General features: G+C 34.9%; 14 protein-coding genes and 2 pseudogenes across 14 annotated transcripts; 10 read left to right on the forward strand and 6 right to left on the reverse strand.

The window, feature by feature from the left end:
• Positions 1-1007: 1007 nt before the first annotated feature.
• LOC139881399 (uncharacterized) lies at positions 1008-1841 on the forward strand. The gene has a single exon (XM_071865878.1). It carries the CDS (start codon positions 1008-1010, stop codon positions 1839-1841), a length of 834 nt encoding a protein of 277 aa, XP_071721979.1.
• Positions 1842-2334: 493 nt separating this feature from the next.
• On the forward strand, positions 2335-4726 carry LOC139881402 (uncharacterized). The gene is made up of 5 exons (XM_071865880.1): positions 2335-2492; positions 2571-3023; positions 3539-3937; positions 4021-4420; positions 4535-4726. The coding sequence occupies exons 1-5, from the start codon at positions 2335-2337 to the stop codon at positions 4724-4726; spliced, it is 1602 nt and encodes a 533-aa protein (XP_071721981.1).
• Positions 4727-5539: 813 nt separating this feature from the next.
• On the forward strand, positions 5540-6172 carry LOC139881403 (uncharacterized). Its single transcript, XM_071865881.1, has one exon. It carries the CDS (start codon positions 5540-5542, stop codon positions 6170-6172), a length of 633 nt encoding a protein of 210 aa, XP_071721982.1.
• A 1-nt stretch (position 6173) lies between these two features.
• LOC139881404 (aluminum-activated malate transporter 12-like) lies at positions 6174-7056 on the reverse strand (annotated as a pseudogene).
• A 4598-nt stretch (positions 7057-11654) lies between these two features.
• LOC139881400 (MND1-interacting protein 1-like) lies at positions 11655-14742 on the reverse strand (annotated as a pseudogene).
• An 801-nt stretch (positions 14743-15543) lies between these two features.
• Positions 15544-18889, reverse strand: LOC139881406 (MND1-interacting protein 1-like). Its single transcript, XM_071865882.1, has 5 exons — positions 18765-18889; positions 18535-18630; positions 18201-18363; positions 16525-17070; positions 15544-15993 (listed from the first exon to the last, which is right to left on the reverse strand). The coding sequence occupies exons 1-5, from the start codon at positions 18887-18889 to the stop codon at positions 15544-15546; spliced, it is 1380 nt and encodes a 459-aa protein (XP_071721983.1).
• Positions 18890-19821: 932 nt separating this feature from the next.
• On the reverse strand, positions 19822-22234 carry LOC139881407 (MND1-interacting protein 1-like). The gene is made up of 3 exons (XM_071865883.1): positions 22195-22234; positions 20790-22108; positions 19822-20265 (listed from the first exon to the last, which is right to left on the reverse strand). The coding sequence occupies exons 1-3, from the start codon at positions 22232-22234 to the stop codon at positions 19822-19824; spliced, it is 1803 nt and encodes a 600-aa protein (XP_071721984.1).
• A 1566-nt stretch (positions 22235-23800) lies between these two features.
• LOC139881408 (protein phosphatase EYA-like) lies at positions 23801-26241 on the forward strand. Its single transcript, XM_071865884.1, is given in 6 exon segments — positions 23801-24048; positions 24143-24316; positions 24817-24911; positions 25064-25210; positions 25213-25242; positions 25985-26241. Coding segments are annotated over 6 exon segments (951 nt in total).
• A 7453-nt stretch (positions 26242-33694) lies between these two features.
• Positions 33695-35031, forward strand: LOC139881401 (protein LOL1). Its single transcript, XM_071865879.1, has 5 exons — positions 33695-33767; positions 34004-34117; positions 34195-34308; positions 34394-34503; positions 34993-35031. The coding sequence occupies exons 1-5, from the start codon at positions 33695-33697 to the stop codon at positions 35029-35031; spliced, it is 450 nt and encodes a 149-aa protein (XP_071721980.1).
• A 2153-nt stretch (positions 35032-37184) lies between these two features.
• Positions 37185-39337, reverse strand: LOC139881409 (ferredoxin C 2, chloroplastic-like). The gene is given in 7 exon segments (XM_071865886.1): positions 37185-37229; positions 37374-37418; positions 37704-37772; positions 38160-38248; positions 38988-39051; positions 39195-39317; positions 39320-39337. Coding segments are annotated over 7 exon segments (453 nt in total).
• Positions 39338-39385: 48 nt separating this feature from the next.
• On the forward strand, positions 39386-41146 carry LOC139881410 (uncharacterized). The gene is made up of 3 exons (XM_071865887.1): positions 39386-39445; positions 40416-40502; positions 40856-41146. Exons 1-3 carry the CDS (start codon positions 39386-39388, stop codon positions 41144-41146), a joined length of 438 nt encoding a protein of 145 aa, XP_071721988.1.
• Positions 41147-44067: 2921 nt separating this feature from the next.
• LOC139881411 (AP-2 complex subunit mu-like) lies at positions 44068-47523 on the forward strand. Its single transcript, XM_071865888.1, has 13 exons — positions 44068-44150; positions 44309-44486; positions 44782-44872; positions 45096-45190; positions 45370-45459; positions 45538-45586; positions 45666-45804; positions 45964-46080; positions 46191-46281; positions 46360-46502; positions 46942-47056; positions 47306-47350; positions 47443-47523. The coding sequence occupies exons 1-13, from the start codon at positions 44068-44070 to the stop codon at positions 47521-47523; spliced, it is 1317 nt and encodes a 438-aa protein (XP_071721989.1).
• A 2171-nt stretch (positions 47524-49694) lies between these two features.
• Positions 49695-52311, forward strand: LOC139881412 (AT-hook motif nuclear-localized protein 8-like). The gene is made up of 6 exons (XM_071865889.1): positions 49695-50115; positions 50164-50253; positions 50337-50389; positions 50688-50819; positions 51757-51918; positions 52006-52311. The coding sequence occupies exons 1-6, from the start codon at positions 49695-49697 to the stop codon at positions 52309-52311; spliced, it is 1164 nt and encodes a 387-aa protein (XP_071721990.1).
• Positions 52312-54798: 2487 nt separating this feature from the next.
• Positions 54799-55209, forward strand: LOC139881413 (uncharacterized). Its single transcript, XM_071865890.1, has one exon. It carries the CDS (start codon positions 54799-54801, stop codon positions 55207-55209), a length of 411 nt encoding a protein of 136 aa, XP_071721991.1.
• Positions 55210-59319: 4110 nt separating this feature from the next.
• LOC139881414 (uncharacterized) lies at positions 59320-59850 on the forward strand. Its single transcript, XM_071865891.1, has one exon. The coding sequence runs from the start codon at positions 59320-59322 to the stop codon at positions 59848-59850; it is 531 nt and encodes a 176-aa protein (XP_071721992.1).
• Positions 59851-65651: 5801 nt separating this feature from the next.
• LOC139881398 (AT-hook motif nuclear-localized protein 23-like) lies at positions 65652-66440 on the reverse strand. Its single transcript, XM_071865877.1, has one exon. The coding sequence runs from the start codon at positions 66438-66440 to the stop codon at positions 65652-65654; it is 789 nt and encodes a 262-aa protein (XP_071721978.1).
• Positions 66441-69249: the final 2809 nt, after the last annotated feature.

The raw sequence follows: 69249 nt of genomic DNA on the forward strand, positions 1-69249 counted from the left end.
AACAACGTTGCCGATTTTGTTTAATTATAGTTAATTATAGCATAATCGGTAACAACGTTACCGATTTTGGTTAATTACCGCATGATTAAGCACGCTAATCCAAAATCGAAAACAATGTTTTCGATTACTCTATTTCCGTTTACCGTTCCGTTTCAAACACTAAGACTGTAGCGCGCCCACTGATCTAGGCGTCTACACAAGAATGAAATGGAAATAGTTTATCTTTGACAAAACTTGATCAGGCTTAAGTATATAGAAATTACCCTTTACATGATATAAAAACTCGATATTACTTTTTTTATATACATTATTATTAGGCTAGTATAACTTGATCCACAAGTTATATTACCAATTACCCTTTACAATGATGGGACAACGAAAAATCGATATTTTAAACATTATCTTAAATAACTAACCAAATAAATATAGTATTTAAGAGTGTTAGCTGCTGCGAGGGGTAAACATTATCTTATAACCTTTGTAGATGTTATCCTCTTCATTTCTTTCTTCTTCAGCCACGTCTTTCTCAACACCATTGAAATATTCATCCACACAAGCTGCGAATATTAATCGATCATCCACTTTAATTAGTTAATCGATCATCCACTTCTCGGCAACTGTTTGTTGGAGACCTATTTACACACATATATATATATACATATAATTCTTAATTATGATCATTAGCCTAATTGAAATATGTAAATATTATTTTATTTATAACCTTCTATAGAGTTAGCTAGACCTTCTAGCTTGGCAAGTGTGCTATTGTGCAATTCTTGGCCTGGCCAGTTAGGGAAAATGAGAAGGGACGTTGAAAAGCAAACAGCACATCCAATAGCAATGGAGTAAAAACCTATCATGAGGAATTAAAATTGAGATTGAAAACCTGACAAGTCTCTCATTTCTCTCTAGCTTTCATGGCGATTTAGGGTTTTTCCCTTGCCATTTTCTGATTTGGAGGGGTTAGGGAGTGAATTAGAGAGCGATTATAGAGATTGGGTGAGAGGATGGCGTCAACGTCAAAGCTTGGCGACGTGCAGGGGAAGACGGCGGAAGTGCCACCTACTTGGGCTTCGCTTTTTGGTGATAATCGATTACGTTGTGAGGGGAATGAACTCTCTTTTGTTCCACCGTCTGTAGTGGATGGTGTTCCGGTGGTCCGTTTCCATTTTGATGAGATTCAGTCGGAGGTGGAGAAGTGGAAGTATACCTTGGTTGGGTCAGTTTACGGCGACGTCCCAAAGTTTGCACGTTTTCAACAGTTTGTTATGAACCCTAGATTGGTTTCAGTGCATCAGATTGAGCAGATTGTGTTCTTGCTCAATTTTGTTTCTCAGGTGGCTCAACATGAGGCGATAGGAGCTAGGCCTCTCACATTTAACAGGCGTCTGTTACTTCTGATGGAATGGCAGCCATCAATGGAGTTCAAACTCATAGAGGTAACTCTTATTCCTATTTGGGTTAAGCTCCCTAAATTGCCTCTTGTGTTTTGGGCTCCAAAGCTATTAAGTCGTGTTGGGAGTGTGCTAAGTAAACTGTTGATGATTGATCAGTGTACGATGAAGCAAACTAGACTGAATTATACACGACTCTTAGTTAAGATAGACATTACTATGAAGTTTCAGAAAACGGTTAATTTAGTTGATGAGAATATGAAGCAGTTTGTACAAGATGTTGAATATGAATGGATGCTTAAACAATGTAGTGTGTGTGGGAAGAAAGGACATCTATCTAAGATCTGTCCTATGAGAGCTCAGCCGGTGGTACGTCCTGGCCATGCAGCAGTTGTGCAGCTTATCGATGTGGCTCAAGATAGCTATAATGGGGAGAGTTCTAAATAGGTGGTTGTGGAGTCTGGTAGCCTGCAAGGTTGTGAGACTGGGGTTCTTGGGATGGTTAGCACTGCTCAATTGTTGTGGGATCGAGCAGTAAACATGGTAATGAATATATGGCTTCTAAAGTGGTTGCTCCTCCGGATGTTATACAAAGTGTTGCTATGGTAGGGATGAATGTACTGGAAAGTGGGGCTGGACCTTCTCATGGGGAGTGGCAAGTGGTTAGAAACTCACGAATGAAGGGTATTGTTAGTGTGACGCCTCCTCAAGGAGTTACTCATACGTCACATGCGAAAGTTGTGGAGTCTATTGGTCACTTGGGAGATGCCCGAATGGGAGAGGGTGGACGAAAGAAAGGAGGAAGACCTTGAAAGGGCGGAGGCCCTCGAGGAAAGTGATGAGGATTAAGTCTTGGAATATTCGGGGACTGAATGTCCTCGAAAATCAATTGGAAGTAAGGTGTCTAATTGCTTCTGACCATTTGTTATCCTATGGTATTATGGAAACTCGAGTTTGGGGTGTGAATATTGATAAAGTTTGGAATGGGATAAAGTATCGGGACTGGTGTCTGGTAAATAATAACGTGGTTTCAGATTTGAAAAGAGTATGGATTGTTTTTTATGCTTCTCAAGTTCAGCTTCAGGTTTTAGGTGTGGGGTTATAATAGATTCATTGTAGGCTCACTGTGGGAGATGAAAGTTTTTTGTGGATTGTGGTTTATGCTTGTAATGACAGAGAGAGTCTAAGATTGCTATGGGATGCAATGTTTCGTATAGGGTCTGATTTGAGAGAACCTTGGTTTGTGCAAGGGCATTTCAACATGGTGTTACGAGAGAATGAGAGGCAGGGAGGACAAGGAGTGGATTTAATGGCAGCTAATGAGTTTGAACAATGTTTGACGGATTCATGTTTGTTAGAGATGCCTGTCCGGGGAAATTTCTTTACATGGACTAACTATCAGAGTGTTGGGGACCGGATTTGGAGTAAAATTGATCGATGTGTGGCAAACTTGGAAGAAATGGATAGTTTTCCAGGACTATATTATGAAGTTTTGGACAGTGGTATATCCGATCACTTGCCATTGATTGTGGAGTTGAAGATGTTTGATGGGTCAAAGAAGAAAGCATTTCGTTATTATAATATGTGGAGATTACATCTGTCATATGAAGGCCTGGAAGAGGGAGTTGTGTGTGCTAAATAAGAGAGAGTTTTCTGCGATCTCTGATAGGGTAGATGCTTGTAGAGACCAGTTAGCAGCTTTTCATACAGAAAAGTAGCTCGGTCCTCTGAATAGCAGTCTGTTGGAGGATGAGAAGGAAAAACTGGGTCTGTTTCGTCGTTTTTTACGGCAAGAACAGTTGTTTTATAAACAAAAGGCTCGGTGAGAATGGAGGTGAATTCGTGTTGCTAGGAACACGATCCAAAGCTTGCAGGACCCTACTGGTGGTATTATCACTGATCAAACAACGATTAGTAGTTGTATGGTACAACATTATCAACTTCTACTTGGCCAAGATAGTCATAGCAGGATCCCTTTTGATGTCTCTGTGTTGGATGGTGGTCCTATTTTATCGGAAATGGATTAGTCAGGGAGGTGACAGAGACGGAAATAAAAGAAGCTTTGTGGGATATAAATGATACTAAGGCTCCAGGCATTGGCGGGTGCAGCTCTTTATTCTTTAAGCACCATTGGAAATTGATAGGTCAGAAGTTACAGAGGCGACCCAAAGTTTCTTTCGAACTGGAAAACTAGTGAAGCAATTCTGTTCTACAACGTTAACGATTATTCCAAAAAATGCTTCTCCACAGAGCTTGAATGACTACAGGCCAATAGCTTGTTGTACACTACAAGATTATTCAAATGTAATTACTTCTAGCCTAGCTCATGTGTTGCCTTCGTTAATTAGTCCATTACAGTCGGCTTTTGTGGTTGGAAGATTAATTACGAATAATATATTAATGGCACATGAACTTGTTCAGAATTACCATAAGGTTTTACTAGAACTATTATGTGCAGTCAAGATTGATATACGTGAAGCATATGATTCTATGAACTTGGATTTTTTGGAGGAATTGTTGTCTGGTTTTTGTTTCCCGTACAAGTTTGTAAAGTGGATAATAGTCTATGTCCGATCAGTGCGTTACTCGTTATTAATTAATGGAGGGTTGGAAGGCTATTTTCCAGAAAAGAAGGGATTGTGGCAGGGAGACCCGTTTCACCTTTGTTATTTGTTCTTGTGATGGAAGTGTTATATAGGCTTTTATCGGATACTCCTGATCGTTTCCGGTTTCATCGAGAGTGTGAGGCTATGAAACTGAATCACTTGTGTTTCGCTGACGATTTGTTTCTATTCAACATGGGAGATGATTTTTTGGTACGTTGGATGAAGGCTCAATTGGATGGCTTCTATGGATTCTCTGGTCTTCAGGTTAGTAACGCGAAAAGTAGTATTTTTTTCAATGGAGGGCATGCTGGGCTTAAGAGGATTATTGTGGGTAGCTGTGGTTTTCGAGAAGGGGAACTGTCTGTGCGTTATCTAGGGGTTTCGTTGATTTCCACTAAGCTAAAGAAGGAGCATTGTTTTGTACTTATAGAGGCTGTCAACTCATGTTTAAGTGGTCGGGCAGTTAAACATTTGACTTATGCTAGTCGTCTAGTTCTGATAAACTCTATTTTGAGAAATCTATAGGTTTTTTAGTGCCTTGCTTTCATTTTATCAAAAGTTGTGATTAAACTCATTGATGCAAAATGTCGCTCTTTTCTTTGGACGAGATTAGAAAATTCAAGGAAAAGCTTAGTGGCGTGGAAGTCAGTTTATAGGCTAAAGCGAGAAGGAGGACTAGAAGTTATCGACTTGGTCATTTGGAATAAAGCAGCTGTTGGAAAATAGGTATGGACTATACTGACTGATAAAGCTTCTCTTTGGACTATTTGGATAACTGAGACTAAGCTGAAACGTTAGTGCAACATGGGATAATCTATTGGATCTTCGCAATGATTTGAAAAAGTTGTTTATAAATTGGGTTTGGAGTGTAATGCTTCATTCTGGTTTGATCCTTGACTATTGGGTGGTGCTTTACATGATCAGTTTCTAGCCATCAAGTTCTCGGATGCAGACTTCGTTTATTTGTTAAACACGTTTAGAGTAGTGTATATTAATCGAGCTAGGCGTGCTCGTCCAGCATCTTTCAAACATATAATCAGTGTTTAAGATTTTTCTAAATACAAGTCAGAGGCAGAGCCTTTCCGTTGAGCGGCAATATGTAGTTGATCATATAAACAATTAACAAAGTCGTGTAGTAACTGTTGAAGTTTGACAAAACTAAGTAACCGATTCGATAATGCATGGGGCAGAATTGGACTTTCATTAATGGGCCATTCTCTTGAAACAAACACAAATTAATACTGATTTGACCCGGTTTATGTTGGCCCGTTTTTTGGATTCCCTAGCCATGACAGAATTCACAAACAGAATTTACGGTATAAAGTTACTCTATGTCTCTATCCGTTTCGAAATACATAATATTTTGATTTTTATAATAAATATAAATTATATATATCATAATAATTAAAATATCATATATATTCAAATAGTTGTATTTATTAAGGGGAGATTACCCCTAAATAAGTTGAGAGGGACTGTAAAGTTCATCAGATTTATAGAAATGGGCAATGGCAGCTTTCGACACCTATAAGTCCCGAGATGGTAGAAATTTCGGACATTGTACAGGTTGTCCCAATTGCAAGTGAGCCTGACAGAGTCATTTGGACAGCCAATCCGACAGGTAAATATACTATATCATCTGCTTATGAAGCACTTCGTGTTAAAACTCCTACTGTACAATGGGCGAGATTAGTGTGGGGGAAAGGGCCTAGTCCCCATCATAGCTTTATCTGTTGGCTGGCCATTCTGAATAGGTTAGCTGTTAAAGCTAGAATAATTCGATGGGGGCTATGTGATGATAATATATGCCCCTGTTGTGGTCTTTCTGCCGAAACAATGGAGCATTTGTTGTTTGACTGCTCTTTTCCGTCTATGGTTTGGAATGGGGTAATGCGATATGCTGGTGTGGTTAGGCCACCAAAACCATGGCGTTGGGAACTGGTTTGGTGGTGTCGGAAGGCAGGAGGTAAATCCCAGCTAGCGGTTTTGAGAAGACACATTTTTTGTGCGACGATATACTACATTTGGAAAGAAAGAAATGATAGTGTGTTTGGTAATCAACAGGTTAATGTTCAAAGGGTGATCAATAACATAAGAGAGTCGTTTTTTTGCTACTCTTCTTATTTTACTAATAGAAATTTTGTTAGATTGATAGATCAATGGACTGTATAGTTTAGAGCTTTTTGATATGAAGTGTTATTGCTTGTAAACTTTGTTTCTGACGGTTTGCCATGATGAATAAAAAGCTTACTTTACCAAAAAAAAAAAAAAAAAACCTATCATGAGCAATCTTCATAACATTTTCGACACCATAACTTGAAACAGTTATCAGATTGAATGTCAATAGGAATATCGGAACTCCATAGTCGTAATTTACGTTTATATAAGGAATGAACCTCATGTACGTAGATGCACTTCCTGTCAATGTCAGATTATCAAAATTAAAACCTCATTATAAATAATATTTTACCAGTTAAATTGAAATTTTTGTGTGACAATAAAATATGCGATGAGAACAACTAAATTGTTATCCTAATTTGTTTATAAGATGACGTACAGACACAAAACACAGCTTTTCCAAAAAAATTGCTCGGAAACTAGGGCCAGTCGCATTCGGAACATATTCGATAAAGAATGCCAGTGATCCAGCAAGTACAGTTCCTATTCCTCTATTCAGACCTTTGCATAATGTTGCTCCTATTCATGCAAAAATAAAAATAAAAATGACAATATTGCATTAACCAAAAATTAAGGATTTAAAAAAATCTTAAGCTCGAGGGAGATGGATCCAGTATGTGTATATAAACGAACCTGAGGTGAACTCAACCACGACGACAACATGTCATGACTGCCCAAATAGCGCTTTGGCCGATTCCTTTGAACAATGGCTCCATAAGATACAACAAAGAAACCAGTGTGAGTGAGAATCCAACTTTCAAAGTTTTGATCATTCGACGAGGATCTTCTTTACTGACTTGCCAAATTGTTTTCCACATGCGACATGGGAGTCTATTCATCTTTAATTTAGCGAAATCGCGGAATTTCTTCTCTCCCATGTTGCCTCAATTTGGCCTGAAACAGTATTGGCAGCTTCATGATCTGTTGTTGCCATTTCTATTCCCACATGAACATTGGTGGACATGATAAATATTATGACAAAGCGACAAAAACGAATGTAAATTATTGTTAATCGCACTTAATGGAAGAAAAAATGATTCTCATTCTTACTGAGAGATAAAAATGAGTAGCACTAGGTATTAAGCTGATAATTAATGTAGATCTTAATAGTAGTAATATTAAAAACAGAAAAGAAGCAAAAAATGGTGGGGAGTTTTTGTTTTGTTACTAAGAACCCCAATTTTCTATAAGAGAGACCTGGTGATTATTTTATACTCCCTCCCTCTCTAATTAACTGTCGTTTTTCTTATGCAATTACATAAGAAACGCGACAATTAATTATGGACGGAGCGGCAATTAATTATGGACGGAGGTACTATGAGCTAGAGTAGAAATGAAAGGTGATGCATTCATTAAATATTTACTCACATGCATTGCATTATAAAGTGAACAATAATACTGAAAGCCTCTCACTTTCACAGGAACTAAAAAAGTCAAGCTAAAAAGAAAAACGGAGAACCGTGCACAAAAATACTACTTGTAACAAAATTTTAATAGAGACTTCTATAAGATACGAGTTAAAAATGGGAATACACTGGAGATGACAGTAGATGATAATGATTACATGATAACATATACTATGAGTTTTTTTAGGAACGACGTCATGCCATTTTAATCGTCTGCGAGAAATCTTGTTCGAGCTATTCAGCGAGTGTTTTATTCATCTCCTAGAGCCAAATCAAAGACGATCCAAATCCTTTACACCTTTTGAAACTTTAATTAGTTTGAGATTTTTGCTATAGATTTCCATTTTTTAAAGATACTTATTTTATAAATCGATGATCCTATTGCTCAACACTAGTTGATTTTAATTCAATCAATCTTGCACTATTGATTCATCTTTAAATTTAGTACATATGTTCTATATTCTTAAAGTAATACCAAAAATAACCAAATCAAAATGAAAAAATAGGTATGAGAAGTTCCTATAATCAATCAAAAATACCAAAAATCATCTCACTTAATTATTTTCGACTATGTCTATTTCTCTCGATCAAGTTTAAACTTTTACAATCAAGCGGCTCGCTTTCCATTTAAAGTAAATTACATTATTTAAGAATCCAGGACGGACACATGTAGCTTTGCCGTATTTTCTATGAACTCATTATTGCTTACACTGCCATGATAGTTCTGTTAACCAAGTACTCACATCACATGAATCTGTACATATGAAGAAATATAAATAGTACTCTAATTGACAGACCAAAAATCTTAACAATAATGTTAATATGTGGTTAGTTGGTTCAACAGTATACCTAATTGAAAGTTAAAAAAAAAAAAAAAAAAAAAGCCAAGATGTGTGCGTGGTTAGCATTAATAAGAGCAGCAATATCTAATGTTGGTCACGGGATAATTAGAAATATTACAATACAGCTAGCTAAGAGAAATTGTATGCCACAACTTGAGAAATTTAAGGCAATTTGTTAATCTAACATCGATCACCATCATCATCACACGAGCGATCGATCTCTTTGATCTTTTTGTACAACCTTTGTCCTTTGGTTTTTTAATCTGTCAATAATTTTGAAGCTGATCAGGACTTGCCATTTGGCAAACTACCATGATCTTCGCCTTCTTTTCCCATTTTTTGCTACATGAATTCTCTTATTTCATTTGATCTCCACAAGTTAGTAGAATTTGGTTCATAGTTTTGCATTACATGAAAATTGAAATTGCAACGAGGTGGAAATAATTGGATTTGCATTACTCTATTTGATTGCCTAATTAAATTAAAGTAAAAGAAGCAAGGAGTTGTACTAGCTATCTAGTATTGATGTGTGATTTAATTTGAACATGTCTAAAATATTGTTAATCAAGATTTTAAGTGAAGTGCCTTTTGTTTTACAATTTTATTGGGCAAAATGAAATGTAAAATTATTGATAAAAGTCATATTATTATTTTTATTTTATATTAGGTGATGGCAGAGAAAGGGGGTAAATGTGTTCTCGCAGCGAAGAGACATGCGTCACATCTCCCATTGGAAGCCCAGGGAAGAAAGTGCATAAAAGAAATGTATGTGATTTGGACAATTGTGACGAGTAGGAAAAAAAAAGAGAGTAGAGGTGAGAAAGTGTCTTGGATGCGCTGTCATTTGGATAAATAATTGAAGCCCTTGTGCAAGCTCTTCAAGCTATAGAAAAAGAATAGTGGACGTGCACGGTGCATATATCCAACATGCCCCCTCATATTCAAGCTCTTTGAACTACATCGTGAGACAACTAGGCATAGTGAACATGCACATCTCCAAAACATACACTATATAGTTACGCACCCGAATAGTGTTTGCCATTGTTTTTGCATGAACTGGAGGAGGTATAATACTCCTAAATGAGCCCATCTCAATGACAGAAGGTGTGACGATCCAATACTCCTTACACATAATTGATGTGGCTGATCCAGTATAAGAGCAATCTCGCCAAACATAGAACCTTGTTCTCCGATGGTCTTTGCTTCAGGCAGTTTTCGCACAATATCCAGTGATACTAACTCTCTCTAACTCTTGCTACAGTTACAAAAGTTGACATCAGAATGAAAATATAACAATAATATGATAAGTTATAATGTTACCATCTGCCCTGAATGACAATAAACATCTCCCTGGTCGGGCACCCTGGGGAACGACCAACTTATATAAAGCACAAACTGATCTTTATTTTGCATACTAGCTTGAATAGAGTATCTTCTAGTGTTGCCTTGAGGCATCTTCCCAATCCTTATAGATCTTTTGGTTGCATAATCATAAAACCACATCATCTCATTGCAAACTCATACAGTAGTAACTCGGAAAGACCAACATACAAATATAACACCACAATAAAAGATCATGTCTACTCACATGATCACAAAGAATCAATCACTCTATATAGAATACTTACCAATTGAGTTGTCTATGGTACTGCTCATGGGAAGCATGCCCAATGAAATTATTAAGTTGAATGGAGTCATCATCCTCTAACCACACCGCAACCGTAAGGCAGAGATAGATGTCTCCACTCCTCACTGCCATATAGCTCTCAAACTCTGCAATATCATCTTTGAGAGACGTTGGTCAAACTCTCCAATGCTACAAACATAAAACATATCAAGAATTAAGCATAAATGATAATAAAATTGGAAAAAACTATGATAATGTAAAAACAGCAGCATGTATTCCCCGATTTAGATCAAAAGTCCCCTAGATGTGCCGTCGGCTACAAATAAAAATTGCTACGTAGCATGCAACCCCACAAGTAAACAAGACTTATCCTAGCTTACTCTTCAAGATCAATTTAACACTCGTTGTTTGGACTCTACGACTCAGATACTAACTTAAAAGCTCACAATGTTCCAAAAACTTAAGCTCAAGGAAGTGGATCTAGAATATGTATATATAAACCATAATACATTATTGTGAATCGTCAATGTGGTTATAATCCGAACATATCCAACACTTCCATAGGAGATTAGATAATGGCATTACAGGTGACCCACCACATAGTTGCTTCTTATTGGGCCATTACAACTCTCACGACAGTTGGCTTAGGGACGTGCCACCTGTCCCTCCACCTCCGAATCCGATTGTGTTAGCCAAAACTTGGTCTCTACTAGTTTATATAGGGAAGGAAAATATGTTGAGTACCATATATAGGTTATATATATTTCATGTTGCCTACGATGACATCCATCCGGTTAATCAGAGGGATCAATGATACATTAAATGTTATCCTTCAATCCACAAAACAAGAAATAATGGTACAACAATTCACAATCTTAAGACCTCGATCTTGTTACTTTTTCGATGGGATTCAAGATGATATTCTACTTTATATAGTTGTATGCTGAATGAAGATCAACAATTTGATTCAAATGACTTGGTCGTTCTCCTGGTTACCCCGACCACCGAAACCATATCCTATTTGTGGCCAAATCATTGTCCATGACAAGTATGTTCGTCATTCTAATATATAACACGAAACAATATAATTGGATAAATCTTTCTCTTTACCATAATTGGACGAATCATTTTTGGCTATATGAATTATGTGATTTCATATGCACTAGTTAATTGAGTTGGTTCATAATTTTGCTTTTGCATTTTGAATTATTTGGATTTGCATTACTCCTTTGATTGCCTAAATTAAAGCAATACAATGTGAAGAAGAATTAGGCCAGAGAAGAAGAAGAGATGTTGATAAAAGGGTAAAATAACATTCACCCATTCTTAAAACACAAATTACACTTTTTGCATCAAAAATTGCATCAGAAGAGAGACTTTAGTAATCAAGCATATTCTTACAAATTTATATAAATCATCATCAACCAGCAACGCAAGGCTACAACCATGTTTATGAGTCCATATATAGGCTCGCCTTTGCTTATTATTTACATGAAAACTGTAGCAACATTGAAATCTCATGATTTTATGGCTATAAATTATGATAGCTAATTTCAAAAAATAAAATAAAATAAAATCTGATAGCTGTAAAAATGATGGGTCTAAGAAGTTGCTCCAAAAACACGGATTCGCTGTTCAATAGGGACCCGACAGCATGGACAAATGACTCCTCTACCCTTCTTTCCCTGACCGTAGCTTTCGTTACAAGTTACACAAATAACCTGATGAGCACAAGGCAGAAAGACAATAGAGACTTCCTCTGCCATACAAATCACGCAAACCCTATTCACACAGCCGGGTTCGGTCTCCGAGGAATCTTCCAGTTCACGCAACAGCCTAGAAATTAAGTCTTCTCGAGGCCTAGCCCTATCAGACGAGGCTAAATTATTATTCGAACGATGATTTTGGAGCTCTAGGGAGGAATCTGGTGTTGATGCTTGTAGACGCGAAAGCTCTTGTTCTAGCCGTTGGATATCATCCTTGTGGCGCTGAAAGTTGATCTCGATCTTGAGTCGTAAACCCTCAATTTCTCTTTTACTGTTTGCTTCAGCTTCTTCCTTGGCATGACGTTCCTTCTCCACTTCAGACGCAGCCTCTTCCTTAGCCTTCACGCACTCTCTCCATTTGACCTGGAAAAAGGCATTTTCCATAGCATGATAATACAAACAATTAAGCTTAGAAGTTCCAAACAGAAATGAGCAGACGAAACCAAAATCAACTCACCAAAAAGCAAAACCAAAAATTTATAAGAGATATTACTCAGGCAATTATCCGGCAATACAGTTGATGCTAGAAGATAATAGTTGACACTTTTCAAATGTAAAACGGAGTTCAAATTTCAAAACAGATAGAAGCAGTGAAAGGAAACATAAAACTGGTTGAAAGATCATCATGAATAGACAGCTGACACTACAAGTTTTCAAAAGGACATACTATAATTGATGATAAATTTGGCAACTCTCCTTTTAAGTAAACAAGATCTAGCACACGACATTCACCGTTATTGCAGTTTCCATAACCATGTGTGTTAGAAAATGTGCTTGGTTAATCGAAGTTTTTTATTTCCCTTTTAAATTAGCTCTAGCTTGTATACACAATCGTTGCAAGGATATTCCTTGTGCAATTATCATTGTTGCATGGATATTTATACATAAGATTGACTTCAAGCTGGATGAGGCTGTAGGAGAGATGTATTCAATGTGATTTTTTTTTTTTTTCCTTAGGAATATAAGGGTCTTCTGTTATTTTCTAGATTAACTTTGGTAAAGACATCAATTTGGCAACTATCAATTAAGGGTCAACTATGGGTATTACCAATTAAATAGCATTTACTAATTACTAGGTGGTAATTACACTGCCCAATGACCACTCTGTTCTTAAATCCCAAAATTTGTAAAACATGATGCACTCAAACAACAAGGCATAGACTGATATCAACAAAAAGAAGAGATTAAATCCTAATTTTTCTCTCAACAAATTCCTCCACCATGTCAAAATTCATATTAATAAGCCAATCTAACCATCTGACATTAACAAGATAAAATGCCAAATAAAATAAATTAAAGACATGGAAATAACTTTGCATGAAATGGGATTGGAAATGGTTTCGTACCTCGGATTCCTTTCCCCGCTGTTGAACACAAGCAATTAAACGTTGCAACTCTTTACCCTTCTCTTTCTCATCAGCAATCTCCTCTCGCAACTTCATTCTCTGTTTCTCCAAAGCAATAAGCTTCTTCAAGCTCTTCTTCTCCCTCTTTGCAACCTCTAGGGAAGCCGAGTTTGATTCTGAAGCACTTAGCTTAGAAGCTTCCATCTCTGCTCTGATCTCAGTATTTTGCTTCTCTAGGCTTCTAATAAACGAACTTGCTTTCTCTACTTTTGCACTAGCCGTCTTCAGAGTATTCTCCATATAAGTAACCCTCTTCATGGTTGACTCATCAAGAGTCTGATTACCATTTCTAAAACAAAGATTATCATGTTTCTCCATCCTTAATGTTTTAAGCTCTGTCAAATCGTTGCTAAGCTTTTTCGCAGCCTGCAAAGCCGTCTTCTGCGCCCAATCCTTCCTTTCCTTCACTTCTCTTTCAAGATCCTTAATCTGATTAACGAGATTTGCTATCATCTCATCTTTCTGAACATCCCCTCCAAACTCCAAATTCTCATCAATATTCATATCACTAAGTTTGCTCATTAAAGAATTCATCCAATCTTGACTCTTTGAATTCTGAGAATCCTTGCTGGTATTCTCAGTTGAAACTTCAGCATCTCTGGCATTAGTCGAACCATGAGACTGCGTACCAGTCAGTTTCGGGTTCTCCCGAAAACCGGCAGCTATCATAGAAACATTTCTCTTCAACAACGAATTCATCGCCGAGAAAGGTTAAACCTTTTCAGATACTCATTATCCCTTTGCAAATTTGATTCCGAACTATAAGATAAACCATTTTTAACCGGAAACTCAGAATTCCCGTCATTTCCAAAACCCCAACCAACGTGAAACCTACAAAGTGCAGGTGGAATAACACCCATATTCCCATTACTGCCAATATCCTCTACATTACTCGAAATTGGAAAAATCGACGGAAGCTCAATGGTACTGGCAGCAGTCACATTAAGATTAGACTCGAGCAAACACCACATAGCACTACCTTTAGTCAAATAAGGCCTGACTTGTTTTAACAAATACACCATACCAGAAAGCGAATATTCCAACAAATCCCTCAAATCAGCAAACTCGATTTCGGAATCCTCCGAGTTTCCAATTGAGGCGCCATTGCTATCATTATTGGCATTCAAATAAGCCAATGCATTATTTACCACATTCGTCACGATATCCTGGTCACCATAGCAAAACCCATTATTCAACATAGCTTGTAAAGCCATAGACCTATCATAACCCAAATCCAGAATCCTTTTCAAAGCTTCATCATACAAAGACTCAAGCTTTGTCATCAACCTCTCTTCTATCTGTTCCTCGGTGCAAAAACAATCGTCAAAATTGAAACTCAGATTACTAATTGGGTAGGCATTCCGATCCTGGATCAGCTCGTTTGAGCTCGTTGGGTAAAGCGACTCGATGGGACCCACAAATTCCTGCATTGGCTTAGCCTTAGCAGCTGCTTCGATTCTTGCCGGCCGGGATCTTCTGTTTGCACGGATATGCTTCTCTCTCGCCGTAGAACCCATGGATTAAACACTCTGAAAACAATAATGAAACAAAGATTGAGCGATCGGTCTATAAAACATTAATTAAAGAACACAAACACTAACAAAAACACAAATTTAACCTTTTTTCTACTATCTTAATTTAGATTAAGATGAATTCGACCTATATTGAAATCAAACACAAACTCAAATCGAGATTGAAAGAGATTTGTTCACTGAATCACTGCACCTCTTGAAAGTTTGTTTGTTTGTTCAGGTGTTTGGCAGGAAAACTATGGAAGAATAGGAGATAAAAGAAAATTGCATTATTGGTCCTCTAACGTTTGCTACTTCGATAATTAATTCCCTATATTTCATTTTGTGACCATTCGCTCCTCAGATCTTTTTTTTTTTTTTTTTTTCTTTTGCTATATAGCACTTGGCAGTAAAGACAATAGTGCAAAATGCAAATATTATTTGCAATCAAAATTGGATTATATCACATGCAAATATTATAATTTCTTCCCCACCACAACTAAATGGTAGAAAATTGCATCATGGAAAATAACACTACTTCCATCTAAACATATTTGCCACTTTTCCTATGAATAGTAATAATATTAAGAGATTAAAAAGAAGCAAAAGTCAGATACTGGTCTTGACTCTTGAAGGTTCAATCCTCCAATAAAAGATGCAACAACGTCTATTGTCTGAGTCTCACATAAGCTCATTAATACAACATAAACCTGTCTCAGTCTGAAACCAATCATCCAAGGGAAATGAAAATTACATAATTTTTTTTGGTAATATGGTATAGTATAAGCCTGAAAAGCATGCTGATATTTAATAGAAAGTATGGATACGCTCCTCAATAGGGACACGACAGCGAGGACAAGGTGCTCCACCCTTCTTCTTCTTTCCCATACCATAGATTTCATTGCAATTAAAGCAGAGAGCCATGTGAGCACATGGAAGGAACAAGACTGTAGCTTCTTCGTTCATGCAAATCATACATGCCCTGATTTTCATCGTCTCAGATGAAGAAGAAGAAGATTCTGACAGCTTCTTATGCAATTTATTATCAGCCAAGCCTGGGGCAGCTAGCAGACGCGAGCTCTCTTCTTCAAGTCGTCGGATGTCATCCCTGTAGCAGCGAAACTTCAGATCGATCTCCGCTTTCAAACAGTGAATCTGCAATTTCTTGTCAAGCTCCGATTTTTTCTTGGCACGGCGTTCGTCCTGGGGTTCGAACTTTACCTCCTTTGTAGCTGCCACTGCCTCCCTCCATTTTAACTAACAATCCAAAGATATTTGCGATTGTAAATGTAAAAACAGTGAGTGCAGAATAATATATGTCATAAAAAAATTGAAAGGACAACTCACCAGCATGATTTGGTAAAATAAAGGGACAAAGACGCAATTATATATATATATATATACAAGAAATCATAACAAAAACACTTGGTAACTAGGACTAGTGTAAAGATACATAATAAAATCTATGAAAGTCACACAGCCGAAAAGAATGGCATGATTAAACTGCACTACACTAAAACTTCCGTCCCTATCCGGAATAATCTCAACGGACGACAATGCAGCTACCAACCATAGAGAAAATAAACATTGGAAACAAAATTGGAGAAATTTCAGTAAGTGGACATAAAAGTAAGAACTTGTTTATATAGGTTAGACAGAATCAATCTACATCCAATCTACGTAAAGAGCAGTAATCATTTTCAAACCACAAGACATATTTATAACAAGGTGAATTGGAATAACTATACGAGTATATAATTAAGGAATAGATAATTTTTTCATACATACCACAGCTTCCTTTTCAGCCTCTCGGGCACAGGCTAAACTATATTCCAGCTCTTTCGTCTTCTCCTTCAGATTAGAAATCTCTTCTTGCAGCTTCGTTGTCAGTTTCTCCAGAGCCATCGCCTTCTTTTCTGCCTTAACAAGCTCCAGAGATACTGAATCCCATACCCTAGCATTTAAGTTTGCAGCTTCCAACTCAGCTCTGATCTCACCTTTCTCCTTCTCCAGTTGTGTGGAAATTTTTTCTGCTTGGACAGCTTCAGCGAAAGATGTATTTAAATCTCTCTCAATATCAACAAGCCTCTTCATGGTTGATTTGTCAAGATTCTTGTCATTTTCAGTTATAACAAACTGGTGATTCCTTTCCATCCATAATGTATCTAGCTCTGCCGAATCACCGGTGAATTTTTTCACAGCGTGCAATGCCTTTTTCCGCGTCCAGTCTTTTCGTTCCTTCACTTCTTTTTGAAGATCCTTAATCTGACGTTCGAGAATTGCTATGATCTCTTCCTTCCACTCTTCACATCCAAATCCTATTTGCTTAACTTTCTTAGATCAACCCATATCTCGTAAACCTGGTTAAACAAGAACCAGAGAATCTTTATAAACTTATCAAAATCAAGAACTAAAGAAAAAAGAGAGAATAGCAAATCAACAAAATCTCACTTCGCGTTTATCACTGCAATTCGTTGTTCTCGATAAGTTTGATCAAATGATGGAAAAATGAGTTGGGTGCAGAAGCTGGATAGAATTAAAATGAGTTACTTGACATGTCAGCAAAATGAATTAATGTATTGCTTTTTTTTGGAGAGATGTATCGAGACTGAATTCGAACTCAAGGAACCATTTTTGTTTGACCACTCTATTTAGATTTCGGAAAATTTTCTTTACATATTCTTAGGATTTGTGGAGTGATTGACCACCTATTTCACTTATTTTTTGGGGGATGGAATTTCACTAATTTTTTTATCAAGACATTGAATTGGGACTCTTAATATATAAATATTATCTTTATCTAAAGCAAAGTCAAATAAAAAAAAAGTTTAAAGTAGATTTTTATTTCCTAAATAAAAATTCAAAACACTCTCTAGGTTCGTTAGTAAGTTTGGACAGTGGGCATGATATTACCAATAGCAGAAACAGTTCAACTTAGAAGTCCCAAACAGAAATGAGCAGCCAAAACCAAAATCAACTAACCAAAAAAAGAATGACAAGAGATATTACTCAGGCAATCAAGTAACGAAAAAAAGATGACAACAAGTTTTCAGAAGGATATGATTGATTGATGAAATTGGTAAAAGTAAAAAAGACCTATCACGTGCCATACACCCTTATCGCAGTTTCCATGCCCAGGCGTGTTAGGAAATGTGCTAGGTTTGTAGGAAGTTCTTTTTTCCTTTTAATTTTGGTAGCTGGTAATACACAACACAAGCATTGCATGGATATTTCTTTTATGTATAACATGATGCACTCAACCCACAATCTCCAAACAATCAAAAGGATAGACTGCTATCCACCAAAAATAAGAGCTTCAGTCCTAATGATTCTTTGGACAAATCCCTCCACCGGGCAAAGCTCATATAATTACGCCAATCTAACCAAATGAGATTAACAACCTAAAATGCCAAAAAAATAAAAATAACTATGCAAGAAATGAGATTGGAAATGGTTGCTCGTACCTCAGATTCCTTTCCCCGCTGTTGAACACAAGCTATAGAACGTTGCAACTCTTTACTCTTCTGTTTCTCATCAGCAATCTCCTCTAGCAACTTGATTCTCTCTTTCTCAAAAGCAATAAGCTTCTTCCAGCTCTTCTTCTCCTGCTTTGCAACTTCTAGAGAACTGTGTTTGATTCTGAAGCACTTAGTTTAGAAGCTCCATCTCTGCTCTGATCTCAGCATTTTCCTTATCCAGGCTTCATTCGGGATCTCCCGAAAACCAGCAGCTATCATAGAAACATTCCTCATCAACAATTAATTCATCACCAGAGCAAGGATAAACCTTTTCAGATACTAATTATCCCTTTGCAAATCCGAACTATAAGATAAACCGTCATTGACCAGAAACTCAGAATTCCCATCATTTCCAAACCCCCAACCACCATGAAACCTACAAAGGGCATGTGGAAAAAACCAGCATTCCCATAACTGCCGATTTTCTCTACATTACTTGGAATCGAAAAAATGTATGGAAGCACGATGATACTGGCAAACACCAGATAGCACTTCCTAACTTGTTTTTACAGATGCACCATACCAGTGAGCCAATATTCCAGTAAATCCCTCAAATCAGTAAATTCGATTTTGGAATTCTCCAAGTTTCCAATTAAGCCAGAAGCAGCAACACCGCCATTGCTATCAGTATTCATTATTGCCAATCCAAATAAGCTAATGCATTATTTACCACATTAGTCACAATATCCTGGTCACCATAGAAAACCCAGAATCCTTTTTAAAGCTTCATCGTACAAAGATTCGAGCTTTTTCATCAGCCTCTCTTCTATCTGTTCTTCAGTGCAGGAACCCCAATCCTCTATTGTCCTCAAAATTTAAACTGGATAAGAGCACTCCGATCCTGGATAAGCTCGTTTGAGCTCGTTGGGTAAAGCGACTCGATGGGACCCACAAAAATTCAGGCATTGGCTTAGCCTTAGCAGCTGCTTTGATTCTCGCCGGCCGGAATCTTCTGTTTGCTCGGATATGCTTCTCTCTCGCAGTAGATTTCTTTGTTTGTTAAGGTGTTTGGCAAGAAATCGGAGATAAAAGGAAAATTGCATCGTTCGTCCTCTATCTAATGATACTTGCACAATTTAGACCCTATATTTCCTTTAGTGACTACTCGCTCCTCAGGACTTTCTCTTTGTTAGAACTTACTAATACAATTATCTTCGGCTAAGGAAAATGATTTTAGTGACAATAGTACAAATATGAATCAATTTGGTTATAACACAAGTGATTGAGGTTAATGTTTTAACAATTTTAACTTCTTCACTCACCATATATACCACCAACAATAGCACGGAGAAGTCTCGGGCATGGGGACGGCAACCTTGTTGCTGTCTTGGTGCCGTGCTACTTAAAAGTTGTATCATGAAAGGGAAAAATTGCTAACAAAGAGTTTAAACCAAAGAAGTCACTTAACTGTCTTGTGGTTTTAATCCTCCAAGAAAAGGTTGCAACCATGTCTATGAGCAAAACATAAGCTCATTTTTCTGAGTTATTACACAACAAATATAACCATCTAAGGACATTTACATTACATGAGTAATACTGTATATAAGCCAGCAAAACACACTGATGTCTAGTAGAAAGTATGGATACGCTCCTCGATAGGGACGCCACAGCAAGGACAAGCTGGTGCACCCTTCTTCTTTCCCATTCCATATATTTCATTACAATGGAAACAGAGTGCCATGTGAGCACATGGAAGGAACAAGACTGTAGCTTCTTCATTCATGCAAATCATACATTCCCTGATATCCGATATCGTCTCAGAAGAAGAAGATTCTGTCAGCTGCATATGAAATTTATTATCAGGCAAGTCTGGAGAAGCTAGCAGACGAGAGCGCTCTTCTTCTAGTCGTTTGATGTCATCCTTGGCGCGTTTGAACTTCAAATCTATCTCTGCTTTCAAAAAATCTATCATTAGTTTCTTGTCAAGCTCCGATTCTTTCCTGGCACGGCGTTCGTTCTGAATTGTAAACTTTGCCTCCTTCGCAGCAGCCACTTCCTGGCTCCATTTTAACTGACAATCCAAAGACATTTGCTTGCATATTTAGTGCCAAAATGAAAATTTTATCATTTGCATGATTCGATGACAATCATAAACCATTATAACTTCAATGTGAATGCAACTGACAAAAGATTTGGTGAAATGAAGGGACATACATGCTACAATATATATAGGATATCATAACCAAAAAAAAAAAAAAACTTAGTAACTAGCAAGGACTAGTAGAATGATACAGAATCAGATCTATAGAAGACACACAGCTAAAAAGAAGGGCACAAATTGCACTACATAAAACTTCCATCCCAAATAATCTCAACGAGTGAAAACGAGAATGCTGCTACCAACCATAGAGAAAACCGTACATGAATCAAACTAGAGAAAATTCAACTAGTGGACACAAAATTAAGTAAAAATTTGTTTAAATGGGATAGCTATAAGACCTAATCAATCTACATCCAATTGATGAAATTATAACAGGATGAATTGAAACAATTATGCAAGTATATATAAGGAATAGATAACATTTCCATACGTACCGAAGCTTCCTTTTCCGCCTGTAGGACAGAAGCTATACTATTTTCAAGCTCTTTCCTCTTCTCTTTCACATTGGCAATCTCCTCTTGCAGCTTAATTGTCTGTTTCTCCTCAGCCATAGCTTTCTTCTCAGCCTTCTTCTCCGACTTTTCAAGCTCCAGAGATGCTGAATCCCATTCCCTAGCGCTTAAGTTTACAGCTTCCATCTCGGCTTTGATCTCAGCCTTCTCCTTCAACAATTGTGAAAAAATTTCATCTGCTTGGACCGCTTCAGCATCAGATGAATGTAACTCTCTCTCCACATCAGCAAGTCTCTTCATGGTTGATTCGTCAAGATTCATGTCATTTTCATTTATAACAAACTGATCATCCTCTTTCTCCATCCTTAATGTTTTAAGCTCTATTGAATCATCGGTGAGCTTTTTCGCAGCCTGCAATGCCTTTTTCTGCGCCCAGTCTATTCGTTCCTTCACTTGTTTTTCAAGATCCTTAATCAGACGTTCGTAACCTGCAATGATCTCATCCCTCACTTCTTCAGGTCCAAATTCTATTTGCTGATCGATGCTCAGGTCTTGAATTTTGCTTAACAATGAATTTACACAATCTTCATCACTTGGCCGTGAATCTGAACTACCAGGTACTAAACCAGCATTGTTATCATCTCCAACTTTCTCCTGTTCATCACTCGATTCTGTATCATTCGCTGTTTGAAAAAACGATGGAAGTTCCATTGTACTCGCAACATTCACATTAAGATCACAACGAAGCAAGCAAAACATGGCATCTCCTTTATTCAAGTATGGCCTAGCTTGTCTTACTTTATGCACCATAGAATTGAGCACATGCTCCATTAACTCCCTCAAATCAGCAAATTCAAGTCTAATACTACTACGGCCACCGATTTCTTTACCATTCAAATAAGCCACCGAATCATTCACGACGTTCCACACTATTTTACGGAGCTCGCAATAGCGATACCCACTTTTCAGTATAGCTTTTAGAGCCACATCCTTATCATAACCTAATTCCACAATCCTTCTTAAAGCTTCTTTGTACAAAATCTCGAGTTTTTCAACTAGCCTGTCTTGTAAGTCTTCCTCAATGTTATCATCACGCTGTTTAAGTACTTCATCAAGTGGAACCGGATACCCTTCATACATCGGGACGGGTTCCTCCGATTCTGGCGAGGGTTTGGCGGCCGCCATGCAAGAAGAAGCTCCTCCGGAATTCGGTTTTGCAGGCTGGCCAGAATTACTTCTCTTCGTCGACCGAGCATTCTGATTCCTCTTTTCTTTCTTAGAACGACCCATATCTTGAAATCCTGATTAAAAACAAAAGAACCAAATCAAAATCAAAAACAAAAACTAAAGAAAACAGAGATAGGAATATTATACAAATCAACAAAACCCCATATGCATGATGAACTAATTCGAAGTAAAGGAACCATTTTTATTAGACTTACTTTGCGATTTTTATCACTGCGATTCTTTGTTCTCGATGTGTTCGATCAAATGATGCTGAGAGAATGAAAATTTGGAGTTGGGTGCATGCAGAAAGCTGCTTAGAATTGAAATGAGTCACTTCGACGCGTCAGCAGGATGAAGTCATCCTGAGTATTGTTTATATATTGTTTTGTTTTTGTGCAGAGAGATGTCTAGTCAGCCCAATTGAGACTATAAAGGAACCATTTTTATTTAGGTTTTGGAAAATTTTCTTTACTTATTCTTAGGATTTGTGGACTTGATTGACCAATTTCACTTTTTTTTTTTTTTTTTTTATAGAATTTCACTAATTTATTTATCGACATTGAGTTGGGACTCTTAATTTAAATATCTTTATAAAAAAAAATTAAGACGATTTCTTATATTTTTAAAGAAAAAATCAAAATACTCTCGGTTCGTCGATAAGTTTGGACAATGCCTTCCCGATACTTATTAACGAACATAATGAGTTTAAAATTAAATATGAGATAACTAAAATGTTAATTTAGCAAGTAATTTGAAAGAATCACTTATAGCGTTAGCATGTATCACACGTGTATTCTACTTTTTATCTTGCTCTTAATCCAAGAAAATAGTCGAAAATACGAAAAGTCCCAGAGAATATTCTATTTTTATCGTGATCGTAACGTACGAAAAATTAATAAATATATTTAGAATTCTTTTTTATAGAAAATATCCATGAAATTTGGTCACTCATAACACTCTCACTAGTATGTGTTATACATGTAATTAGTAAAAGTTCCATACATAAATTATGTGTTTTTTTAGTTCTTCGAATATTCTAACTTCTCGTCTAACTGTCAGTGCATGAAACTGTAAAAAACTGACCACAGAAAATTATGTGTTTTTCCCTAAGAACATATATATGTTATACTTCTATCATAAATGTAATTTGCTATTGGGCTCATCCATGGGAAAATGGATATAAAAGAGCAAATTTGGGCTGAATGGAAAAAAGTCAACCACAACAGCCCACTCAAATTTGGTCAATCGCCATTGCCAAAGATGTTGTTACTCCACTATAGAGGAGAGCTCATTAATAACCCCGCCGATCAAATGCTCTGAGTTCTCATACCTTCACTTTTCCAAAGTTTGAAATTTTAACAGGTTCTATAATCATTGCCAGTTCAGTTGAAACCAGTCATATACAGGTAACTTTTCTCCACATTTCATTCATGGGTGGTTCATTGTTTTAATTCTCTGCGTTTGATATGTGTTCGTAGAAATCAGTTCGATTTGATTTTTCCAGTTCTGGGAATAGTGTAGATTTGAATTTGTATTTCTATTTGACTGAAATATGTCTGTGTTCTCATGTCTTAATCAAGCGTCATCTTCATTTTTGAAATGATAGTAGGAAATAATAAAATAGAATTTAAAGGTGAATTGCTCATTGCCATGCTTGATTGATTGATTGATTGATTTCAAAGACTATTAACTCAAAAATACTCTGGTAGACTAGTAAACATTGACCGTCGTTTAAATGTTGGTCTTTTCCATAGGGTAAGAATATTATGGATGACAATTCAACTGTAGCTGATTCGAAGAATGATAATGCTTCCTCTAGCAAAGATGTGGATGTGGTGAAAAAAACACTATACATGTGGGATATGGATGAGACTCTTATATTGCTAAAGTCTTTGCTGCACGGGACGTATGCAAAGGCTTTGAATGGTACAAAGAACGCCAGAGAGGGTGAAGAAATTGGGAAGATTTGGGAGAACCATATTCTTCAGCTCTGTGACGATTTATTTTTCTATGAGCAAATTCGTTTCTTTTTTCTCTTGCATGCTGCTTCCTGATGTGTGAATTGCCAAAACAATGTTTTTTGTCTTTCTCATATTCTCACTGATGTTGCAGGTTGAGAACTGCAATCAACCTTTTCTTGATTCCTTGAGGCAATATGATGACAGGCAGGACCTTAGCGATTATGATTTTGTCCAAGATGGATTTACTACTCCATCTGATGATCTCGGCAAGAAAAAGCTAGCATATAGGCTTAGAGCCATTGCAAATAAGTATGAACAGGTGTGTAACCTGTAAATGTCAACCCTAGTCCCTTGTTGTTGCTTTATTTTTATTCATTTATAAACATCATGCTACGTTTTATGGGCTCAATACAGGGAAAAAATTCATTTGTTTGAATTTTGTCTCATGGAGACTTGTAATGATGGTTCAAAAATGAGCTCATTTTGCTCACTATAGCTCTTTTGAGTATGAGGATCCATTGCAGAATAGAATTCTTATGGTATACTAATGCGATATCAGATCAAGCTTAAGATATCTTTTATGCTATGAACTTTAACTTCTGTCAACTGAAGTAACATAAGAAGAGTGAAACTGCTAGTTTTTAGTTGGAAAATCACCTTATTTGACCTTGTTTATTTTTGTAACTTCTTTTACCTTCCATTGTGAATATCTGCCTTTTAACATTTAACCCCATGAAGAATTTATTCTATTTGTTTTAGTTTTACAAGACATGAATGTAAGATTTATAACAGATCTCCTTTTTTATTTTTATTTTCTCCAGGGGTTGCGTAAGTTGCTTGACAAAGGAAACAATCAGTCGCTTTGATGACTTATATGATATGACTGATAAATACAAAGATGTAAGGCTTGCATCTGGTATGTTTTCATATATGATGGGGATTAAAAGACAAAGTTCTGTATAATGGTCTCCCAAGCTCTGCGGTTTGTCTTGATGAGGTTCAAGACAATGTTTACTGATGTATGAATGTTTTTGTGTTTGTTTTGTCTCTGTTTTGTCTCAAATGCAGGTCGAGCCTTCTTGGAGCAGTGTTCTGTTGGATTGGACTGCACAAATTCCTCTCTTGGTGGCCTCAGAGATACTATCAATGTGGAAAGTCGCCACATAAATGTTTTGGTTACTTCTGGATCATTAATACCGAGCCTTGCAAAATGCTTTCTCTTGATGGGTTGATAACTCATGAAAATGGTCAGTCATCTCTTCATCTCATGTCCTAAAGGGTTAAAGTTTATGGTAATATAATTATAGGATCTACCCCATCTTAGTTTTGAAATAAAGTTTATGCATTTATGGAATCGATTTAACAACACAGGTATGGAGCTCTTCTGAATTCGAATTTGTAGTCTTTGTTGAGCTTACCAAGTTGTTTTCAAATTTGTAGGCTTGTTGAGCTTATCGAATTGTAGTCTTGTTGAGCTTTCCGGCTTGTTTACTGAGTTGTAGGCTTGTTGAGCTTACTGTGTGCACCGAGTTGTAGCCTTTTTGAGGTTACTGAGTTTTTACTTCTTCAGACTCGTTGGCTTCTTCAGCTTACCGGTTTTTTGCCGAGTTGTAGGCTTGTTGAGCTTGCAGAGTCGTTCACCGAGTTGTAGGCTTGTTGAGCTTGCAGAGTCGTTCACCGAGTCGTAGGCTTGTTGAGCTGGCAGAGTCGTTCGCCGAATCGTAGGCTTTTTGAGCTGGCAGAGTCATTCACCGAGTTGTAGGCTTGTGGAGCTTACAGGCTTGTTTCTGATTTGTAGGCTTGTTGAGTTTACAGAGTTGTTTACCAAGTTGTAGTCTTGTTGATGTTGAGTTGTTTACCGACTTGTAGGCTTGTACAGGATACCAAAATTAGTTTTAAAATACTTGACATTGGTATATTATCTTACTAATTTGTAAATACAGATGCGCTTAATTAATCTTCTTCTTACTTCCTTTTTGTTTTTTCCAGTCTACAGCTCGTGGGATGTGGGAAAACCTCAATGTTTCCAATGGATCAAGGAACGCTTTAGCGGTGAAAATGTTCGATTTTGCATAATTGGGGATGGTTGGGAAGAATGTGCAGCAGCAGAAGTAATGCAATGGCCTTTTGTAAAGATTGATCTTCAGCCAGATAGTCCTTACAGGTTTCCAGGCCTCACCCTCAAAACCATAGGCTACTATATTTCTGCTGTTTATGGAAATAATGATGATATTGATGAGTCATGATGACAATATCTGCTATAATAGAACATTCTTTTCCCAGTTCTATATTCGTGTAAATAGAAAGCTTAGTGTAAATAGAAAGCTTAGTGATCAAGACCGTTTCCTTGGTGTCCATCATTTATCATGAGAAAAATCCATTCGACCAATCCATATTTTCAAAATTTACAAAGGATATTGTTAAAGTTTTGATTTTGAATGGAAATTTTATACCTATATTTCATGCCTCGTGGTTCATTAGATAATTCAGTTTCTCAAGTAAATATTGTGATTTGAAGATATTCTTAGCCAAAACATTTGACCTCTCTAGACTCTAGCCATTGTTCATTGATAAGTAGTTTTGGCCATTTCGAGCCATTTGAAATGCCATTGTTCATTGACAAGAAGCACTTTTGGCCTTTCTTACCTTTTGAATCAGTCCATAACCATATGTAACATGTTTGTTAAGAATTATTAATAAGATGATTGTCAAATCATTTGAATGAAATTTATTATCTATTTCTTATTGAAATGACTATCTTGACTTCTTAAAACAAGACAAAGTTCCTTCTGTTTTTGTTCATGTGGCCTTTTATTTATCCACAAGTTCGAGGTTAGGCATATCTTATCTCTTAGTAAGATGGATTATTATAAAACATTCATCTTAATTCTGGCCGTTAAAATCATTATTAGCTAGTTGTTAGAAAAATAATTCCCTGCCCAAGCTTTCGATAATAGTACGTTTTAGTTTTATCTGTTGGGACAAGATTTGACTTGTTTGTGCTAATAGATAACGTTACACGATTAAAAGGTGATCATTTGAAGCCATCTGACTTGTCGTGAGATGCATTATTTGTACGAAAAATGTTAGGGACGATCGGCAGGCTCGACAAATAGTTCGAACCCATGATAAATAAATGATCAATTCTTTTGATCCACACTTTGCTTCTTTTGATTCAATTTTAACAATCTCTTCGATCTCTAGCTTTAATCCATTTGTTCTTATTATCGGTCTAACTCGTATTACTAACTCGTATTATACCGATATTAAGAACAAATGGAGTATTAATGAATCCAAAGAGCTGCATTTAAATGTTTTAAGTACTATGATTGAAAGGTGCTTAGCTTAGGGAAAAAGTTGAAACTGAGCTGGGTTTGGATTTGCAATTGTGACAGAAAGATTGAATCTAAAATATGAATTGATGAGACAACATAAATGAAGGTGGACCATATATTATTGCTTGCAGCATCGATCAGGTTGGTTTAAGAGATGAGAAGTGGGTTTACCCCACCAAAGAGGACCGCCCTAAGAGGCATGAAAATGAAATATTTAAGCAAGATAGTCAAAAGCGAATTCGGATGTGGTGTATAGCGCGGTAGGAACGTAAAGGAATGGAAGTTTCTACCTAACTTAAGGATTAAAGTGAAAAAATAATATTGAAATGATATAGGGATTGAAGTGAAAATATGTATAGGATCAATTTATAAGTTTTTGTTTTTAATGGAGATTAATTCAGAATTTAATTTTTTAACAAGGGACTGATGGGTGCGCTCCTCTTATGCGGCGCACCTACCACACACACCCCTACAATCCAACAAGTCCAACAAGTAGAAATTGGCGTGATCCGCCTAGTTTGCACGTAGGGAACATGGGAGTGACTGTACCTATGTTCTGACACGTGCATTTGACTACATGTATTTATTAAGTACAATCCTAAATTATATATTAAATTATTATATCAATATTTTTACCAATAATTTAAGTGTGTTTCATTCATGTGATCGATTATCTTTATTCATGTGAAAAAATTGTGTTGTCAATGATAGATCTTGTGACTATCCAATAAATTTAGCGATGCACCCAAGACCCATTATTTCTGAAATTGATTATGATTTTTTTGCAAAAATAAATAAATGATTTTCAGTATCTAATCGACAATCGATTAAATGCACTTGCCAAGAAAACAACAATCGAAATTTGGGGGTGTCTTCATTTTGTTAGGCTACATTATTAGTATCTCGGAGGAGGGCCTTGTTTGATTGCAATCCGAGATGTTAATTTGTTGGTGCCTCTACTTTGTTAATTTGTTTCTTCTTCTACTCACTTGTTTTTAAAGATTAGTCAACATCATCTTCTTGTCTCGACATTTTTTGTTGAGCATAATTAATACATAGTTATGAATTTTTGTTAAGACAAAAATGACCTCGTAGTGCTTCCTAATAATACAAAAGAATGGTGGACTTGTGGAACTTTCACTATCCCTTTCAATAGTAGATAAGAAATCAATTAAAAAAAGTTATTTATTTTTCTCCTTCCTAATTTAAATGGAATTTTAATAACTCAAAACATTGCAAATGTTTTGTATCATGCTTCTTATCAAAGAGCTTGTCTAGCATCGGATCCGCGCTTCCGAATGATCTCAAAGTAGCCAAAAAAAAAGAAAAAAAAAAGACGGTGGTCTAGTAAAAAAAGAAATGTTATACATGTATATTAAAAAGGGTCTAAAAGAAAAATATTATATAACAATACATGATGTTTTGTATTTTCATATGCATCCAAAAAATTTTATATTTAGTGAAGATCATTGACTACATACATGTACATTTAGATGAATCTCAAAATACAAAACATAATGTATTGTGATACGAAAAAAATATATATGTATATATATTCAAAGGGCCCAAAAAACTTATACATAGAAAATTGAAAGGACCAAAATAATATACGCAAAGAGAAAAAAATATTATAATTATAATTTAATATTGTCAATAAATTTACATAAAAATCTCATTTTTTCTTTTTATTTCGCTTCGGGCCTCAAACTCGATTGATACGTGGTTGATGATCCTGGAACTACAAAGACCTTTAAATAGAAGGCGAATACTTGACATGCATTAGACGAAATCTCTAGAGAGTATTAAACTATTATAGAAACTACATTATTCTAGAAAGTATAGTCGTGGAATATCTAATCGGATTTGCGGCCAAGTTTATATTGGGGAAAAAATTCAACAACGCTACAGAAAATGGAAGTGGTCCTTTAGTTTTCTTGTATGTTTATCTATTGTCCATATATATATATATATATATTTGTAGGGTCTTATAAGCTTTTGTCTAGGGTATATTGCCCATACTTTTCCTTCTAGGGCATCAACCGATTCATTACTATTATACCCCTTTTTCCTCTTTTCCCTTTCCAAATAATGAAAAGTAAGAAAATTCTGATACCCTTTGTAGCTCGTAGAACTCTACATATATCAGGTCCCTCGAATCTTCCTTTCTCCTACTGTAATTTTGTTAGCAATCGAGAAGTCGCAATCACCTAGCGCATTGCATTCCGAATCTTAAATGTAATGCCTTAGGACATTTGCCGACCTCTCTAAACTCTATTGCCGAGAATATTGATTAATATACTTCCCTTTTCGATATTGAAAAAAAAGAAAAAAAAAAAAAGAACTCTCATGTATAATATATATTAGTACGTAGGCGAATTTATAATGTCTCTCTCGTTTGCCCATCATCCTATATATTTAAATATTTTCAATTTATTTTATTAATATGTATGTCTACCAAGAAACAGCCAACAAACACACTATAAAATCTACATAAATTTTGGATTACTCACAATTCACATCAAGCCTACTTGTAGACAAAGGAAAAGGAAGTGTGCCTGGCTTAATTAATGAAGCGTGAAATTCATTTGGTAATTATTCGTGTATATATATATTTGGATTTTTAAGTACAACATCTTGAATCTTGACAATGCCTATTTTATTTCGGAAGCCTCAGATGCATTTAAAATGATTGGACTTATCATATCGTGATATGTAATATTGGGAATTAATGTATTCTTTTTAGGGTGTGATTGTATATATTTAATAGTAAAGATAATATAAAAAAATTGCTTATAATTTTCTAATACCGTTCATTAAAGTAAAATTTCATCTCAATATTTGATAAAAAGATCAAAATATTTTATTTTCAATATTACGTGTAAATAAATTATATATCTCTACAACATTAATCGTTATGTTAAGTGTTTATGTCAACCATGCATCAATAAATCGATGAAGAGATAGATTCAAATTTATTATTATTATTATTATTGATAATGATAGATTCAAATCTTTATTTGCAGATATACTTCATATATATATATATATATATATATATGAATAGAGCTACGAGTTTAATGGAAATTGTCTTTTTTGGACTTTTAATTTCCACTTGGCTCCTTCCATAATATATCTTCATTCACGTTAGTCGTCACCGTTAAAAAGGATAATGTGAAGTTAACTTCTTGTGGTGTGCCACTTTTTTGACACCATAATACGATACTGATGTGGCATATGTGACGTGGCACATTTAATCAACCAAACGAATTCACTTCAAGTTCATAATTAGCTGCCTTGCTTGTAGTTGTAGGAGTAGGACCAAAAACAGTAAAGATAAGAAAATAAGTCTATTTAATTAAGCAAATTTGGTGTATATTTATTTAATTTAATTAAATTAAATGAATAGTGACTTTCAAAACTCTATCTTGACCGATATATATATATATATATATATATATATGTGGGAAATTAAGGACGGAGGAGAGGACCACAGCTAAGAAAGAAAGAAAGGTTGTTTGATTTATTTTACAGAACATTTTTGTTGAACAGCATTCAATTCGCCACTTCACACGTACTTCCTAACAAAATTAAAATTATCAATGTACATAAAACCAACAAAATTAAATGATTGGCCAATTCATGAAACAATAGTAATAAGTACTCTTTCGTAAAACTAGAAATATTTTTTACCTTCAAGATGTAAGAAATCTCACTTCCTAATCCTATCCTTATAAGATTCTACCGCCCACAGTTTACCTACGAATGATATGTCTAAGAAACCGTCCATTGTTCAAAACTGCTTCCTCCGGTTCACTTTTAAGTGTCGCAAAGCGAACCGGAAATTTAATATTCAACGGTTTCATCTTCTTTATACCAAGCTTAGCTATGTTTTTATTAAAAAATAAAAATACAAAGATTTCGAATTATATCCAAACATATACTATCATTTATAGATTTGATTCTTTGCCATTTCGAGCTATTGTATTTGTGGAGTGGTACTGTGGTAGGATATGGCAATCTAGCTACTGTTAATGTGTTTCCATGTCCGTATAATGTTAAATTTTTATTTTTTTTGACAATCGGTTAATTAGGGCATCAATATGATTAATATTATGTTTGAAATATTTGTTTCCATCCTACACAAGAGATGGAGAGACCTACCCATGTTTGGGCAACTACCAGCATATATATAACATTATTGATTGTTCAAAAAAAAGTAGTATATAAGATTATTGGTCTTTATACGGATTGGAATCCATCATGTGATGAGGGCTAATCCTATTCCCACGAAGGGAATCCACGAAAGTCTACTATAAAGTCTCCTCTAAATCCTTAATCAATTGGATAAAACCTTATTGACCAACTCTTTACTTTTAACGAACATTCTAAGTGGTCAATCACGTACGTTAGTACTACATTAGCGTCTGATATATGCTCATGTTGCAAAAATAAATGGATACTAACTTTTTATAGAAAAATTTGGATCTATTATGAGACGGAAGTAGTATTATATCTATCAAATAACTCATGATACATGAGTTCAATAAAGTAAAGTTTCATAATGGATGTAAATACTCATATCCCCCCGACTAAAATTAAAGCAACTACTATAGTCTCTCTAACGACATAATGTCCAACGTTCAGTCTTGTCTCCGTCCCCCCTACCCCGAATATGAACGAACGATATTTCGATCGGATGAACAAACCAACTAATCTAAACATACATACATGCATGCTGACGTGTAGTGGCGCCACTGCCACATCAGCAAACCATGTTTAGGTGAGAATTCATGGAATTGATCAAAAGGTTTAAAACAAAAAAAAAAAGTATAGTGAAATATTATGATAGGTGGGAGAAGGAAAAAAGGGCTTTTTGACCAAAATGACCTTTAATGAATGTCGTGGCAGAGATATAGCCTTGAATTGATTGGTGAGAAAGAGGCGTGTGGTTGAATACAACACTCACGTGCATATGCTCTGTTGTACATTCAAAAGAGAAAATTAACCACACATACACATACACATGCATCAATATTCATTATTCAATGCCATGATGCCATTGAGTTTGAGAGGATATGCAAAAATTGTGGCCCATGGTTTCATTTCATATCACAAAGTTGATTTTGATTTACCACCGAGGGAAAAAGAAAATTCATTTCCTTTTCGACTAATTTTACCTTTCATTTAAAGTATACGATATTTTTCGATAATATTTACGATTTTCATTTAATTTGGAGGGCCGAAAGCTTCATTTTGGAATTATCGATTAATTAATACGAATTAACTCAATCATCTTAGTTAATACTATTCTTTCCCTCCTTAAAAAAAAACCATCATTCTATACATATGAATTAAGGGCAAAGAGCAAATATGGATGCGGTAAGACTCCCCCAATGCGGGTAAGGGGGAATAAATCGATATACAGTCTTCCCCTTCACAGTTGCAAGGAAACTGTTTATGTGACCCTGAATCCAAAAATAAAATAAAAATAAACACGCAATCGATTCTACATGCATCCACATTTTGTCACTCTCGCGATTAGGTATTATTTACTACGATCTGTCTATCTATATGTATATTTTTGTCTGTGCTTAGCTCGGTTCGTTTACTGTACATCTGTCGATTGAATTCTACACAACCGCTATACTATACATATATAATAAATAATACGAACATATGTATTAATGTATAGACAATGACAACAAAGTATATATGTTGATAACTTCCTCCCCAACATTAGTCCAAGAATAGAACTAGTGACGAAATTCCCATCCAATGGAAGTTTTCATGATTTGACTACGACTTTCAAATGGTAACAAAAATTAACTGCTACAATACAACAGTTACCTTCCCAACTGATTATAAATTCTCTCTCTCCCATCTCTCTATCATCTACAACTTGCAAAAGGGAGCTTGTGTTTGTCCCACTACCACCATAATGCTCAACAAGAGAATCCTCCCTTAAGTTCTGTATTCTTCTCTCAACATATCCAAGCAAATAAACAAACTCTTCTCATTTTCATGTTTTCAACTGAAAAATTACTCAACTGGGAATCAAATAGATTTTCCGATACTGCACTGAATCTTTCCTGCATTTCTTTCTCTCTTTCTGGAGCTTTTCTATGCTGGTATATATACATATATGGTGTTAATTTCCTCATGCAATCTTAGAATCTAGACTATAAAAGTAACTTTTAAAGTGTTTGACGTGTTTTTGTTTCTCTGGTTTGGTAATAGGGATGTGAGAATGAGAGAAAGTTTCAGGATTGGTTGCTGAGGAAGTAAGTTCTCTTCTAAGAGCTTGAAAGAGAGAGAGAGAGGAAGAGATAAGGAAAACAGAGAAGTGTGTTTGTGGGGTTTTACAATGCCAGTACCTCTTGCGCCTTATCCAACTCCGCCAGCACCATACACAACACCACTACCACCACCAGCCAACGGTATTATTTCTTCTCATCTGAGAAAAAAAGGGAAGAAAAAAAAGTGCATAATTAGCCACAATTATCAAATACAGCACCACGAATTAAGTGAAATGAGAACTTTATGTAGTATTTGAGAAATGCAGGTGTAGGAAAATCCTAGCTTGATTATGGTAGCAGATTTAACTTTCTTATGCCCTGTTTTGTGGTTTAGACAAAATAAATTCTATATATATTTTTTTTTTACTATCAATTAGGAACACAAAGCCAACTTGTTTGCTCGGGATGTCGAAATCTTTTACTCTATCCAGTCGGGGCAACATCAGTGTGCTGTGCTGTCTGCAATGCAGTCACCGCCGTGCCACCACCTGGTACATCTCTCTCTCCCTCTCTTTCTATTCTGATAATGAACTAGAGAGGTTCTAATTTGGAAATGGACACTGGACAGGAACTGAAATGGCTCAGTTAGTTTGCGGAGGTTGTCACACTTTACTCATGTACATACGAGGAGCAACAAGTGTCCAATGTTCTTGCTGTCACACAGTTAATCTCGCCTTGGAAGGTAAAAAATTGAAAACTTTTCAATTTCTTACCACCTACACTGGTGATTTGATTATTAATTCCTTCAAATTGAACAATTTTGACAGCAAATCAAGTGGCGCATGTCAATTGCGGGAATTGCAGGATGCTGTTAATGTATCAATATGGGGCACGATCTGTCAAATGTGCAGTTTGCAATTTTGTCACATCAGTCGGGGTAAGTGTGTATAAACACTTTTTCCATACATTTAATTAGTAGCCTACCAAACACATTAGCCGGTGATAAAGTCTAGTAATTAGGAGTAAGCACTTCAAGTGTGAAAGAACTGGCAAATAGCAGAAGCAAAAAGTTTGACACTTTCTATATTTCTACTTTATGCAAAGGAGAGTAGAAAACTTGCCTGATTTTAGAATGCTCAAAACCTTTGAGTTGGCCTGTATGAGCTTCATAATTCAAAACAAGCAACAAAAGAAAATCAGATTGAACACGTAAAAAAACTTTTGCATGAATGGTTCATCTAGGTTAGTTAAATATCACAATCAAGCTTGTTGACATGGGTTACTTTTTAGACAAAAATTGTTCAATTAGCATGACATTAGCTTCATCTGAAAGAAATTTGTGAATGTCAAAATCCAACCCCATATTATGCAAACCAGGAAATTTTCCACAAAAATATTTGAAGCTTATCATTCTTGTATAATGCAGGTCTCAGCTGGCACTACTGAACAGAAGTTCAGCAACTAAAAAACTATCGTGGACCTTGTTGGCTAGTACAGACTCAACGACTTCAGTTTTGAAGGTTATAAATAATTGCATCTACAAGCTAGCAGAGGAAAATTTCCTTCTACTCACATGTATAGAGTTTTTTTTCCATTGCGTGATCCTTTTATGAATCAGTAGTTACGGTTTCTGCAAGCAGATTACTAGGTTGTGAGTGTGAAAATCTTCTGGACGAGTTAAACTTTGTTTTCTTTTTTACTTTTGAGTTGTGTCTATGAATGGCATCAAGTACAAGTAACTGAGATTTGTTTTCAGAGTACTTTCAGCTTTTGAACTGTCAAAAGTCCAAGTACCAAGCAATTACTTGGTAGTCATTTTTTGACAACAGACAGAATTTTGATTCAGTAAAAAAAAAAAAAAAAAAAAAAAACTAGAGAGGGGACCGAAGAGATGAGATATTTTGGCAGAAAGTATTGAGATGAGGTTCTGAAAGTAGTGGACATTAAATGGTTGCTAATGCATGATTTTGACTTCAAGTAAGTGACACTGTCAGAATCCTATCCTAAAAAATTCTCCATGTACAGGAAATAGACCTGCTCAATAAATTTAAGCATTGGATATTCGGATGAACACCATCCATGGATGCTTGTTTAAAAAAGAGACATCTAATGTAATCAGCAATACATCATGCAAGCTTTAGAGTTAATTGCCTTAATCAGACAATTTTACATGTCAGCAATAAGGGGCTTCCATCGGTTTAGTTTAGTAAAGTGGCAGGCATACCTCTTAGTAGTAGATCATACGTCTTTTCTGCTGTCAAAAAGAAACACATCTTATTCAATGATTAAGACAGTCAGTCTCTCTTCATCTGAAAAAAAGCAAAACATTATCAAATACAAGCTAGAACAGTCTTGTCCAACCTCTAGCTTGGAGACCAAACATCACATTTGCTTCACTGGAACTGTTGCTCTATGTTTTCATGTTGTAAGACCTTAGCTAAGCGCAATGTATGAGAATTGCATCTACTAATCAACATTAGGTAAATATAATACAGTAACTTACTTTTTCTTATAAGCTGTTCTCTAAATCAATTTCAACTTCTCTTTGCTGTTGCAACTTTTGACAGGCAGGAAGACCACATAGTTTCATGAGTCTGACAATTTTTCTTCAGCTCAGACATCAGTTTTTTTTCAAGAGCAAAAGTACCATCTCTGAAGTTTACCCAAAGTCATCTTCACGAGTCATTTGTCAAAAAGATTATTATCAGGAAGCATATTCTCCTCTGCTGGTTTAAAAGCTTGGTACCACACCATGAGGCATCAGTTTTTGTTTGTGCCAGACCAAAGCACCCAAGTGTGGACCCTATTTTTGTCCGACAAAGAACTCCGTCTTCTAACTCAAACTTGCATTATGTAATGCTGATGCCAACATGAGGTTATTTATTCGTGGCGTAAATAAATAACTACATAAATTATTACTTGATAATAAAAATAATTAATAGCTTATGTTAGGATAATCCATACTCCTAATAACTAATAGCATATCGAGTAATTAACATGTTCCATATAGATGATGAAGGGCTAGAACAATAAATTATTGACCCTTGGACAGCGTTATGTGGTTTACTGTCACACTCCATCCCAGGTGATGTCAAATCAAGCAAAGATCAAAATCGTTTCGAATTTGATCATTTCCGCATCTCAGGTCCACTGAGATAACTGACAGTACAAGGTTTTGCACGAAAATGACAGGAATGTTACATAAACTGACCTTGTTTGGTCCACATTTATGTCTCCTAAGGCCGTTGATGAAGCTTTCAGTTTACACAAAACTTATGTGAATAAGGCATAGAGATATATACACCATTCGAAGAATCTAACAGGCAGAGATTACAGTGACGTAATAAAAGATTTTGGAAACATCATTGATACATTCGCATAAAATTAGTACATGGAAGAGTTGTTTTGAATCTCAGGAACCTATTATGATCCATTCACCAACCAAACCATACATGTTCCTTGCATATCATAATGAACTACGCCAACATACATATCTAGGACCAAATGAGAGGGCAAGAAGCTAAAATTGGAGGGCAGACAAGGAAAAAAGTCGAGGGAGAAAGCATACACAGACTTCCCTTGGTAAATTCTCACTAGAAAATCACTATTCTATATGGACTATTCATCAGCCATAGCCAACTCCAATGCATAGTCGTCTCTTTCCTGCACCATCGAAAAATGTATTATTTAAATTTAATAGAAAAGGTAGTGGATAATTTTCTTATTTAGTGTCTTTGTTTCATTATTTCCATTCTCTAATTTACAGTTATGTTAAAAAGTTTTAGATTCCAGGAAATCATAACTTACAATTGGCCCTCGAGCAAAGTATCTGCCAAACTGGAGCCAATACACCTGCAAATGGCAGCAGTTCAAAAATTCATCAGTAATGTGAAGAGAAAAGCATTATGTCACTCTACTAGTATGCTTCTTTCTATTTCCTTTTATGTCGCTCTCCCATAACCCCATTCCCTCGTCTCTCCTCTTCACCCTCTCATCTTATTGACACTCGCCATTAGAGTGCAGTGTAAACATTTCAATTCAAGTGACAATCAGACCACCTTCGTTTTACTTTGTCCTAATATACTATATAAGCACATCTCATTTCTGAATCACAAGGATATAAATCTTAAACATTACCTCGTCCTCATCCTGGGTTTCAACTTCAAGATCGGAGGATGGAAAACCCACACATAGAAGGGCATACCCCTGCAAAAGTCAATAAAACTTTGATCAAAATAATCCAGCATAATAAAATAACTCTTGCTCCAGATGCAAAAGAGAGACCACAGCCCCTTCTAAAGAGTTTCTTACACCCGTGAAAATAAGTTTTCTGGAACGACCATCCATCCAAACTACACCAAAGTATATAGTATTTCAAATCTTTATTTCACTTCTTTTATTGCATCAACCAAACTAAGATGTAGATCAGGGTGTTTGCGAAATTCATTGACCATACAATTCTAGATTACAAATTCGGAAATTAGTTACAAGGACACCAAAATCTTATGTTTCAAGACAACTAGTATTGTTTGTTGATAGATAATTAACAATTTCTATAAGTTATTAATGGTAACCAAACAATACTAAACTTGCCTTGTCTTTTAGTTCAGCAGATATCCCTAGCGCCTCTGGCTGCCTGATTTGCCCAGATTTCACACGCACAGCACAGCTAGTACAACAACCTGCAGAATAGAAATAACACCATGTTAAAACATTTGTTAACCAACAAACACCCAGGTTTAAATTCACGACAAAGATCCAGTTGGCAGCCATTTAAGCAAAGAACAACAACAAAATTTAATTCCAAAAGCCAGTCAACAGAGAGTTAAGCATTTTACCAGCTACATAACCAGGGGGAAGATGAAAGTTCAAAAACTTCTACTTTATTGAAGTGTAATACAGTTTCTATAACTGCTTTAAGTACTAAATAACATTAACGAAGATAGTCAGAGCTAAAGGAAAGGACAGAAAAACCAAGTAGAAAGTATATTACCCACTATTAGAAAGTTAAGCATTATTGTTAGACCATATTTATCTCAAATTGGACTTGTTTCCTTGGCTAAATCAAGTGAATCAGGGAGGCTAAGAATGTAGCCACCCTGTATCTCAAGTCTCAACTACATTTCCCATGTATGATGTATCTCAATTCCCGAGTCACGCTCCAAATACCAAGTCAACTTTTATGTTCCAAGTCACAATAAAATCCTAATCCTAAAGTTCAGTACAGCTGCCGTCTTCGAATCAATTCAAAGCTCAAAACACTATGTCCGCATGAATGCACCCACTGATCGTCTGAGCAGTGCATTACTACATTATATACTTAAACAAAGAAAGGGGAAAAGAAAGACAATAACAATGGAGCATGCAACATCATGAATGGTACTAAAAAGAAAAATCTTTTAACGAAACGGAGATCAGTACCATGCCTGCAAGCGAATGGGAGATTGATGTCTTGAGATTCGCCCGTGTGCAATATATATTGATCCTGCATTACAATCAAGAAAGCCCATGTACAATAAAATCACAACAACAGCCAAAGTACATAATCATGGTAAAATGTAGCAATTTCTGTTAGGCATATAATTAATATTACAGCGAAAACCCGAATCCAAATACCGAATTCGTTACCTCAGGCACGAGAAATTCGTGAACGACTCCCCGTTGTCTGTCGTGGACAGTGACCTTATGCGTCGGTACTGATTTGGGATAGCTTCCGCCGGCACCAACTCTAGTGTTTGCTTCAACGGCGGCGGTCGAAGCTCCGACGACATAGCTTTGACGCGAAATTTGAAGGAACTAGGATTGGAATTCAAAAGCTGATGGATTGGCGATTTCCGGTAGCTGGAAAAGCAGGAATTGCAGGGAGCGAAACGGAGAAGGTCCATGGAATTGGAATTCAGTTGCCGGGATTTTGAGAGGATAAAAAAGTAAATAAAATGGCGGGAGTGTTGATATGCTGCTTTTTTTAAGACAGTTTCCACCGTCGATTTAGTTTAATATGGGAAATCCGACGGTTAGATTTTGTCATTTGGTTCGCCGTGTAAACGGGTGGATGGAATAAAATTATCCTTATCCATTGTTATATTAGGAGTAAAAATTTATTCTCCTTTACAAAATTAATTTTATCTTCATGAGATAAATTTTTCATATTAATTTTACTTTTTTTTAATTTCGATTTTTCTTACGGTCGACAGTAATGAAATTACTCGCATACTTACTATCAATATATGAAATGATAAGAAATTGACTATAAATTTGTTTTCGTTCGATCAATAAGATCAAACCCCCTACTTATAATTTAAAAGATGAAACGATGGACCACCCGGTGTCCTCACTTCTAGCGTTCATATATATTCATATTAATTGTCAAATGTTAAAAAAAGAATTAATTTATTATCATAAACTTTATCTTAACCTTTTTCTCCTTTCTTTTTATAGAATAAACTTTATCTTCACCTAAGATTTGGCCCAATCTTATTTATTTAACCTTATAATATGTATAAATTAAATAAGGCCTTTTAGAGAATACATTAATTAAAGTAAGTCCTTAGTTTTGGATGGTGTCAAATTAAGTTTGATCCAAACGAAGAATTTGTTCGAGATTGTCACGGATGCAACCTGTAAGGGACGCGTGGCAGGAGGGAGCATTACACGTGGCGAATCCTGCAACGTGTCACCACATATTTATTTTCTTTTCCATAAAAAAAGTACGCATCGTCACCAAAAACAAACACATAGTATAATATTACTATACACTTTGCTTATATATATAGGTAAAATAAAATCACCATGAAAATGTTTATATTTGGTTTTATAGTAAGCTTTAAGAGAGAAGTAAGTTGAAAGAAGAATGTATGGTGCAAAGAAAAGATTAGTAACTTGGCTAGTGCCGCCAAGGAGAAGGTCAAGATTTGTGGTGCCAAAGTCGACGAGAAGGTAAATTTATATACTTCACTTTTCTTAAGCATATATATTACGCATATATATTACGGTAATTGGATTCATATGGTCAACAAACAATATGAGTTTGATTTTTTATAAAAGAAATAGCAATTAATTAGGATAGAGATAGAGGTAGTATCAATTTAAATTCCATATGTATATATATAATTGTATAGAAAAATATATGATATTACCTACAGATAAATCTCTTAATATTGTTTGAATCTATTTATAAAATTTAATTAATTAGACGGGGAATGAATTTATCGATAATATAATTATATGTCACATAAATTATTTATGTTTGTGAGGTTATTAATGTATCGAGTATTATTTTACGTCCTCAGGCCGAAAAGACAACGGCTAGAACAAAAGAAGCAAAAGCAATAGCGCATGAGCGGAAGAAAGTGAAAGAAGCTGAAGCTAAGATGGAGTTGCATCAAGAAAAGGCACAACATGCTCAGCAGAAGCTCGACTCTAAATATGGGCTCCACCACCACCACCACGACGTCGCGACTCATCAGCCGGTGCTTGGCCACGCGCCGCCGGGAACAACAGGACACCATCACCTTGGCGGTGGTACCACTGCTCCTTCCTATCCGCTTGGTGGACCCCCGCCTGGACGTAAATACCTCTAGAGTGGAATTGATGAAGTGTACCTTTGACTTTTTGTTTGTTTGTTTTTATTTTGCCATTTGCTTTGTTTGCGACGGCATGTTTGTAATTTCGTCTCCCTAGTCAAGTACCGATGACACTGCTGTGTGTTAAATTATCACTTAATAAAAGACTAATCACTCTATAATAATTTCCTCGTTTACTTTCTACCTTGTGAGTTGCTATAGTAAATTTTTTTTTTTTTTTTAAAAAAAAGGAGTTGCCATGGTTTGACTTAACTTAGTTTTAAATTTCTTGTCGAAAAAATAAATTCCTAATGGCTATATTCGGAGAACTCAATTTATCCTTTAGGCTTCTCTGTTCTCTGCTCTGTTCCATCAACCTTTTATCAAAAATTATTTTTAGCTTATTAAAATGTATTTTATTTTCATTAATCTATATGTAATTAATCAATAATATTTATTATTTTAAAACTTATTAAGTACTCAATTAGAAAATGACAAGCACATATTTATCCAAGGTTAAATCCACCAGATTTGAAGTTTTTTTACTAAGTTACTCTTTCTTAATTGAATACATATCTTCAATAGTATTCTATGAGTCTGCCTTGCTTTTTGGGAAAAAAAAATTGGCTTTCCTATTCTACCATGGCGAATGATCTTTCCCGGAAAGAGTCGATCATGGAAAGAGTCCTGTGAAAATATAAATTTATTATTTATATAAATTTGTTACTTATAGATTAAAAGTTCTTGAACTAAACAACCACACGATTAATAGATGGAAAAATGGAACAATAAATTGAGGATTTTAGTATTGGCTCAAAAAGTTGCTATTTGTGCTCAAATTAGAAAAGCTCTTTCAAATCATGTTTTAAAAAAATAAAATTAAAACTTTACAAACTAGAAATTACGTTTGAAAGATAGATATAATGAATTAAAACTTTATTCGATGCAAACTTGTTTTTCATTAATAAATGATTGGGTAATACAAGAATTGGGGTTTACTTAAATTTAAAGCATGTTCAATCACTAAATCAATATAGGTAGTACAAACTCTATAGAAGTTGATTGATTGTTGGATCGAGCCTATACCTCTTCACGGTTAATGAGCGTCAACTTAAAATCTTGTTAAAACAATCGATGTAATTAAAGGTGTGGTAGATGATGTATAATAGGCAATGCTCGATCATTTTCTCGAAAACTTTCTATAACAGATAAAAAAAACTCTCTATAATAGATACTATAAATTTGCGAGAAATCCATCATAATTGAAGGCAATAACCAAAAAGCCATAGGGACACATTATTCTAAAAAAAGAAAGACCCATGACTAATCATAGACCTGTCCATATTTTGATATCGAGAGGAATCGACAACTTCAATCCTCAAAGCAATCTTGAAAGCTAGTCTTCAATTTCAGATCCGGAATGCGTACTACCTTAAAATCAAAATCATGGACTACCATCACCAAACATAAGAGTTATACTAACTACGAACAAAGACACAACTAAATATAAATCCGATGGCTGCTATCTATGATTTTCCATGAATGGAAAGAAAGTTTTGTTGGATAAAATTTAATTATCTTATTGTGATTATGAAATTTTTAATTGACATTATTTTGGGATATAGAAATATTTTTGGCTGATCAAATATGAATTCAAATTTAAATAGTCAATAAATCTGAATTTATTTGTCAATTACGAACGATTTTTTTAGTTATAAAATCAGCTCATTGTGTCATTAGAATCTTATTCCAATTTTCGAATTTTACTGTTCATTGAGTCAAAAATCATCTTTACATTTTTCTTGTGTCGGAGAGAGTTTGGCAATTTAGTTTCAAGAACTTTTCTCCAGCAAGTGCAGCTGTTCGAAAAATAATTTCGTTATATCCTGGGAGTTGACTGCCATATACGTTTTGCACTAAATAGCGTGACAATCACAACTTAAGGAAACGATTCCATAATCGTACCTCGATCTAATATCATTTTCTTTTCGTTATTTAAATTCCTAATGATGAAATTGTATGTTTTGATTTAATATTTGAAGCTGTTGATATGTACCTATCTGATCAGTTTGCTCATATGATTGTGTTACAATTCATCGTTAATTAATTGGTTGTGTCATTAATTTGTTTGTCTTACTCCATCATATATACGTTCTGCTCCTACGTGTTTTGTTTGTCAATTTGTCTTTCATGTTGTTACTGTATATCTACTTATAAATTACCACAATTGTTACGTAAGAAATCTTATTCATATATATTTGAGTTTCTGGTGTTCATTCCCATCGTCTATTTAATCGAATCTAATTCTGCTGCTATTAATGATTACTTCTATCTCAAAATAAATACAAATTTTTACATGTAATTTGTATTGAAAAATTTACATCTATTTTGGGACGGAAGGAGTATATTATTTTATCATTTGTTTATGGGCCAATTGTCAACAAGTTTTTTGACAGGTTATAACTCATAACCTTCAAATTGGACACCTCGGCCAGATGGAAGAAAGGCAAGCGCTATCATTTGTTAAGGACGAAATAGCTTGAAAAGTATAAATACGAGGAAAATAATTTCAAACAAAGAAAATTAAGGACGATCGAGGCAAAGAAAATCAAACATTAGGGACGAAACTCAACTCCAGTGGCCAATCTTAAGTATTAACACGTCAGCATTTATTTTGTTGAATAAAATTGCTTACTTTGACCGTAACGACCATTTCTCACTTCCGTTTACGTTTCCAGCCTCAACAAACTCCACTGTGCTTTTCTACCAGAAACCGAAATTTCAGTCGAAATCAGATCAAAAAGCGTCCATCTCGGTGGCTCTCCGATTCAGATCGCCGGCGTTCCTCATCGTTGATTGAAGAAGATCAACCTCTCTTTTCGCTCAGCTCTGTCCCGCGATCCACTGGAATATCATCTTACACCGCAAAGTACAATAGAATGCCGGTCGCTGCTTCAGCGATCTACTTTTTGAATCTCCGGGGCGATGTACTCATCAACCGCCTCTATCGCGATGATGTCGGGTACTATTCAATTAACACAAAACACTTTTAGTTTCATTTTTAAGCTATATGTATGTAATGCGTAAATTTCAAGAGCTTAATAGGTGATACTGGGATTGTTAATTTTGGATTAAGTATGTCTGAGGCCTTTTTTGTTTGTGTGTGTGTATTTGATGCAGTGGGAACATGGTGGATGCATTTCGGATGCATATTTTGCAGACAAAGGAACTTGGCACGTGTCCAGTTCGACAGATTGGCGGCTGCTCCTTCTTTTACATGAGAATTAGCAATGTTTACATTGTCATTGTTGTCAGCAGTAATGCTAATGTCGCTTGTGCATTCAAGTTCGTTGTTGAGGTATGCTACATATTTATGTATCTTCGCGCATGTAAATATGTTCTGGAAATTAGAGCTGGAAAATGCTGAATTAATTGCTGTTTGAACTGGTACCTAGAATGCTCTTGTAGGATTGATTCATATTGACTTTGATTTATCACTAGATGTCTTATGAGTTATGACCGTTTGATTTTGAGATGCTTTAGAACCATGCTTACACGACTCTTTTAATTCTAATTTCATTGCTATAGGGAGAAGACACAATTTGTTTGTTTCCTCGCCTAGCTCACACCAGTACCAATTTCTGTGTTTTCAGGCAGTTAATCTGTTTAAGTCCTACTTTGGTGGCGCTTTTGATGAAGATGCTATTCGCAACAACTTTGTTTTGATATATGAGTTGTTGGATGGTAAGCAATCTGGAAGGATGTTAAATGTGTTTGAGCTGTTTATGAGTTCATCTATTTAAGTCGTACATATGTAATAGTGCATGTATTCGAGCTGTTTATTACTTTATTGCATCAAGTATTTATGAAATTGTGTCATCTTCTTCTCTATAATGTGAGACATTTGCTTAATGTTAAAGCCGTCCCACAATCTGATAATTGGTGGCCTTCAACCTCTTAATTGCAGAAATCATGGACTTCGGCTACCCCCAAAATCTTTCTCCTGAGATTTTAAAGCTGTATATTACACAAGAAGGCGTTCGCTCACCATTCTCATCAAAAGTAAGGATTTATTTATATGTATGACCTGCAAATAATGTTCCAATGAGACGACCAAGTCCATTGTTTCCCACGACTTTCGAGATTCATGAAAAAAAATTCCTGCTTGTTTGAAAGTGAAATCAAAGTTATGGGTGAGGAAGCTGAAGAGTTTAGTTAATGATTTTGTGTGCAAAATGTAGGCAACGGATAAACCTATTCCAAATGCAACTTTACAAGTTACAGGGGCTGTTGGTTGGAGGAGAGAGGGCCTTATGTACAAGAAAAATGAGGTGATTCAAATTAACTATTTCCTGCAGTCCTCTAGCTCTTAGAATCACAATTATACATCTAATGTTCATTTATTGCAGGTGTTTCTGGACATCGTGGAAAGTGTAAATCTTCTTATGTCATCTAAAGGTGAGTAGTTGGTTTTGGAAGTAATTCAGTTAATTGTTGAATTAAATTTGGCGCTCATGAACAATTTTTGTTATTATAGGCAGTGTTCTTCGTTGTGATGTAACTGGGAAGGTTCTTATGAAGTGCTTCCTTTCTGGGATGCCCGACTTAAAGTTGGGATTAAATGATAAAATAGGCCTTGAGAAGGAGTCACAATTGAAGTCTCGCCCTACTAAGAGGTATCATTTTACTGTAACATGTGTTACCTGTCAATATGGCGTGTTCAATTGTTCATTCACTTGAGTATATGCAACCAAACGTTATATCACATTGGTTTTTAAATGGTGATATGGTTTGTCTGCTTTCGCACAATAATCACTCCTGTGTATTTTGTGCAGTGGTAAAACAATTGAGCTTGATGATGTCACTTTCCATCAATGTGTGAACTTGACAAGGTTTAACTCTGAGAAGACGCTTAGTTTTGTGCCACCGGACGGTGAATTTGAGTTGATGAAGTGAGTAGGACAATCTTTCCTCATGGTTTAAATTTTGCTCTGATTTAGCCATTTTACAAATTTACTATTTATTTACTTCGGACTGCTCAAAATTGTTATTATTGACACAGGTATCGTATCACCGAAGGAGTTAATCTCCCGTTTCGTGTCCTACCAACAATAAAGGAACTCGGTCGAACACGAATTGAAGTGAATGTCAAGGTTTGTTCTTTGAATTAAAGTTGCGACCTCCTTAGCATTTGTTACTCTGCAGTTAAGCTCATTCATCTTTAATTTCAGGTGAAGAGTGTTTTTGGTGCAAAGATGTTTGCACTTGGGGTGGTTGTGAAAATTCCGGTACCAAAACAAACGGCAAAAACTAGTTTCCAAGTGACATCAGGCCGCGCGAAGTACAATGCCTCTATTGATTGCATAGTTTGGAAGTGAGTATTTTTTAAGCTTCGTCTCATTCAGAACATATAAATGTATTTAACTCCATGCTCCCTTTCCGATACAGTTCTTAAAGAGGATTGTCCACTGAGTCAAATAATTCAATGAGTGCGTTATTTAGATGACTTCTTTATTCATTTCCTGGCATAACTTTTTGAAGCAATTTTGAAAAGAAGTAAAGGGAGCCAAATTGCTTTTTCTAAAGGTCTTCCTTAATCCGAGATTACATCACCAAGAATAATGTTTCAGCATTTAAAACTTTTATGGTTATTCTTTGCATACTTTAATCAAAAAACTTCTGGCTCTTCCTTTGTTATCGCCAGTTTCTGTAAAATAAAGACGTTGCCATATGATTTTACTTTATTTTGTAATATGCTTATTTTAAATTCAGTCCAGATACAATTGCTTAGTGTTTTATTATTTGCCAAACAGGATAAGGAAATTCCCAGGACAGACTGAGCCAACCTTGAGTGCTGAAGTTGAGTTGATTTCAACAATGACAGAAAAGAAGTCATGGACAAGACCTCCAATTCAGATGGAATTCCAGGTGCCTAATCAATTTATTTATTTTTTTCCTTTTTTTTAGTTGTAACGCATTGTGACTGTTAGGTCAATGTTTAGCATATCTTCAATGAAATCTGTTAAGTTGTTATTTCACGTTTTTGTCACTGATTATGATTATATAAATAAAAGAAGTTGTCCCATCTTCCCTTGGTCTCAGTTCAACGAACATTTGAGCTTTTTTTTCTTGTCATTTATAAACGGAAACCGAGTGATTTTTCTTTTTCCACTTCAGGTTCCCATGTTCACAGCATCTGGTTTACGCGTTCGTTTCTTAAAGGTACGTGTAGTTTTTGATTTTACAAATGTTCCTTCCTTATACTTTTCAAGATAGCTTTGGTTTGATTGACCTCGTGGTCTTCTTACTTACAGGTGTGGGAGAAAAGTGGATATAATACTGTTGAATGGGTTCGTTATATCACGAAAGGTGGTTCATATGAGATCAGATCTTAGGAAAGTTTATTGCTTTAGCAGAATTGAGTTCCCCCTTCTTCTTTAATTATTTTTCTTGGTAGTATAAAGTGGAGTTTTCCCCATATGATTATATATATTCATTCAAAACTGAATATTTTTTGTTTAATATAAGATGTGTTGTAAATGCTTTGCAGTGTTAGTTTTGTTGGAACTATAAATTGGAGCAATTTTTTTTTTTTTTTGGCTTTACACTGAGATAAACATTAAAAACATTATTCATAAAGTTTGCATTTTTATTGTTATGAAAGTTTAAGGAGTCTATTTTACATCCAATAACATGATTCATTTCGTCTCAAAATGAAAATAGAATACCATTTTGTTCTGACATGAAGTGGGTATTTTCTTGATTATGAAATTTGATGGTTTAACTTCAATGTGTTTGTTGGGTTTATGTAACATGTTCATTTTGTTTCATTTCAAACACCTATGAATTATATTTTTTTTGTCATATTTTAATAAAAACAAGTAATTCGACGGTGTTTGGAATTAGAAATTCGAAGATGTCTGGAACTAAAAGGAGCACATTTTAAATAAAAACGAACCGATCGCTTTCATTGAAATTTGGAACATGAAAATGGAAGATTTATGCACGACTTTTTGAAAATGAAATTGAGTATAGTAGTTTCAAATCCAAGTAGCTCGCTTTCAACAGCTTTAAAAGCACACAACACAAAAGAGATATCTCTCTTCACGCTTTTTGCTTGATTTATGGCAACTTTTTCAAATCGGTGGAAAAGGCTCTTATGAGCTACATGTTCCCATGCTTATGAAATTGTTGACAAACAAGCCAATAAAAATCTTCACATCATGATCATCCAAAAATAATTATTTTTGACTTCTTGATTATTAATCTCTAATCACCCACATTTTGAGTTAGATTACAATTACATGTTTGGTTTTTTCCTAATCCAACAAAAAGGCTTATTTTTTCAACTAACCCATTTTGCTGACAAGATATTTTACATCTAATTGCACGCATTTTGTGTTAGATTACAATTACATGTTTGGTTTTTTGCTAATCTAACAAAAAGGATTAATTTTTCAACTAACCCATTTTTCTGACAAGATACTTTTTACTTCTAACAATCTAAACATCAGGACATCACCATTTACCATTTTTTTTAACCCTTCTATTGGGGTAAATAAATGAACTTTTGTTTTTAGTAAATGAGAAGAGTTGAAATAGGGGAATAGTGTTGCTCTTCTTTTGACGCATGGATTTAGGTGAGTCATGTAACATGTGGAGAGAAGAGAAAATTTTCTAAGTGTTGGAGAGCAAAAGGCAATTTTTAACTCACAACCCTCTGTTGAATAAAAAAAATAATGACAGTTGTCATCTCAGGGTGGTAATAATAATAATAATTCTACAAAAAGTGAATTTCACTCACTCATAATAATGACTGTCTATAAACTTTGGCCACAGTATGGTTCTGAATCGATTCGAATTAAAATCAAATCGTTAAAAGATTATATTTAATCGAAAAATTTACGATTTGTATTCAATTTCATAAATTTTACAATTGTAAAATATAAAATTTGAATTGGAATCGGATCGTGGCCATATCTGTTCCGCGATAACTTATTTGTTTTTTTTATAAAAAAAACTTATTAGTTAATGTTAAAACGAAATTAGAGGATTCATTCATTATCTACGTGTCACAATAAGGAGTGCCACGTCATTCCGAGAGAAAAAACAAAAACAACCGAACTCCAGAAACTATGGGCAGTATGATGAACATCACTCATTCACAACTCTCTTCATTGTTGTTTTCTTTCTCTTGTGAAATTGTATTTGTACCGTAACTTTTTAGAGAGAGAGGAAGAGGGTAAAAAAAAAATTAAAAATTTGATCTTTAGAGAGAGAAAATGTGACTTAAAACCCTAATTTTAAAGTCACAAAGCACAAAAACCCTACTTTTCTTTTATTTATAATTTAAAATTGGGCGAAAAAAAATTAAATAAATAAAAGAAAAAAAAATTAAATTTTTCTATCACTCTCTTCTTCTTCTTCTTCCTCTGTTCTCTTCTGGGTCTCTCTGTTTACTACCACTGCGAGTAGTAGAAAATAACTGACGCGCCGTTCTCTTTACCTACATTTTCGCCTCTTGATTTTCTCGCCGTCCAAACAATCTGGTGGAAAAGAAAAAAAAATGGATGCAAGAGAAATTCAACAGCAACAACAACCGCCGCCACAACAACAGCAGCAGCAGCAACCACCGTCAAACATGATGATGAATCACAATTCGTTTCACTCCGGTAACCCTTCTCCGATGAAGAGTCCTAATTCTGCTTCTATGATCTCTCAAACTGCTCGATTTCCCTTCACTTCCATGGTCCCACAACCGCAGACGATGGATGGTGGTAACGGTGGTGGCGGAAACGGTCACGGCGGAGCAGGAGCTGGAAGTGGCGGCGGCGGCGGCAGTGGTGGTGGTGGGTTTGATGGATCGTTGAGGTTTAACATAGAGCCTGCGAAGAAGAAGCGTGGCCGTCCCCGGAAGTATACTCCGGATGGCAACATTGCCTTAGGATTAGCTCCAACTCCCATGGCTTCTGCGACTGTATCTCGAGGTCCCGACTCCTCTGGTGGTAATGGCAACGGTGGTGGTGGTGGTGGAGGCAGTGGCGGTACACCTGGCACCGACCCTCCTACCAAACGGAATAGAGGAAGGCCTCCGGGCTCCGGCAAGAAACAACTCGATGCATTGGGTATATATATTTGATAATGTATTAACTTTTTTATGTAATTATTCGTTTGCATTAATAAAAATTTGTGCTTGTATAATGAACAGGGGTGGGAGGTGTTGGATTCACACCACATGTCATCATGGTACAAGCTGGAGAGGTGAATTTCATTCCATTGTTGCTTGTTCGTGTTATTGTCTTCTGCCATTGCATAACTAAAAGTTGGAACTTTGGAATTCTTCAATGCCCAAATCACCCAAATGGTTTATGTGATTAGAATTGATTGTTGTCGTGTTGAGATTTCCATTTTGTTTTAGTTGTGCATAATCCCACTAGTGCATTCGCTTCTATTGCATATTTGTACCTTTTAGGATTAGAATTCCTTGAAAGCTTTGTGATGGTGATAGTTCGGAATATATGTATTTGTGCTTAGTTTCTAAGTACGTTCTCTTTTGCAGGATATAGCTGCAAAGATTGTGGCTTTCTCTCAGCAAGCGCCACGAACAGTCTGCATTCTCTCAGCAAATGGAGCAATATGCAATGTAACGCTGAGGCAACCAGCAATGTCTGGCGGTACTGTCACATATGAGGTACATTAGATCTTTGGTCTAATATCTTTGGTCTCATGTTATGCAAGGATTGTCAGTGCTTCCATAAGATGGATTGCCAATACAATTTGAAAGATTTTTACATTATGACAACGTTTATACTACAATGTGGTTGTAGTGAAGCATCAGTGACCTACATGGACATTTTTTACCTTTTATTGATGTCATAATGTGTCTGTTCCCCCATAATATTCCGTGCCATTCATTTAGATGGTCTAGGTAAATATACTTTTTCATGGTGGTTGGGACGAAATATGATTTCATCAATAGTTTTGAGAACAAGTAGTTTGTGAGATTAATCATGAAAGTACGTTAAAGGCTTGAAAAGAGAATTTTAGTTTTTTAAGAATGAATGCTGACGATATGAACTTATCGTAATGTTTTGACATTGTATTTTGGGAGTAGTTTTTCCTTTGATTAAGTTTAAACTGAAAGACATGTCAACTCTGTGGTTCCATCTCTCACGAAGCATATGATCCACGGTTAACATCATATATGAAATTACTTGAGATGCTTGTCTGGTATGACTTTTAAAGTTTTGTAAGGCTATTAGATATAAAACTGTAATTAGTATTTGAAGCATTTGTTGCTCAAGTCAAAGACAAAAAAACTGGATATTCATAATTAGCTTAAAAATATAAGTGTGGGAGGTACTCTGTGGTCGATGGTCCTCAGCGTGATGGGTTAAATGGTTGGTTCTGTTTACTGGGCATAAGCATCTCAAATTTGGTTTTGAATGGATTATAAAGAATTGATTTCCTGGGAATTTGGGAGGTTACATATGTATACTATAAGATAAAGTATGTATATAATATAAATTATATTGTGGATAAGAATGATTATATCATGCATTGTTTCATCAGTCAATGTTGATGTTAAGTCTGAATTTTTACTCATGAATTGTGCACATTTTTTGCAGGGCCGATTTGAAATCATATCACTATCAGGTTCCCTTTCACTTTCCGACGATAATGGTAACCGTAGTAGAAGTGGTAGCCTGAGTGTCTCCTTGGCTGGACCAGATGGTCGAGTTTTGGGTGGAGGAGTTGCAGGGATGCTTATGGCTGCCTCTCCGGTTCAGGTTTACATCTCAAAAATCTTTTCAACTGTCTAATCTACAAAATTACCAATTCCTGATATATCTATTTTATCATTGTCCATCCGGCAGGTCATCGTTGGCAGTTTTGTCGTCGACGGGAAGAAAAACTCCACGAGCGCTTCGAAACCGGGTCCTTCTCCAACATCAGCTTCCCATATGTTGAATTTCGGCGCACCAGTGACGGCAGCCAGCCCTCCTTCTCCGGGTGGCTCCAGTGAGTCCTCCGACGATAACGGCAGCAGCCCGCCGTCTCTCAACAGGGGCCCGCCCCAAGGACTGTTCCATAATCCTGGCCAACCCACCATGCATCACCATCCTAACATGCACATGTACAGCATGCCGCCGCTATGGGCAACCGGTCCGACCCCTCAGTAATCACCGAGTTGACTCAGTCAGTTCGAGGTTGCTCGTTTGTTCTTGCTTGCATAGGGATCGGAGATAATAGCCGTTGTTAATCCCAACGCTAACGTGAATTAGTTTCTTTTTCTAGTTTCTGGTAATCTTTTAGTTAACTTGTTTCTCAGGGTAGTTTCGTTTCGTTTCTTTTTTCCTTCTAATCTTACTTGAAGATGGCTATTTTGGTAGCTGAGACATGCCAAGTGATCTTGTTGGTTCCAGATGCTTTTTAATTTCGCACATCTCTTCTTCTTTTCCTTTTATGTTACTGTTCACCACCTCCATCTTTAATTAAATAACGTTTTACATCAACTTCTGAAAACGTCATCTATTTGGAGACGGAGGAGTATCGTCAGGTTAGAATATGATTTCTGTTGTCCGAAGTGATTTCGCATACATTCTTACCAGCCCTTTCTTTTTTTTGATGTTTCTGAATTGTGACTGATAGATGACATTTCGAAGTTGTTTTCGGACAGACAGGTCCCGTTCGATCAATGTGTCGATATGAAACATTAAAGGTTGGTCCTTTATGCACATGGTCTGAAATTTCAATACATGGAAGAATGTGTTTAATGAGTTAATGGTCCTTTTGACAGCATATTGATAATTCAGCTTAGCATTGAATTCAGTATTATTGAAACCTGTAAGCTCTTGACCAAAATTCAAACCTTGGCTTTGTGGGACCAGCGGCTGGTCACGAGCTGACAGAATATCTAATCTTATAGGCTATAGTCAAAAGAAAAAAAATGGGTTTTTCTAGCTCGATATACGAATAGTTGTCGTTTTTGAGATAAATTTTGTCAAACAATAATTATCGTTTTAATTATCATTTTCAGTTGAATTAATTAAGATAGAGGTAATATAGAGCGCAGTTTAATCCTTCAAGAGACCATGTCTTTAATTATTGGAAAATGGATTTTGAGTGAGTAGATTTATATTAAATGTCATGATAATATTAATAATTATTTAAAGACGGAAAGAATCGTTATTATTGTTAAGTTGGAGATGAAAACAAAGTGAGAAGCCGCGTGATCGATTGACAAAAACAATAATAATATCGGTTAAGCTGGCTAACAACAACCTTATTTTTGGAGACTTGTTGTCACCGACAACTACTGGCGTTTTGAAATCGTGTTGTGTTGTCCTCTCCATGTGGCCGCCGGCAACAAATCTTCTGAGAAGATTACTCAAATAATTTTGATAAAATATAAAATTACTTCAAACTAAAATTAGTTTTAGATATCGGCTTATCCGGTGCAATGTATGAGCTACACGAAATAAAAGAAATATCAATGTATTCGATGGAAAATATCGATTTGTATCACGATACGTATTCAGATACGGTCAATATCTACAACTATGTTTTTAAATCATTCTTAAAATTCTGTCAAAATGAATGCATGGTAATCTGGTATCACTTGACGAAATTGAATCATTTTACGCGGACAGTAAGCTAGTCAAAGTATTTCAATTTGACAATTATGGTACATTCAGGTAAATGTAAGTTTTTATTTTAGTATTAGATTTTTATGAATGCCGTTGATTTGGAAATTATGACTTCGTAGTTTCGTTCGTTTATGCAACTTTGAAGCTCCATGATGCAAATTAATACAAGTGTGATGGGTCACTTTCTTAAGTCGGCAATCAATTCCAGCTCCTACCACCACCATCTTTCCGTAACGGCTAGTTAGCCACAAAACAACAACCAATTAATATAAATTATTGTAAAAAGTCACAAGAAACACCAAATTAATCAACCTCTATTAACTAAGCATCTAATACAAATAATTACTTAGCTTATAAATAATTAATACCACATACTTACTTTAAGGTGGGTCTAATTATCCACGCACTAAAAGACTAAATACACGCTTTTCATATCATCTCTCATGACGGATTTAGCCATAAAATATTGCCTGTAATGTATGTATGATATTTCTTTAGCCCGTCGCAATAGCATAAATGTGTATGATTTCATTAGAATTTCACTAGTATTTAGGTATGTATAAAAATTTATAGCCCTCGTTGCATCTCCCCTTATTCATCCTTGTCTCTCACAAAATTTCTTGCATCTTTTACATTTGCTGATCCAAGTTTGCAGAATGGAGAGTCAGAGAGGGGGAAGAGAACAACCTCCGAGAGAGATGGAGGGCAAATTGGCCATTTCAGTTAAAAAATAGTGTGTTTAGACATTTGGTGCGTGGATTTAGACTTATCAATTACTTTATCTTACATACAGTATATATATGCAGCTCTCACCAAGGACCTTAGTTGGCCTGTTCAAATCCGTGACCCTTTCAAACCAACTTTCCTTTCTTGGCTTTTAATACTCTCAAACAATTTCATGTCATCTTCATAAATAAATCTATGTAGCTATAAATAAATAAATACACACTTACATATATATATAGAGAGAGATATACATAGTATAGTCATATTAATTTAAGCTTGGTTTATTTCAAACATATGGATTGTTTGGTGTTGCCGGTGACAATATTGAGGAGGAGGTCTATGCCGCCGTCTCGGAAAGGCTACCGGCAGCTTCGCCATGAGGGATACGACGATCCGCCCGTTACGGTTGTTGTAGGGAAAGAGAAGAAGGAATTCTTGGTTGAAGCATTTGTATTGGAAGAAATTCCGTTTCAAGTCTTGATGAGTATATTGGAGAAGAAAGAAGAAGAAGAGAAGATTAATGATGTCATTAAGGTTAATAATAATAATAAGAGAAAGGGTTTTGATCATAATAAGAGAGTGATTTATGTGGACGTGGATGTTATATTGTTCGAGCATATGTTGTGGTTGATGCAAAATGATTGTTCATCTTTGTTTCAACTTAATCTCAAGGAAATTATTGACTTCTATGCTCTAGATAATTAGCTAATTAATTACACGTCAAAGATGGATTAAGGTATACTTCAATATTACTAATATATTTTGAGACTATATAGTTATATCATATATGCAATCTCTTTTCTTCTTGTTTTTTTTTTGGTTAAAGGGGATACTTAATTACATATGTAAATAAACTCAAATGTATACTTAATAATTAATTAATTAATAAGATCAATGAAGCAGTGAACTAAATACCAATTTCTTGATTTGATTTTATGTAGTTGTTGTTGTACATTGAAATGTTGTAACAATCTTATAATTACAACTAGTCTTCCTCTGCATTCACTGCTAAATCTGTTCACTCAACTTTGTTTATTTAGGTTTAATCGAATTATTATCTTTTACTAACCAAAGATCAAAGAAAAACAGCTACAACCATCAGATAATTCAATTAAAAGGATGTGAATAAGAGATTAGTAAAAACAAAATGATTTCAGCGAAAACATTTTGTTTAAGCTTTGAGTGGCATTTTTCGACACAAGTTATACGTTGATTCTTCGCCATCAGTCGGTTTGGACCTACACGTTGTTTCACCTAAATTTCACCCTGGTTATGGATAGATCACCCAAATATGGGTTCATAAGTAGTGAGTAGCGACAATTTTCCTACTACGGCTCTGATGGGCTCCCTTAATCTAGCCACACTGCCTATAAAAGTAGTAAAAACTGATCTCCTATCTAAGTACGAACAAGAGGATGTGGTGCGAAGCATGATAGGAATGTAAAGGAAAAAAATTTCTATTTAAAGATTGAGAAGAATATTTGTGGATTAAGTTGAAAATATCTATAGGATCAATTTATAAGTTTGGTTTTAATAGAAACTGATTTAGATTTTCTTTCTTTTTTTCTTTTTAAAAGCAGGAATGATGGGAGCGCCGCACGCACTGCACCTATGCGCCGACACGACGGTCCTACGGTAGACACCTTTGTGTTCCAACAAAAGTAGAAATTGACACACTTTCCTTGTTGACACGTAGAAGTAGCGCCCGTACGCATTTGAATTGAGTTGTCGGCTCATTCTTCAGCAGACACGTCGTGAAAGACCTGATCTCATCCTCCACCGTTTGGGAGTTTACCATTTCATGTTCTATTTCACTACACAGTCATCATATGATTGAAGGACCAAATTATCCATCAGAATGAAAAGCGCACACAAGTAAATATAAGGAGCCTGATTTGAATGTCTATGGCTATATCTGTATATAGACTATATAGTTGCATACATGATTTGTCCATTCCCCCAATTGATCCAAAACATTTTAACCACATACAGAAGCTATGAATATTTCATCAAAAGAAGAAGAAGCTATCTCATTTGGCTTTTATATGGGCTTACAGATCTAGGCCCAAAGGATGGACTTAGCCCAATAAGGAACCATTACAGTTATTATTATTATGAATTCTTTTTGAAGATAAAACTATTTAGTAAGTATCTCGCAATACATACGTCAATATTTTTATATTAAAATGATATGTATCAAAAAGTTGTATCATTTTTGATTCTGTATTTTATATGGATCATGTAAATCTCACGATTCAATGATGCGATTCGGAATTTTACGATACAAACGATTCACCGAAAAAATATATTTAAATAAATTTGGGATAAATTTATAATATTTTCTGAACGGATTTAAGACCCTTGTACTTAATGTCAAAAAAATAGATCCAAAAAATATTATTGATATTAATTGTTAAAATTAAAGAAAAAAAGATTACACTAAATGTCAAAGAGAATGAAGATGTAACTAATAAAAATATTAAAAACTTCATAATTTTGAATGATGATTATCAGAAGATCAATCTCAAAAATGATTATAAGATTTAAGAATGAATGAAAAGATAATATGGTAGCTAGGTTGACTGTTTAGTAATAGTAATGTTTTGATTTTTTGAAATTAATTTAGATGTGATATATTGATACAATACTTTCAAATTGATTATATTATATTAATTTTTATAAATTATATCATAATAGATGATTAATGTTAATTTTTTTCTCACTAATTCGATAAAATAATATGTAATATATATTATAGTATACACTACCTCTGTATTTGAATAGATGACATTTTGACACTTTTTACGTATATCAATATCATTAATTTTAATACATAAATTATTCTTATTTTACAATTTTATCATTTCTCTTTCTCCATTAAAATATTAATTGTATGTGTGTGTAAAATTAGTGGATGGGTAAAAATGGAAAAAATACATTGATATTCTCAAAAAGTCAACTATTTAAAGACAAAAAAAACTCCAAAAATGTCATCTATTTGTATATGGAGAGAGTATTTTATAAGCTTATAAAAATATTTGTGGAGATCCCTGTTTCGACACCAATTGAAGCGATGGAGCCAATGGGTTCCTCTAGGTCGCAACAATTGACGGAGAAGGAGAAGCCCACAATCGTTGTTCCTGCTGATACTATAGAAGATTCAGCAATTGTCGATGTTCTTCCTGCAGATAATTCAGAGACCTGGGCATCTCTCTCAAGGATAATAGATCTCGAGTAGAGGAAGGTGTTCTGTCATTTATTCCGCCAACTGTTAAGGATGAAACCAAAGTTGTGATATATGACTCGTCAAAATTGAACCTGAAGCTAATAAGTGGAAGAATACTCTTGTGGATCAGTGTTTGGGGGGAAATCGTAGGTTCTACAAACTGAAGAACTTTTTGATGAATCGCTGGAAGGAGAAGGGGCTACTCTCTGTGCACCAAATGAAACGTAATGCGTTTTATCTGCATTTCGACTCTCGAGAAAGTAAGTTTGCTATACTTGAAGAAGGACCCATTACTTTTGATAAGAAACCATTATTGATGAAAGAGTGGAAACTCAAGATGAAAACTCAGTGTCTACTGTCCCTGTTTGGATTAAATTGCCTGATTTTCCTTTTGAATATTGGTCAGTTAAAATATTAAGTAAAATTAGGAGTTGTTGTGATTTTCCTTAGTTTACTACTAAATGTATATTGAATAAAACTAGATTGGGTCATGCCAGAATGTTAGTTGAAATGGAGTTGAAGGAGATTATCCTGAAGAGGTTCTATGTTTGATGAAGATGGTATAGAATTCACTCAAAAGGTGGTATATGAATGAAACCATTAATATATTATAAATGCCATTTGTTAGGACATATTGGTTAGAAATGTAAACCAGCTGCACAGACTGAAGTTTGGGTTCCAAAGAAAATGCAGTCGGCCTCTGCTGTTGTCCCTGCTAAGTCTGTATCAAGTGACATTCAAACTTCTGGAGTCTTTGAGATTGAATTTCCTCCGCTGGTCTCATAGAATACTCTAGGTTGGAAGGACGTGAGTAAGAAGAATGCAGTTAATCAAAAAGAAAAATGTGCAGAAATAATCTCTTCGTCAAGTAGTGGTACTAAGGAACAACCATTAGCCACCTCTAATAAATGAAATGTTCTGACAAATATTGATGTTGTAGTACATGTTGAAAACCTTTCTATAAACTTAAAGATGAATGAGGCAACTGCTAAAGGAATTGTTTTAAGAGATAAGTCAACCATAATTATAAAGACCATTAATAGGAGATCATGATAGGCTTTTGGAATATTAGAGGGTTTAGTGTCCTAATAAAACAGTCAGATGTGAAGACTCTGATTGTTAGAGAAGGTCTGAAAGCATGTGGAGTTATAGAAATTAAAATATATAGTATTGATCTAAATAAGATTTGAGCAGGAATTGGTTTACCATATTGGACGCTTGGGCATAATACTTCCTTTGATAATGGTAGTACGATTTGGATTATGTTTGATCCATCCAAGATTAGACATAAAGTTTTATCAATTCATGAGCAGTGGATTCATTGTCATGTTATAATGGAGGAGAAAGAATTCATGTGGATTGTGGTGTATGCAAAAAATGAACCTGATGATAGGCATGTTTTATGGATTTTTCTTATTACTAATAGTACTTCTATCACTTTACCATGGATTATTCGGGAAGACTTTAATGTAGTCTTAAACAGTGAAGAGAAAGAAGGTGGGTGTGGTCTTGATTTCTCAGCAGTATTAGATTTTGAAGATTGTCTAGTTCATGCTCAATTGGTGGAAATGAGACATTAGGGTCCCTTAATGATTTGGAGTGATAATCGGGATCTTGAAGAGAGGATATGGTGTAGATTAGATAGAGCACTAATAAATGTTCCTGGAATTGACATATATGGTGGGGCTGTTTGTAGAGTTTTACCTGTTGGTATTTCAGATCATTCGTCAGTAATTATTTGTTTGGCTACTTTTACTAGAAACAAGGTTGGCGCATTCAGGTTTTACGATATGTGGATATCTCATCCTAATTTTAAAGATATTATGGCTATTGCTTGGAAAAATACTATGCCCGAAAGCCCTTTATTTCAATTTTGGCATAAGTTGAAAGCGGTAAAGATTGCTTTGAAGCAGTTGAATAGGTGGGAGTTTTTAGCTATTTCAGATAGAATGAATCAGTATAGGGCCATGCTGGAAGGTATTCAACTAGTCTTACCAGGAGATCTCTTAAATTCTGTATTACTTGATGAGGAAAAGGCTGTGCTGGACACTTTAAGGAGCTATTGGAATAGGAATAAAGTTTTTTCAGACAAAAGGCAAGGGCTGATTGGATGCGATTAGGAGATGCCAACACACATTTTTTTTTTCATAATTGAGTGAAAATAAGGAATGCCATAAATTTTATTACAAATCTACAAATGTCAGATGGACGTATCATAACTGATCAGATGACTATTAAGGAGGTAATAATGGCTTTCTATCAGCAATTGTTCGGGACTGATAATCATTGCAGAACACATATTGATCCTGGTGTGGTTGTTAGGGGCCTGTCCTTTTAATAGAAATAGTTATTTCTCTTATTTCTCCTATCTCGGATGATGAAATTAAAAAAAAGCTTTAGATGGGATAGGTGATTCAAAGGCTCCTGGCATAGATGGTTTTACTAGTAAGTTTTTAAAGAAGAATTGGGTCTTAGTGGGAAATAATGTTATTAGAGCAGTAAGACATTTTTTTGATTCTGGCTATTTATGTAAGCAATTCAGTACCACTGTGCTTACAATTATCCCTAAGGTGAATAATCCGAATGGTTTATCTGATTATAGGCCATAACATGTTGCACTGTCATTTACAAAATTATCTCTAAAGTCTTAGTTGTTAGGTTGGGTAATGTTCGTGATTCTATCATTAGTCTAATGCCGTCAAGTTTTGTGCCTGTGAGAATATTTTTGACAACATATTAGTTGCACATGATTTGGTGAGGGGTTATGATAAATCGGGGAGTGAGATTAGGTGTGCTTGTAAAATAGATCTAAGAAAAGTTTATGACTCGGTTTTGTTGGGATTTTTTAGGGAAATGTTGATTCACCTAAAATTTTGTTTTCTTTTCATCAAATAGGTCATGTACTCTGTCAAGAATGTATCTACTCTCTCATGATAATGTATCTACTCTCTCATGATTACTTTCCCGTTAAAAAAGGTTTTAAGGCAAGGAGATCCCATTTCACCCATATTTTTTGTCATTGCTATGGAGTATCTTTCAAGATATTTGTCGGTAGTTCCTGATTTTTTTTATTTCCATCGTGACTGTGCTAGACTGAAAATTAATCACTTGGCGTTTGCGGATGATCTTTTTTTATTCTCTTCTGGTGACATTGAATATGTCAAATAGCTCAAGGATTCCATGGAGAACTTTCATAGAGTTTCTGGTTTGCAAGTGAATGATGAGAAAAGCTCTATTTTTTTAAGTGGGGTTTAGATACAGAACGTTCAACTATTATTTTAGCTAGCGAATTTTAAGAAGGAAAATTACATGTCAAGTATCTTGGAGTGCTTCTATTCTCCATTAGATTAAAAAGAGACAATTGTATTCCTCTGATTGATAAGATAACTACAAGAGTAAGTTGTTGGGCTGTGAAACATCTGTCATATGTGGGGAGGCTGGTATAAGTTCAATCCTTAAAAGCATTTCAATATTTTGGTATTCTATTTTCCTTTTACCTAAGTATATTATGAAGAGTATTAAAAGCTAAGTGCTGGAAAATTTAGAAGATTCTTACATATAAAGAGTATTTATGGGCTAAATGGATTGTCCAAACCAAATTGCAAAAACTCAATTTTTGGAGGTCCGAAAACCACCTAACTCAAGTGATGCATGGAGTTCGATGCTTAAACTTAGAAACGTATTAAAGAAATTTTATTCCTATCAGTTGGGGAAGAATTCAGTTTTTCCTCTTGATTTGATCCATGAGTAAAGGTAAAGTTCTAGTTGATTTATTTCCTACCATTTAGATTTCTCAAACTGATGTCAAGAGGAATGCAAAAATAAGTGATGTTAGAAAAAAACCAACAATAGTATCTATCTCCTCCTATTACAGAGAATCTTATGACAGCTTGGAAAAAGTATATACTATATTTATTGCACACATTGTTGAGAAAATCATATGACTGCTTTTTAAGTCAGGTATTTTCTCGATTAATTCTGCTACCATGCCCTTAGAACTAAAAAGCCAATGATCTTTTGGTATAAATTAGTGTGGAGATATGAAAATTATAGCAGACATAATTTTATTTTATGGTTGGCTGTAATAAATAGATTATCGGTGAAGTCGAGACTTTTTCGGTGGGAAATTTGCTCTGATAGTGTATGTCTATTATTCAATCTTGATGTGGAAACTATTGAGCATTTATATTTTGATTGTTGCGTCTTTAAAACTATCTGGGAAACTGTCATGCATTTATGTAATATAAATCGAAATCTATGAGATGAAAAAGAGAATTGAGCTGGTTTTGTAAGAAAATCAAAAGTAAATCTTGGCAGACGAGGATACGGAGAAAAGTATTGCTCGCTGCTGTCTGGTTTCATATGGGTAAAAAGGAATCAAGTGGTTTTTTGTCAATCTCAAATTTTTTTATAGCAGTTATAAAGAAAGTTAAAAATTCTGTTTTGTTTTCCATCGTAAATGCATATACAGATAATAGCACTCTAATACTATGAGAAGTTAGGCTGTAAATGTTTTTGGATAATGAAATTAACTTTACACCAAAAAAAATATACGATATATGATTTTCGATAAAAAATCGAACAATGATACACAAAAATGTTTAATAATTTTACTTTTCAGTTACAGTTACAAGTGTGGATCTATATACATACACTATGAATTCTAACTAACATTATTAACATATCATAGGCTGCCTCATGAACTCATCCAATAGTTATTTTCTGTGCCCAAATTTGATCGTGCCACTTTTTTTAGAGAATCTATTAACATACTTATCGTTTGTTGATACTTACCAGTGTTCTTAAATGGCATCAATATTGATAGTGATCCCAACATTACCATTATGATCTATTTTTAAAATAAAAAGACCTCTAATAGTTAATTAATTCATTCTAATTAATTAACTAAAGAAGGCTCCGTGGACTGTGGTACTTGGTCATCATCATTGTCACCTTGTAGTTGCACCACAATATATCGCTGTATAATATCGAATTAAATATAAACAAAGGCCTTGAAACATATGTAGTTCTTACATTAAAAACTAATTTGATTAGTACTTCTGATTATAATAGTATTTCAAAAGAAAAAGAAAAAAGAAAGCTAACACTGATTATTAATTTAAAGGCGAAAGCTTAGGATAGAATATAAAATTAAGGGCATAATTTGGTGCTACATATTTATTTTTCGACTTGTTGAATAATTAAATCCCGGCCCTCGTTCTCTAGCCTTTTCATTTTACATTTATTTTGCCCCTCATGTTTTTCTTTGGTTAAATAATAATCCAGGTTCTTTGGGAACTCAATAAATCCATTTTTATATTGTACATCTTCAATAGGGTTAAACTATATCTATTGATTAATCTATCTGCTAGTGATCTGTTACATTTCTCTTAACGTATCCTCGTCGATTAATAAAATGTCGGTGTATCAGTAAGCATATATATATTGCACTTCTAAAAGAGGTCATAAAATTTATTGTTAAAGATAATTCTGGTCGGGAGGGACAACTTCAAATTCTCAAATATAAATAAGTATCCAACAAAATATTATGGAGATGTATTTTAACTATAAAAAAAAAATTGTCACCGTCAAATGTCAAGCCTTAACTTGATCTCGAAAGCCGAAACCAAAAGTACACGTATTCCTCACAAAACTTATGATCCCTCACTAAATCAGCATAGATTTATTCTTGCTTTAAATAAAAAATAATTAAGAAGGAAAACTAAACAACTAGCAAGAGTGGCCTGGAGGAACAACTAGATGCAATCAAAGTGTTGTCAACATGGAAATAAAATACACTAATTAATATGATCAAAAGCAATAACTTAAGATAAAAGCAACATGAGAATTGATAATTAATCAAATTTGATAATGAGATTTGGTTTCATTGGATATGTAGTAGAAGCGATTAAAACCGCCAACTTTACACTCAAGTATATATTATATAGTTGATCAGCCATGGAATTACCTAGGCACAAGTAAAGATTTGAGAAGCAACAACATTAGTCTATGTTTCATCTCTAAATAAATTAATCAAGTCTCCTATAAAATACCTAATTAGTGAGAAGGAATGTGCTATTTAACAACTAATTATATAGTTGTCGCTTTCTCTATTTCAACGGGTGAGCACAAACTGGCCTATTAATTTAGTGATCAGAATGGCAATTAGCACTGCAATTTAAAAACAAATTAAATCATGCAATCAAAGGTGGATCTGCAAAAGGACTCAACAAATTAAATCACTATCCCTAAATTTGACCAGAAAAATTACCTAATAATATTCCTATTTAATGAAGATGTCTGCGGTATATAAATATAATGAAATTTTGACCAAGAATAGATTGTTCTAAGCAGGCTCAACATATGAACCGTAAGAATTAGATTATTAGTTTTTCAAAAACAGGCTATTACATCAATACAATAATGTAATAGTACTTGCATATTGCTTGTCACTAATTATAACCTAAGTGGGACCCTCAAAAAAAAAATTATAACCTAAGTGTGTTTGTCTATAAATGTATATGTACATATGTATTAGAATATATGAAATTATAAATTGTATTCATCCATACATAAACCTAGCTTTTGGTTGTTTTAAGAGTTGCCCTTCTCTATTAATCTAGCTATAGATAAGAGCTTAGCTATGAATCATGAGCTTAATTTCTAGTAGTCCTAGGAACGTCCATAGAATTATGCAACCAGAAGTTAAGACGAATGAATTCAATTATATTGCTAACTTGTTTTAGTTTTTATTTTTGAGCAAACTTTGTATCATATGATGAGGTGATCGAACTAATTAAGTCTTAGAGCAGTTACAATCACTTCCTCTAATATTGGTTGCACAATTATACCCTCCCTCCATACATAGTGTTTTGATCTAAAATTTCGAATGATGCATATTTTCGTATTGAAGGAGTAGCAACCGATCTACCTCATGACTAGATCAATAAATGTTTTGATTTCTACGATTGATTTTTAACAGCGGTACTGAATATTACCAAAAACTTATTACACGAAATCCCAATGCATCTAGTGTTATTATTATTAATTATTATTGAAAGTACTATCTAGTCTAGTTTAACTTAAAAAACATGAATAATACATAAATTATATATATGTGTGTGAATCTTTGCTCATCATGTATAGTTAAGTAGAATAAGCTAAACGAGATAGAAGATCACAACAATCAATCAACAAATTAGCTTTAGGGGATCATATCAACAAACATCAAGAAAAAAGAACATTTATGTTAATTTAGCTACTCATTTGAAATTAAATTAAGAAAAAGGAAGATTGGAATGTTAGAAATTAGTGAGTGGAGACAAGAACTGAGAGTTCATTCCCAAGAGTAGAGTTAGTAAGAATTGTAGCAAATCAAGAAGAAGAAAAAGTTGAGTGTCAGAAAAGTGATATTAATGTGACTCATACTTATTTTTGGTAGAGCTACCAACGTGCATCAAACCCTTAATTTTGCAGGCACCTTCTGTTCTCTGTGTTATAATTTTTTGAAATTTTATTCTCTACTGAAAACAATGCACAAATTATACTAACACAATTCCATCCCATAATTTCATTAAAACTTGAGAAATTAATGAAAGATATGAACAATTAATTAATTAAAACCCTACATGAACATGATTAAAGAGAGGTCAACATTTTCCAGAATTCATTATGGAGTTCAAGCACTTGAAAGAAGAAGAAGAAGAAGAAGATCAATGGTTTTAATTAAACTACAGTTATCCAACCCAACAAATTAAGATTAAAGAACCCTAAATTAATTAACATTGGCATAAAAGAAATTTGACAATAAGAAAGAACCAAACAAAAGAAACTTGAATACATTAAAACACCTAACCTTTTTTCTTCCCTTTTCTCAAATTCGATCAAATGGCAATTCTTGTTATAATTGCTTCAATTCAACTTAAAACGGTGGCCGAGGTCCCGAGTTGCCGCCCCATCCATCCACCGGCAGCTGCACGTTAGGCGGCATATTCAATGGTAAATTAAAGAAAGGCAATCCTCCGGGAGCTCCTCCATCTCCGCCAAACCCTCCTACTCCTCCATTCCCATTACCACCCTCAACCACTCCTCCTCTGCCGCCGTCTTCCTCTTCCAAAGGCAATCTCTCATACGCCACATTGGTGAAAGAAGATGCGATAACGATCACTGGCCCTGCTGCTGTGAGCTCTCCCACTACGTTACCTCCTACCACTTGTCCCTGGCCGCCGGCTAGAAATATCGTCAAACTCGTGGCTCCCGGCGGAGCAGGGGGCGGCAGGAAGGAGCCGGAGAGTGAAAGTATCTCGAATCTTCCGTGAAGTGTCACTACAGCTCCTGGAGCAGCTGGTTGCCTGATAGTGACGTTGGTGACTGTGCCACTTCCGCTCAAGATGCAGACGCCGCGCTGGCGTCTGCGAGCGTATGTTGCGACGGAATCGAAAATGTCGCAACCGTTGCCCACTTCAAGAATGTGAGCTCGGAGCGTGTTTGCACTCTCGCGCGTGATGATCACGGGAGGTTTAGCTTTGTTCTTGGATCCCGGTGGACGACCTCGAGGCCTCCGTGCAACCATCTCGCCTGGATTTGAGTGGCCGGTGATGAGATCATCGGACCCGACCCGGTTTGAATCGTCATCGTCTTGGTCGTGTTGTTGTAAGTGGTGAGAAGAACCGTGAAGCTGGTGAACGTAGCCTAAATCCAAACCAGCCATCAAAACATATAGTATCAAAGAAATTAAAAAGAAGAAAACAAGGAAAAAAAATACTACTTAATTAGAACTAGAAATTAAAAATGATTTTTATCCTTTTTAAGATTAAAAACTGTTTTCTCTCTGGGCTTTGGTTTTTGTTTATTTTAAGAAAGACATGATCAAGTGCTTCTTCTCTGTTCATATAAAGAAAGAAAAATATATAGCTAGAGAAAAACACGAGTAATAGAATGATATTTATAATTTATATAGAGAGAAATGATTTGTTAAAAAAAAAGGCAATTAAGAGAGAGAATCAAATTCTGAGGAGAGGTGAAGGGGAGGAAGTTGGGGGAGGAAAGAGTATTTAGAGAGAGAAAGAGAGATGGGTCTAAAACGCCAGTCAATCTCTCTTGTTATGATCATTAATTAATTGTTTAATATTTTCTTATTTATCCAAGTTTTTAATACCTTTTGTTGTGTGTCATAATCTTTTTACTTATATAATTCTATTTATTGAAAAAATAGGAGTGCCTTTTAAGAAAAAAAAATGAAGTTAACTTGATTTTTACACTCTATTTTTAATTGTGTGGGTGAACAAAAATACGTTAGACAAAGGAGATTAATGAAATCAAGAAATTAAAAATAATTAATCTAGCTCGAATCAACATTTCTCTAGTGTCAATTCGTATCATAGAAAAATGCATGCGTTATGTATATGAAAATACATTTTACCTGAGAATTTTACATTTTACAAAAAAAGAAGAAGAAATTTTATATTTAATTTACAAAGAAAAAACGAACAAAGATTATTATAAACATAAGCTGATTAAAATAGGTGAATATAATCTTTGCTGAATCTAAGTAGTGCCAATCCAATAATCATTGGTTGTTAATTTTATTTTTCTTTGGATCAGTTTATTATTATTATATTTTACATTAAAAACGTATATTTTATTTTCTAGTACTTGAAGGGAAAAAAAAGTATTATATGGGAAAACATGTTTATAATGGGGTGAAATTTTCTAGTCAACACGATTTGAAATGTAAAACGTTTGAAACTGCTGATTTTGAACCTTGAAATCATATTCCCAATCATTAGTTAGGGTAATTATATAGTCTTTTGTTAAATTCAATTTTTGAATATTTGTGATTTTTAATAGTAGTATAAATTAGACAGAGAAATTTAAGTTAGATATGCACTCCTTATGAGCCCTAGCTAGAGAGTGATTGGTGAAGTAAAGGAGTGAATTTGGTGGGTTGGTCATTAAAGGTTTAGACTTTAATTAATGGTTAATTTAACTACAGTTTGTGATTAGTGGGACAAAAGTTGACCATATGTATGTTTGGGTTAAGTTAATTTAATTAAATTAAACTTTACAAGCTTTGTATATATTATTATAAATTAAACTTCACAAACATTTAATTTTAAAAAAATAGGACAAGTGGGGGATGTGAGGTGGTGCTGCGGCGTGTGGGACCCACTTTTGTCTCCTCCGGCAGCCAACTCTGAGCCTCCTTTGGTTGACTGACCGGCTCGAAACAGAGGAGATGTATGAATGATCACAATTCACATGGTATTACACAAGGCTTTGTTTTTTGGTCAAGTCTTTTTTTTAATCTTCCAAGATCAAAAAGTCATTTCTTAATTTCTGCCACATGTGTTTTTCTTAAGCCGGAGGTTAATTAATTTTTATCGAGCTTAAGTCATTTCTTAAATATTTTTTACTTTTATACTCTTAATACATGTATCTATATCTATTATTAAAATTCAAAACGTTTTATATATATAAGAATATAAATTTAATATTTTTTTTTATATGAGACGATAATATATTTTATATGGACGTATTATATATAAAATTTTTGTATTAAATTACGAGTGTAATAATTTATTAATATCTTATTACTGCTATATTTTATTATAAATTCAAAACTATTTAATTAAATTAATTAATTAAAATAAAAAACATCGGCCACTTTTAATTAAAATAAGAAAAAAATTAATTGGACAATAAGTCCAATTTGGTGGGATGCTTATATATATTTTTAAATTCATTATAATTTTTTAAAAAAATTGCCCATTTTTCATTTAAAAAATAAAAAAATAATTCTAATTGATTTAGCCTAAATTGATGGGAGGTTCAAAATTTTCCAAATGCTCCAATTTCTTTACATATGTGCTAGTGTATAAATTTTTGAACCAGTATTTTCTTTGATAATGGAAATTTAACTAACCTTTCAATGGTGAATTTTAGTCAAAAGAAATGATTTTCTTTTCTCAATAATCACCTCAAGTGTAACGGATTACTCAAGTACGTTAAAGCTTTTACCCTCTCGCTATTAATTACCAACAGCTTATTTCAATTAATACTTCGATTTCACGCCGGCTATTATGTAAATTTCTCCGGTAGCGCTTTATTAACTGTTATTTAAAAAAAAAAAATTCAAATTCATTCATTAATGAATGTCATTGATCACTACGAAGTATTCATTTTATTCCAAAAAATTAAGACGAGGGAATCACTATAGTGACTTGCTTTTTAAAAAAGAATTTTTTTTTATGGTCCTTTTTAAAAAAGATTTTCACATATTCATCATGTTAATATAATATTAAAATATATTGTGCTCTTAGGTGGTTTTTTTTATTTGATATATAACTAAATGATTGCAAATTGACATTAAATAAATTAAGTATTTATTCTCTTTACCAAAAGTCTTTGAAATGCTGCTATATCATGTGTAAGCAATTCGACAAATTAGCTGATTTCATCATCAGCCTAAAGCCCTAAACCAATAAAACAGCATAGAAACTGTAAACGGCTGTCTCATG

The sequence above is a fragment of the Rutidosis leptorrhynchoides genome, unplaced genomic scaffold (assembly GCF_046630445.1).
Source record: "Rutidosis leptorrhynchoides isolate AG116_Rl617_1_P2 unplaced genomic scaffold, CSIRO_AGI_Rlap_v1 contig150, whole genome shotgun sequence".
NCBI classification, from domain to species: domain Eukaryota; kingdom Viridiplantae; phylum Streptophyta; class Magnoliopsida; order Asterales; family Asteraceae; genus Rutidosis; species Rutidosis leptorrhynchoides.

Bases quoted from the DNA above. Each gene is read 5' to 3' on its own strand.
- LOC139881399 (XM_071865878.1), top strand. From the start codon at position 1,008: ATGGCGTCAACGTCAAAGCTTGGCGACGTGCAGGGGAAGACGGCGGAA.
- LOC139881402 (XM_071865880.1), top strand. From the start codon at position 2,335: ATGGAAACTCGAGTTTGGGGTGTGAATATTGATAAAGTTTGGAATGGG. The intron at 3,938-4,020 runs GTTTGTAAAGTG...GCTATTTTCCAG, and splicing joins GGTTTTTGTTTCCCGTACAA to AAAAGAAGGGATTGTGGCAG. The intron at 4,421-4,534 runs GTACTTATAGAG...TAGGTTTTTTAG, and splicing joins TAAAGAAGGAGCATTGTTTT to TGCCTTGCTTTCATTTTATC.
- LOC139881403 (XM_071865881.1), top strand. From the start codon at position 5,540: ATGGTAGAAATTTCGGACATTGTACAGGTTGTCCCAATTGCAAGTGAG.
- LOC139881406 (XM_071865882.1), bottom strand. From the start codon at position 18,889: ATGAATACTGATAGCAATGGCGGTGTTGCTGCTTCTGGCTTAATTGGA. The intron at 18,364-18,534 runs GTATCTGAAAAG...AATCAAACACAG, and splicing joins GATTTGCAAAGGGATAATTA to TTCTCTAGAAGTTGCAAAGC. The intron at 17,071-18,200 runs GTACGAGCAACC...GGTTGATCTAAG, and splicing joins AGCGGGGAAAGGAATCTGAG to AAAGTTAAGCAAATAGGATT.
- LOC139881407 (XM_071865883.1), bottom strand. From the start codon at position 22,234: ATGGTTCCTTTACTTCGAATTAGTTCATCATGCATATGGG. The intron at 22,109-22,194 runs GTTTTGTTGATT...GTTTTTAATCAG, and splicing joins TAGTTCATCATGCATATGGG to GATTTCAAGATATGGGTCGT. The intron at 20,266-20,789 runs GTACGTATGGAA...TTGGATTGTCAG, and splicing joins AGGCGGAAAAGGAAGCTTCG to TTAAAATGGAGCCAGGAAGT.
- LOC139881401 (XM_071865879.1), top strand. From the start codon at position 33,695: ATGCCAGTACCTCTTGCGCCTTATCCAACTCCGCCAGCACCATACACA. The intron at 33,768-34,003 runs GTATTATTTCTT...ACTATCAATTAG, and splicing joins ACTACCACCACCAGCCAACG to GAACACAAAGCCAACTTGTT. The intron at 34,118-34,194 runs GTACATCTCTCT...GACACTGGACAG, and splicing joins CACCGCCGTGCCACCACCTG to GAACTGAAATGGCTCAGTTA.
- LOC139881410 (XM_071865887.1), top strand. From the start codon at position 39,386: ATGGATTGGCGATTTCCGGTAGCTGGAAAAGCAGGAATTGCAGGGAGC. The intron at 39,446-40,415 runs GTCCATGGAATT...AGTTGAAAGAAG, and splicing joins CAGGGAGCGAAACGGAGAAG to AATGTATGGTGCAAAGAAAA. The intron at 40,503-40,855 runs GTAAATTTATAT...TTACGTCCTCAG, and splicing joins GTGCCAAAGTCGACGAGAAG to GCCGAAAAGACAACGGCTAG.
- LOC139881411 (XM_071865888.1), top strand. From the start codon at position 44,068: ATGCCGGTCGCTGCTTCAGCGATCTACTTTTTGAATCTCCGGGGCGAT. The intron at 44,487-44,781 runs GTATGCTACATA...CTGTGTTTTCAG, and splicing joins CATTCAAGTTCGTTGTTGAG to GCAGTTAATCTGTTTAAGTC. The intron at 45,191-45,369 runs GTAAGGATTTAT...TGCAAAATGTAG, and splicing joins GCTCACCATTCTCATCAAAA to GCAACGGATAAACCTATTCC.
- LOC139881412 (XM_071865889.1), top strand. From the start codon at position 49,695: ATGGATGCAAGAGAAATTCAACAGCAACAACAACCGCCGCCACAACAA. The intron at 50,254-50,336 runs GTATATATATTT...TATAATGAACAG, and splicing joins GAAACAACTCGATGCATTGG to GGGTGGGAGGTGTTGGATTC. The intron at 51,919-52,005 runs GTTTACATCTCA...TCCATCCGGCAG, and splicing joins TGGCTGCCTCTCCGGTTCAG to GTCATCGTTGGCAGTTTTGT.
- LOC139881413 (XM_071865890.1), top strand. From the start codon at position 54,799: ATGGATTGTTTGGTGTTGCCGGTGACAATATTGAGGAGGAGGTCTATG.
- LOC139881414 (XM_071865891.1), top strand. From the start codon at position 59,320: ATGATTTGGAGTGATAATCGGGATCTTGAAGAGAGGATATGGTGTAGA.
- LOC139881398 (XM_071865877.1), bottom strand. From the start codon at position 66,440: ATGGCTGGTTTGGATTTAGGCTACGTTCACCAGCTTCACGGTTCTTCT.